A 72,089-nucleotide genomic window follows, 5' to 3' on the forward strand; every position below is an offset into this window, starting at 1 on the left:
TTTGAATAGATACATCAAATAGATACATCAAAGAGGCGCAGGCCCTGAGATTTCCAGTTGTACGGGAGTCGGTCTAGAAAAAAAACCCTCAAACTTATCTGCAAGCACTGCTTTAAGCACTTTCGCACTGACGCATAGGAATCGAGTGCTATCAGGAGACGGTTGGGGTTCTCCCCTTTGATCCCGGTAAGCAGAGTGTGTGCAGCCGTTAGCAGTGTATACCTACATACTTCATTATCCAGTCTTTGCAGTCTTTGCAGAAGTTATCTGCGAAAGTTGTGGGATTAGCATATCTTGGGTCAATCCCTGCGTCCTAAGAAGGTCCGCTCAAAAGAAGTGCATGCCTATTGCAGTCTGAGGCAGTCCGAGGCTTCCAGGCTCCAGGTCGAGGTACTGCCATGGAGGATGACTCCAGAACTTTAAGAAGCGGTTGTCCCCGGATCACGGAGGCCAAATGACGCGGCCGAGCAAGGGAAAATGAAAATGAAAACTTGTCGCCTGGCAACCTGAATGACGTTACAGCTGAAAGGACTTGCCCGTTTGAAGGCACGGGTTTACTTGAGGGCACGGGTAAGAGTCCCACTGAACAAATGGGCGGGAGGAAGGGGGGTGGAAAGCACCAATGCAGACTTGTGCCCCCCCCTCTGCCGACAACATCGTCAGTGTGTTCCCTCCAGCGCTCCCTGAACCACGCACTGGACCTGGAAGTACGCCCCCTATCGGATCCGCCCCCCAAATAACGACTGCCAGTACCAACTAAGTCATCAACACAATGGGTGGTGGGAGCAAGGCAGCATTTCCAGGACGTTTGAAAACAAAGATACTGAAACCTTGCAGGAAAGAGGGAGCGAGGGGAGAAATGGGGCTGAAACTCCCGGGGCTCCCCTTATGCCACAGAACAGCAGGCAGGGTGCCCAGCAAGGAGCAGCCACCACCTGAGTGCCCTCATTACTAACTTCCCAGCATTTCCCGATGTGCGGCGGAACTCCATCATTGACTATGCCGGCCTCCAGACTGTTAGTCGACGTTGTGATTCATCGTGGGAGGGAGCGGAACTCCCCTCAGTGTTGGAGCAAAATCTGGGGGTGGCTCCAGGAGAGGAACCCCCCCGGAGAAGGTGGGAGACCTACTCTCCGAAGCGAGCTGCCCTCAGAAATGGGGCACTGAGGAGCCAGTGACAATGGACACGGTAACGGATACAAATGTGGCAGAGACCGCGCCACCACAGGCCCTCAAACCTAAGAAAAGTCAGCAAGAGAAAATTGTGCTGCCATCAGGCAAACCTGGACCATTTGAGAAAAAGGAAACGTTAAAAACCTCAAAAAAAAGAAACCAGAGGAACTTTTCATTGAAAGCTCGCAATGTCAACAATGCACAACAAAGAAAGGGGAAGCAAACGATAAAACAAATGGATGGACCAAAATTGATACAGATAAAGTCACAGAAGGCCAAAGCTACGTCCTTCACTTCGAAACAGAAAAAACTATTAACAACTGCACTTAAGCTCTTCTTTCAAAAAAGAAAACACACAGGGGCACCCGCAGCTGACAATGTGAATGATCTTACAGATGCAGAATTAATCGCTGGAACAGAAATCCTTGAAACATTTATACACCAATTACCACAAAAAAATTGTGAAAAAATGACAAATGGAAAACCAAGCCAGAAACCCCTGGAGCTGGAAAAGCGGATTTCAGACAAAGAGACACTCACCACCCCTAAGAGCACCGATGTTGATTCCCGGAAACAGAGATGGCACTATGGGAAACCACGAGAATCCATTCCTAACAGGAGGATTCCCCTAGAACGTGGAAGCTCGCCGGACTGCGAAGAAGCACCCATCACCCTAAAAAGTTGGAGGGCGGACATGATCAATAAGAGGGGATGCTAAAACAGTATGAAGAAAAAGGAAACAATAGAAATCACAATGTGGGTGCTGAACTTAATATAGGACTTCCGCTTCTGCAAGGTTCAAACGACCCACTAAGGAAATCGCCAGGGGAAAATGAAAATGACCTTAGGCTGGAAAGTACAGACTTAAGGACTCCAGGGCAAACTGCAAAATCTAAAAAGGATGAAAGAAAAAGAGATAGGGAAAAGGAAAAAAGTGGTGACCTGAGTCTCTTATCGCTTAGAACACCTTCAACACTGATCAGAAGATGGCACCGTGAAATTTCATCACTACCACAAAAAGACACACCTTCAAAGAAGATCGACCTAATGTCAATTATGTCTACTATAACAATTTCCTTGAACCCATTTTGTAAACTTTACGAAACACTAGGTGACAGCTTGAAAGATCAAACATCCCTAATAGCAGCATTGAACTTAAAATGAACCCTTCTAGCGGGATATGTGCTGGCTAACCTGCGTGAAAAGCTCATGCTGACGATACCCTTGAAGTCAGTGAACACGGCATCTCAAATGGAGGACTTTCAAGGCCAGCGTAAAAGGGGCAGGGCTTCATCTGTGTCCACACAAACAGACACCCCCTTTGTTATAATCTCTCCACAGAAGTGGGTGCTGGGAACAGGCATGCACCTGAAAGGTGACTCAGTTCAACATATAATTGGTTCAAGAGCACTATTTCAGGTGGATGATACTGCGACGGCAAACAACACCCGACAGAAGAAAATTGCTACCGGGGTAGGAACAAGCGTGCCTAAGTACAGAGGAAATGGCTCGATCGTTCAAAACCCCACTTTAGTGCATAAGATTTCTTCGTCGCCACCGACTGACAAGGAAAGAAACTCTAAAAATCCACGGTCAAAGGATACCCAACCATCCTACGGTATTTTCTCACAAAAACTTGGTGGCAGTATAAAAGACCAGCCGGACAAGGCAGCTATTTTTGACTTCAGAGCAAGGGGTGTCCGAAGCAGTAGAAACTTTGGAAAGAAGGAGACAAAAGTAGTCCAACTAAAAATAGGAAAATTAGACAGGCGGGAGGCAAAAAACTCTGTCCAAATATCTAACTTAACGGAAAAGAAAAACTCTATCAATTTGGTGGAGGAGGAATGTGCCTCGGTCGATCTTATGGACCTAATTCAATACGCTTTTGAGGACTCAGATATAGAGGACCTCCCACCAATTCAACTGAAAAGAAAAGCTACATCCCCATTAGAAATGGATGATGCACTGGAACCAAAAAGAAAGATCATAAGAAGTGACAGAAGGGTCGCACATCTGGGAAGAGATCAACAGAGATCCACATCCTTCATTAATACAACAATTGGAGTCCGGAGTGCCCCAAGAGAAAAAAGTAGAGACAGAATGCCAAACCCCAAAGAAACGCTGAGAGAGGAGAGAAAAAGAAGAGAAAAGAGAGAGTGGTGAAGAAACCCCTCAAGGACAACCCACAAGGAATCAAAAAAGCTTTGGGGGATGATCTGGACCACTGACATAAGGACCTAATTGAAAGAGTAAGAGAAGGCAAATATGAAGACCACTGGAACCACAAAGTTGCAAATCACCAAAAAAAGGGCATTCTCCCCTAAAATCTAACCAAGAATCAAAAAGAGATAACAAGACCAAATCGCAAGCCTCTCGAGCATTTAAATTAATGAGAAACATCGACAAAAACGACAATCTGATCTTGAATCTGCGGACTGTAATGAAACTATGTGCTCAAATTCCAACCCTAAGTGGTCTCCATTCTGAAGATCTAACTATAGTGGAACCTATGCATGAAGGAAGAAAAGCATGTTCATATCTACATATATGTTCAACAAGAACAATAGACCTAATAAGATCCTCCAGAAAAAGTTCTCAAAATTAGGATTCAGCTTAATTGATCTATCTGCAGCTACATCACAAGACCACGAGGCAGACCCTAAAGATCGTTCACAGACCAGGGAACCACGTCGGCAACTTTCAACACCAGTCTCAAAAAAGGATTTTCCTCGAAATCGATCACCGACCCGGAAACCATGTCGTCAAATTTTAACATCAGTCTCAAAAAAGGATACCCCAAAAGTATCAAGGAAAGAGTACACTAGGACAGTAATCCCTGGGGCATACGCAAAAAAGGAAAGAAACTATGTAAATGAAATAGTAGAGAGGCATCGGACAAGAAGGGACTGTGAAGACCTGGAGGAAGACAAATACAGTCATTATGCAAATAGAAAGGAAGAAGGTGAGCACTTCCACAATGAACACAATAGACACCCGAAAGGCCCGTACTCATGCAGAAGGACGCCAAAAGAAAGTGACGATATTAGAAGATCCAATCTAGCAAGAGAAGGGACTTGGTGACAAAACACCACACGAGCGATCCAAGGAATTGGACTTGGGTCTCTAAGGCAGTCCAAAAGAAATCTGCGAATTAGCCAATAAAACATGATCTGGCCAGCCTTATTCAGACACTTAGCCCCAACAGAATCCATCAGAGCCAAAATGACAAGATAGTGATGGGCTCATGGAACATCCGGGGCTTTGGCCATTTTACAGGAACCTCCGACGTGAATCTTGGAGACTACGATATCCTATGTCTCCAAGAGACATGGCTGATGACAAAACCAAGTGTGGACGGCTCTGAAATTGCGTTCTCGTCAGCCAAAAAAGGGCTCAAGGGAAGACCCTCCGCTGGCTTATTGATTGCCTCCGTTCTGGCAGCGGGCTGTTTCTAAAATCAATACTGACATCAACAGCCCTGATCCAAGCAGTCCTGATCGAATGGTCAAAATATAACATAGAAGGAAACCAGGAAACACGCCTTTTGATTTTGATAATCAATTCTTACTGGAATCCTGCTGCAATCGACGACAAAGTCTTCATCCAGTCAGCAAGGAACATATTGGAAGACTCAATTCTAACTAAATAAATTGACCATATCATCGTCACTCATGACTTGAATGCACTCCTTGAAGAAAAGGACTATCCTTTGAAAGAAAGCATAAAAGCCTTGCCCTCCTACAAAAGAGGAATAAAATGGAAACAACTAATGGAGGCATTTGACCTCCACAACCTCCACTCAACAAGACAGCACCAACACCCGCCAGTTCCATCCTGGGAACTAAATGGTCAAGGGATGACAATTCACCACACGTTTGTGTCACGGGAGTTGTTATTAATAATCGATGACTTTGAAGTCATAAGAATGCAAAACAGCAATCATAATTTGTTGCAAACAAGGTGGAAAACCACCCAGAAGTTGTCGGAACAAATGTCATCGGATCTGGAATTGCATAACGGTAGCACTCGACTTCGTCAAAATGAAAAGGCCATTCAAAACCTAACCCAAAATTACCAAATCCAGCTGGAAAAGGCCACATTTCATCAAATAACAATCTTGGATTACCATCCTTTGTTAGAAATTATTAAATCAAGTAAGAAAAAAGGGATGGAGACCAAATCAACAAAAGCACACGTTTACAACGCCCCACTAGTGGCAAAAAGACAAACACTAAGAATGCTTGAAAGGCAAGCTAAAAAGATGGGCGATCCATTGATTAAGGAGAAACTGGACAAGGAAGTGCGAAGTTACAGAGCATGGGTACGAAACAAAAGGTACACTCTATATCAAAAAGACTCTGAAGACATGCTCCGAGCACTGTCCGGGAAAAAAATCTAGAGATTTCTGGTCACTGATTCGAGCAAAGGGAGGTGATCCCAGTGGGAGACCTCAAAATGGTGTGAGAGAAGAAACGTGGGCAACCCACTTTAAGGAACTGTATAATTCTAAAGCCACCACAGTTAACATCAACTCCAAAAAAGAAGGAAAATGGAAGATCACATGGGCAATAGAGGAAATAGAAGCAAGGATAAGAAAACTGAACAACTCGCAGGCCGCAGGCCCTGATGGAGTTACGAATCTCGAACTGAAGAAGCATCCGGAGTCCTGGGCCCCCCTTATTAGCACAATCTTTAAGGAAATAGTAAGGTCCAGCAGTATTCCAACTTCATGCAGAAAGGCACATATTGTGCCAATCTTCAAAACAGGTGACAAAGCGGACCCGCGCCACTATCGACCGATTGCCTTGCTGGATAGGGAAAATACAATACAATAGGGAAAATCTTTGGATCAATTGTCCTGGAAAACCTGCAAGGCTGGATAAATTAATCAGATAATTTTGACCCACTACACACAGGCTTCGTTAGTGGTCTGGGTACAACAATTAACATCTTACTATTAAGTGCAGTGAAAGCGAAAGTAAAGGATGGGAAACCACGAATGCACTTAATATTTATCGATTTAGTACAAGCCTTTGACTGGTTAGACCGGGAAATCCTGTGGGACAAGGTGGAAAAGCAAAACTGTCCAAACACACTCATGTGTCCTATAAGAGCCTTGTATACTGAAACATCAAAAAAGGTGAGGCTCAACAGAGCAGGAGACTTATCATGAGAAATTCCCACCGCCACGCTTTACATCTTATATACGTCGGATTTCATGGACACTCAGATTTCGATTAGATCCTTTCCTCCAACACTGGGCAATGAGAACATTTTGATACTGATCTACACTGATGATATTATTTTAATTGACCAAACACAAGTCGGCTTGCAGAGACAGCTGAACAACCTCCTCGTATGTTTGGAAAAGAATAAATTAGAACTAAACAAATCAAAAACAAAAGTCATGTCTTTTGAAAAAGGAGGAAATACAAAGAAGAACAACAAGCTGTCTGCAGATGGAACACAACTTGAAAAGGTAACAAACTTCAAACACATAGGGATTATATTGAACAACAGCCGGGTTAAACTCCCGATGCAGGAACATCTGTTCAATAAACTTACATCCCTGATCAGCCAGTCGAAAGTGATTAATAGAAAGTTTGGGCGTTTCTCAATCCTCACGATTGTGAACTACTACAGGGCAAAAGTTGCGCCAACATTGATTTATGGCGTAGAAGCAATGCCAGGGCTGCCGCTAAACCTATGGCCAAAACTGGAAGGTTGCTTTTGGCGCAAAGTCCTAAATCTGCCAAATTCAATGCCTATGGTGGCGATAAGGAGAGAACTAAGTTTAAGTTCAATGAAAGTTCTGGTGGAGAAAAACTCCCTGATGTTATTTAGGAAAGTGACAGATCCACTAGCAAAACCCATTCTGAAAATCACCAAAAAAGAAATGGAAAACCAAGAAAATGGGATGTTACTTGAGTGGAGGTCTCAAAACCACTGTTTGTTAGAAAAAATTGGAAGAACGGAAGAGGATCTGCAATCAACTCCCACACTCATTAGCACAAAACTTCTCGAAATTGATTGGATTGAGACCAGTGACTTAGCAGACCAATGCAAACTGCTCTCTGATCTTGCATGGAATCCAAAAAAATTAAACGAGGTGGCTCCATACCTACTGAAATCACCCGACCAACGAACACGGCAAGCTTTTCTGCAGATTAGACTGAATTTAGTTAACACTAATGGAATCCTAGCAGTCAGAGGGAAGGTTCTATCAAATAAATGCAGATTTTGCCCTCCTTCCACCCATATAAAGAAGAGAAGGTCTCTACTTCTCGAATGTGTGGGTTTCGCGATGAAAAGACACATCTGGCTAGGCCACTTCTTTAGGGATCTTCACGTTTACAGTGAGGATGATTGGTGCGCCCGCCTAATGAGCGGGGAGAAAACTTGTTGGGTCATTGCCGTGGTGGGGTTTTTCAGACAGTTGAGATTGCAGGAGCAAGTGGGTTGGGCAGCGAAAGTACTATGAATATTCACCCACCCACTTCGGTAACCTTGAAACTGCGACTGTATTTTCTCACCTCCCATACATGACTCCATCAGTAGAAAAGTGGTTTCTTCACCTTTTGTAAAAATTGTCTGTACTATTAAAAACAAATAAAAAAAAGGAAAAAAAAGGAAAAAAGAAAAACACAGAAAAGTGCTTTGATACATAACAATCATAAGTTGACATTTACCCCTTCCAAAAGCACCCCTCAGAGCACTCTGAATACTCATACACAATCTCTACTACTTAGATCATCTGCCTCTGCGCCCAAAGAGTTTCTTTGACATTATTCACCGGCTTTAGACTCCTTCTTCTAACTTTCCAGTATTTACAGTGGTAACATATTTTGTCGAGAGTTTTAAGACTCTCAAGATACGGACCACTTCTGTTGTTAGAAACACTTCATTACCGAAGATGAGTCTTTCCCAGAACATGCCAGATTCTAAAAAAAACAATATTGTGTACAAATCTACTCAGTCTACTCTTACGGCCCAGGTACCCGGGCAATCAATCAGTACATGATGTATTGGGTGCTTGACATTCAAATCACGACCCTGACAGATATCCGTTGGACAGGATACCCTGTCCCTCAAGTGCTAGATCTCCAAGTTTGGACGAATATTCAGCCTAGGTCTGAGGAAATCAGCCCTGACACTAGGATATGGGGACCTCCTCTGTTTTTCTAGATGAATAGGGTATTCAAACTCAGATCGTTAGGACCAAAGTCTAGAGACTTGCCACTAGAGCACAGGAACATCTCAGAATATGCTTTAGGATTGATTTTACCCTGCAGAAAATATTTAAGTGCAGCTTTGTACATTTAAAAAGTGTGCACCTTTTATACTTTGCTTATAACATTATTAGATACGCTCATCCTTTCTTGGGTTATTTGCCATTTGTTAATAATACATTAATACATCCCCTGCAATGTAAATGGGGAGAAGCAGGTGAGGCAGGGGGTGCTAAATCTCCTGAAATGTATTTTTATGGGGGCATAGGATATCCCCCCTCTTCAGAGTGCTGCCGCTGGTGGGATCCCACAGTTAATAATTTCCATTTATAACACTGAGTATCTGCAATGTCTCTATAGAGTAAAGGACCACGCAGCATGGGCAGAGCATTGCTGAACAGGCACGCAAACAGTTTGACGAGTCCGTTATGTTAGTTATTTGGCAGACTTTGCTACGGGGAGTCCATCAGCTTGTTGGTTATCGCTGGCATATTATCAGAGGTCACTTGATGTGTCAGATCATGGACTCTGAAAAAAAGGGCTCTGGCAGACACTAAAGATTTTAGAGGATGAGGCTGTTTTGATCAAAACACCAGCCATCATCCGGATGATTGGAGGGTTGAGTTCATGGGATTTGTGGACACTTCAGTGTCAGGGGCCATGCATAGAATCTTTGCTAACTCAATGGACAGAGCATTGACTAAACTCACAGAGGCAGCCCAGAAGTAATATGTGCAGAGTGTGAGCAGGGCTCATGCCAGCAATGTTTGGCCAGCTCTCCCCTCTGAAGCCACCATGAAAATGAAGCACAAGGTGCACAATAGAAGTTCATGTGGGGCTGAAACGGAAGCAGTAGCATCTATGCAGACCTTGATGAATGCTTTACTGAGACCCTCAGTCCAATAGAATACTTTGGAACTGGCTAAAAGGCTGGTAAGGAGGTGGATCCAGGTGAAGGCAGTTTTGGGTTGCAAGCTGCACTGGGCATGCCTATGTTTGACCCTAATTGCAATACACATCCACATTCTGGGGAAAGGTACCCAATTTTGCGTGTCTACTATTATGTGTAGACTGACTAGAGAAGGAAGTTGGATGACTCATCCAAAAGTAGAAAGAAGGCAGAATGTCCTCGTCCCCTGTTACCTGCTTTGTCTTCAGTTACTCCTAGTGTGGATAGCAAAATTAATTGTTTTCCAAATATGGTATGGTTAGGACTGATCAAAAAGGCTGAAAGAGTCGGATACAAATGAAAAGTTACATAGTTAAATACCTTTGGCCATTTGACCAAAATGTTGGATTTAGCAGAACAGACCAAGCCGGAGGTACTGCTTTAGAAATCAGGATCGCGCACGAGGTACTGCTTTATAAATCAGGATCGCGCACACTTGGCTAGAAAGGGCTCTCTTTTTCTTGAGGATGCATGCATTTCGTTAACGAAAGAAAGAAGGAAGAGCATTCTCCTAACAATGAATTCAAAATTAGGGGATTTGACGGGAGCATCTGAACATTTGGGTGCAGGGCTCAATTTATTCAGAAATGCTTTTGAAAAAAAGACATAGCTAATATGCTAGTAACTTTATGGCCCTAGATAAATTCCAGGCCTCTCTGCGAAAGATATTTACAACCCAGCTCTCTTCCAGGACTGGCCAAGGAAGGAGCACCTTAGCTGGCCACATCCCTTGAATTTCAGGCTCTATTAGCAGACTGAGAGTGCTGCAGCAGGATGGTCCGCCTCCTAAAATAGTCTTCTTTCTCTAGCAGAGTAGCCCTTTAGGGGAAGAGGGCTAGGATGACAGGGCTATAGAACACAGTCCATTGCCAGCAAGATATTGCCAAGGGCACCACAGCCTTTTGAGGGAGGATTCAGTATTGTCTGAAACATTGGTTAAGTTTGTTGCATGGTCCTTTGGTTACTGGATCAGTTTTGGGATTCAGATTGGATTTCATAAGTACCATAGGACAACTCGGGTAAAAGAGTGAGATAAAAACATCACTAGAGAATTACACAGTCATTTCTAAGGAAGTGAAGCAGCTCATGGACAAAGTGGTAATATTCCAGGTTCCCTTTCATCGCTGTGGAGTGGTGAGCACCATCATTTCGTTTCAGAAGAAGGACTGGGGTTTCTTTCTAATGATTAACCAGAGGAATCTCAAAAGGTTCACTGTTTACCAATATTTCAAAATGGTAATAATTGCATTGCCGAGACACAAGGTGAGGGCAGGAGATTGTTTCAGGTATTTAGACCTGAAGGATGCTTACTTGACAGTTTCAACTTAGAGAGTAAAACAGGAAATTCCTCAGGTTTTCTAGATATCCTGCGTGTGGTATTATTTCACTGTACTGTCATTGAAGGCTTCAAGAACTAAAAAAATGAAATTAGGTAGTTTAGATAATGTAACTAGATATTTCACAACTTGGTTAATGATAGACTGCAGGAAGGCCAACTAAGGGTAGTCCCTGGTCTACTACCCAATCTCCCAGGAGCTTTCTCCACCCTAGTACATGCTTCCCCACTCCCCAGCTGGTCATAAGGCAAGGCTAGTGATAGGCAATGTCTAGTGTCCAGTTCTAGCCTGCAAACGATGACCTTAGCCATTCTCTCTCTTAATACTTCCAGGATTTACTAAAGAAGAACCTACTATAATGCTGCCTAACATAATGATATTAAAGGTGTGCCTTCTCTCTCTCTCTCTCTCTCTCTCTCTCTCTCTCTCTCTCTCTCTCTCTTCTCCATACTCTTCTCTCTCTATCGCTCGCTGACTCTATTCCTCCACCTGCCTTCTCCTTTCCTTCCTTCACTTGTCTCCCCTCTCCTTCCTATTCTTTTCATTCCCTTTCTTTATATCCTCCTATTTCACCCTCCTATTTCCCTTTCTCTCTGTCTCTTTCTCACCCCCTTCCGTGCTCTCTCTTTCTCTCGCCCTCCTGTGTCTTTTTGCCTCTGTGACCCTCCAATCATTGTCAATCTCTGACTTTATATCTCTCCCTCCTACTACTCCTTCCTATTCTCCAACCTTCTCCATAAACCTGTCCCACCTCTCTTTCACCCTCACTTCAATTCTCCCTCTCACTCCCTCAATCTGGCCCGATCTCACCTCCTTGTCACCCTCTGTCTCACTCACTCCTAGCTCACTAAACACTCTGAGCCTAATTCACAGGAGCATTTCATAATGACAAAACCCCATTGGAAAATGCTCTGTGAATAAGGGTCTCTGCCTCTCCAGTTAATGTTACCCATTTCAACACTTGCTCTCACAACAACCTCTCCACGCTCTCATGCTTGGTACCACTATCTTTCACATGCAATACCTCACCTGCACACTTTTCCACAATCTACACGTCTTCAGGACTATGCTTCTACCTCCATCCTACACCTGGTCTCTCAGTCCTCTGCCTCTCCTACCAATCCCACCGGAACACCCTTCATTCAGGCTTGTGCATGTGCCTTGGCCTTTCTTCTGGACTGCTTCTTACCCTTTCCCACTGATCCCTTCTAGCACCTGTCCCCTTGGTCCGAGATTCCTTCATTTCCCCTGGAGGCAGGTTACACTGGGCCATATTTCCAAAAAACTCAGATGGCCCCAACCCTTTTTTGCTTGCAGGTGTTGGTTGTTTGCATTGTCTTCCTGCAGCCCTGGAAAGTCACTGTTCATGCCGGTAGTCTTAATGGGCCGAGAGGAGTGATGGGCTGAGAGGAGAGTCTCACATCTGGCATCAATGCTTCTGCTCATGGTGTTCTCCACTGTTGTCAATCTATATTGTTTAGCCAGAGGTTCTTCAAGAAGGATTTTTAGCCAGGGACGAGGCTGGAAGGCATGGAGCAACAAACAGCAGTACCAATATTAGAGGTAGGCCTGGCCCTTTAATGGACGGGTCCGCCCCACAACTCCCTTTCCCCATCTCTGCAGTATGATCAGTTCTGGCATATGACCAGGTAGACCACCTATTCCAGTTTGGAAGGTTTCCCAATTTCCCTCTGACAGGGTCAAGCCCCTGACGCTGTCACAGTACTTGCATGAAAGTTTAGCTCAGCCTCTGAATGTTTCATCAAGATTATGAGGCTGGTTGCAACATTTCTCCGGGAATGTGCAGTCCGGCTTCTGTTTTACATAGATTAAATTCTGCTACTGGTGTCATCCAGAAACCGGCCTAAGACACAGTTGAGGCAGACGGTAGAATTCTTCGTATTTAATAGCATCAAGCATGAACTGGGTCAGTCAGTGGTAACAATTGTCCATGCAAGATCCATCAAAAAAGATCACATGGGCATTGGAGTGGCTGTATTCCTAGTAACTTTTTTGGCCAAGATCATAAGGCTCCTGTCTTCATCCATTCAGGTGTTGTTTCCATTATAGGGCTCCATTATGCGGCATTGCAACAACTCAAGACTTAAGCTTTAATAAAAGGGTTTGATTATTCCACCTGGGTCTTAGTTTCCACAGTAGGAAGAGCAGAAGTAGAATGGCGGCTAGTGAATATGGAGGCATGGAACAGGAGAGATATTTTTCATTTAAGCACCACCAGTCTTGTCTGAGCATCAGATGCCAGTCAACATGGATATGTTGGTGCCAGATAAAGTACTTTTCTGACTTGTAGACCATGATTGCAGAAGGAGTCATCTTTGCACATAAACTAATTAGAGGTGATGGCTGGCTCCTTTGCAGTCAACAGTTTTTCAAACAACTGCCTGCATTGCATAGTAAGTCTGATTATGGTCAATGTGATGGCAGTCAGGTACACAAACAAGTTGAGAGGTAACCGGTCCACACGCTACTGGATCTGGCAGTAATGTTGTGGGATTTGTGCCTCAGGTGCAAGATCAATATACAGGCATAATATCTTTCTGAGATGCACAACAAAGTGTAGATCTGGTGTTCTTGTATTTAGATAGACTGTAGTAGTTGGAGGCTGAACAATGGTGTGTTTTGAACATTCACAAGAGATGGGGGCCCTTTCAGATAAATCTGTTAGTACCAGGAATCATCACCCACCTCCCTAGATTTGTCTGCTGGTGGCTGGATGCCTTTGCGTTGGCATTCGCATAACACTGAAAGTTAGAGGAAAGGGTAAAGGTCAGGTGGGCCAAGGGGGCCAGGTAGACATTGAAAAACCAGGACAAGAGGATAGATCCCCGGGGAACACCATATGTTGAGAGTGTGATGGAGGAGAGGAAGGACCCTGGGAAGGTCGGTCCAAGAGGAAAGAGGATAGCCACGCCAGAGCCTGATTTGTTATGCCCAGGGTATCTGGTAGATGAGTGATCAGGATGTTGTGGTTCAGTTCAATCTGTCAAAATCAGAAGAAAGCTCAAGGAGGAGGAGAACAGAGGGGAAGTTAGAGTAAAGCTTAGAGAGCAAAACTTCACAGGTGTTCAGGAGAGCAGTTTCATAAACTCTGGTGACAACAAACAGATTCATTGTGGAAGGTTAGCTGGGAGATAGCCAATTTCTCCAAGATTTTGCACAGGAAAGGAGTGATAGGAATCGGGCGATAGTTTGCCAGGATGGAGGGGTCGGCAGAAGGCTTTTTGAGCAGGAGGTGTACAAGGGAGTGCTTGAGAGGAGAGAGGAAATCTCCAGTGGCGAATGAGTAGGTGAAGAGATCAGCCAAGGCTGGAGCGAGAGAGTCCATTTTCTCCTTAATGGTTCTGGAGGGGCAGGGAGACATCTGTTTGGATGAGCCTTGGATGAGAGTTTCATAGATAGGACTTGTCTGGAAACCTCATCAGGTGTGACAGAAGAGAGGGAGGGGAGGAGGAGAGGGGGGTTAAGGGGGATCAGAGAGAGTTAGAGGGAGGGAGTGGAGCAGATGAGAGTGAGGACAGGATGTCCTGAGTTTTAGTGGTGAAATGGGAGGGCAGGGCTGAGTAGAGGGCCTGTCTGGGTGTGGTAGAGGGAGATACTGCAGTAGCATTGGCCAGCTCCTTGAAGATTTTAATGAGTTTGGCCATGTTGCTAGATGCCGTGAAGATGCAGGCTTGAAGGTAGATTCTTTTTTTTAGAGAGGATGGAGAGTCTATATTGCCTTTGAAGTAGGCATCAGGCCACTTTGTCAGAGGGTGGAGCTGAAGCTCCCCATTTCCCTTCAGCCTGTTCGCACTTGCGTTTCAGGGTGGCCAGATCAGAGTCGTGCCAAGAACTGCACTTTTTGGCAGGCTTCAGGTGTATCCTCATGATAGGGGCAAGGATGTCAAGAGTGTTATAGATGGAAAGGTGAAAGTTGGAAAGGGCTGTGTCAGGATGGGAGTCAGCCGCAGCAGTAGGTGGAGGAGAGAGAAGACAGAAGAAAGTGGTCATTCCAGGAGAGAGGAGTAGTGAGAGGGTTAGAGAGAGGGGTGTCAAAGGTGATGAGAGCATCCAAGGTGTATCTGGCAGAGTGTGTCAGACTAGAGGGTACAATGGATAGGGAGAGAGAGTTGTAGAGGTTGCAGAAAAGTCCTGATGAGTCAGGAGAGTCCAGGTGGATGCTGAGATCCCTGAGGAGGAGAAGCTGGGAGGTAGAGGAGAGTAAAATTGAGGTCAGCCCATTCAGAGACGAAGAGTGTAGCCTGGCCAGGTGGCCTGTAGACGGTGAGAAGAGAGAAGAAAGTGGTAATTCCAGGAGAGAGGAGTAGTGAGAGGGTTAGAGAGAGGGGTGTCAATGGAGATGAGAGCATCCAAGGTGTATCCGGCAGAGTGTGTCAGACTAGAGGGTACAATGGAAAGGGAGAGATAGTTGTAGAGGTTGCAGAAAAGTCCTGATGAGTCAGAAGAGTCCAGGTGGATGTTGAGAAGCTGGGAGGTAGAGGATAGAAGAATTGAGGTCAGCCCATTCAAAGAGGAAGAGTGTGGCCTGGCCAGGTGGCCTGCAGAAGGTGACCAGGGTTAGAGAGGAGCCAGGAGAGTCAGAGAGTCTGCAGAACAGGCAGTCAAAGGAGGAGTAGGCTTGAGTGGGAATGATAGAGACAGGAATCCACTAAGGAAAGATCAGGGCTACTATGCATCCAGCCTGTTGGGCCTGGACTTGGAGAGGATCTTGTAGCCCACAGGATGAAGTTTGTCAAAGCTTGTGACAGAGCTGGTCTTAAACCATGTCTCGGTAAGAGTGACAACACCTAGATCCAGCAGTTCAAGGAGGTGGCAGATGTCAGAGGAGTGTTTGACATCAGAGCACCAGTTTAGAGTAGCAGTGCAAAGCAGGATGCCACTTTTGAGAGACTTCTGGGGAGGGGTAATAGGGACAGGGGTCCCCACCGGAAGTGGCAGAGGAGCCCGAGATAGAGAGAGGAGCCAAGGAAGACGTGGAAGCCAGGAGAGATGCTGCTGGCAAGGGAGCCAGTGAGGTAGAGGACGAGGGAGGCCAGGGTGCCAGGAAAGCCACAGCTGGCAAGGGAGCCAGAGTAGCAGAGGGAGGGGGGTCAAGCAAGCCAAGGAGGTAGATGGCAAGAGAGCCAGAGTTGCAGAGGGAGGGGGTGGCAAGGAAGCCAAGATGGTGGATGGAATGTGAGCCAAAGTAGCGGATGGAGGGGGTTGCAAGTGAGCCATGGAGGTAGATGGCAGGGGAGCCAGGGTGGTGGATGAAGGTAGCCGAGGGGCCGGTGCAGGGGTAGCTGGGATGACAGAATGAAAAACATTGATTAGGCGAGGGAGGCGCCTATCAAAAAGTAGAAGGTTGGGCTGAGGCCCTTGTACCAGAATGGTACCATTGAGATAGACATTAAAGATGACTCTGGAGGAAGGGAAGGAGGCTAAGAGGACCTCCCAATTGGTGCCACCATTAATGGGGGAGGAGGAGTAATGAGAGAGCAGAGTGACCACATGAAGGTCTCATAGCTAGGTGAAGGAACAAAAAAGAGAATGTTGGTAAGAGTCTCTCTGGCAGAAGCACTGACATAGGTGTCAGCAATGGGAAGACCTGGATTGGAGACCAGTGTGTCCTTCTTAAGCTTCTTCCTACCAGACCTAGTGAGAGGAAAAGGATAGGAGATAGAGAAACAGTTAGAGAAGAAGGGGGAAATAGAGAGCACTCTAGTGGGTGTGGTAGGCAGGATAGGAGGCACTTTGCAAGGCTGAGCAACTGTGGTGCAAGGGAGGGTTACGATGGGAGGTGGAGGGAGATAGGGAGAACCCAGCAGATACACAAGCACAGGGAACAGGCTAAGAACAGCAGGTTACAGTAGGGTTACAATGTCTACAACAGAATACAATAACAAGAGAACAGCCACAGGCAATGAGTACCAACAATGGGAGCTGGCTCATAGCACCCTAGGGAGGAAAGCTGGAAGCCAGAGTGGGGTAACCTAGAGAAAAGGTGAAAGGCCTATAGGAAAAAAGCATATAATGAGAACAGAGCCATGGCCCAATACAATCTGTAGGGGAAAGTAAGTGCAGGGCTCCACAAGCATTAACCTAGAGGGCAAAAGCAGAAGATGAGAGAGAAATGCAAGAAAAACAGTAGTAGTAATGAAGAAACAGAGTACGGCTACCCTGGAGAAAGGGCAGCCAAGGGGGAAACAGTGGAAGGTAAGAATACGCATTGGAAAGGAAAGTATAAGTGAAGTAGGTCAGTTTAGTAGGATGCGGTAATGGCTGCACCCCCCTACTCGCACCTTTTCTACCCTGCGATTGCTGGTGGTCGATGGCTGCACTGTATGCTTGCACTCTTCAATTTTGTGTCCCGTTCTGACCCCTTCATCACCAAACACCTGTGTTGCTCCACACCATAGCCTTGTCCTGCGATGGCTTTGCTGTGGAGGGCCCGATCTTCATATCTTAAAGGTTCAGAAGCAGGGACTATCTTTGAATGCAACATCGGGCCCGAAGGGTCTACATCCTGGCCCGGGGGATCTACAGCATTGCGCCTTGTTTATAAGCAAGGCAGTGATATTAGGACCTGCTACAAGCGGTGTACATCCCCCTAGGGTAACCGACCATAGATTGCCTTTTAATAGGGGTCCCTGTGGGGAAGACTGACAATGGGACAATTGTCTTGTCCTTTGAGCAGGAAGACTTTTACTTAAATACTCTGCTGATATTTTTGGATTTTCATTTTTGATTCAATATATTGATCAAAATGGGACTGACCACTGTGAACCTCCCTTGAAAGAGACTAATGAGATTTGGAGTGCGCTTCTGAATTTGTTTGAAAAGCTACAGCATGATGTTAAGTCACATGGGTCCATGTTAGACTTGATTTTAGTTAAACAAAATCAATTGATGGCAAAATGTAAGATGAGTAGTCCTATTGTTACTGATTCTGTAATACAACATTCTGATACTGTTTCTCACTTAGGAAGGGGTATCAGTTGTGTTCCGGGACATTTGTTGAAAGGTGGTCAGCAAGAGCATTTGCCTCGGCTAGTGCATAGTCGACCTGGTGCTTCCACGCTCCCTCTGCAGATCCGATGGTTTCTTTGGCAGAAAATGTCAATTTAACTTCAACAGATAATCATAACCAGGAGGGGATATCTGATAATATTCTGTCTTCTAAAGTGCCCGCAAAATCTTTGCAGGATTTGGTTTCAAAGAAATGTGTGGAAAAAGCTAAAAATAAAATTGTTTTATTGAAAAAAAATGAAAAATCTAAAATCTTCTTCATTTAATAATGGGGCCACTAGGTCCTTTATTAATTCAATCACATTACCTATGGAGAGGCCTGGTAAAATATCTGGGCAGCACAACCTGCAGTATACTTCAGAGAGAAAAATTGATAAGAATTCTCAGGAGAGGATAGATCATGCTGCGTTGATAGGTACACAGACTACAACACAGTCAGTCTTGACAAGTAAAGAGGTATTCAGAAACATGAAGGATGTATCAATGCAAATAGTTGGGCAGTGTCACCAATATACACAATGCCTCCCCTCTGAACCCTCGTTATTGGGAGGGACTATGGTTAATCAGTGGGGAAGTGTGGAGGGAGGAAATTAAGTTATCCCTGGAGCAGTGGTAGCAGCCACCACACAGTGTTTCCCGGCACAAGGTAAAAGGCCCCATAAATGTACTGCTATATTGGGAGTGGCGCTCAGCTCTGACTACATTAGAAATCAGAGAGATTCTATTCACGGGGTAGTGAAAAAGCAGAGTAAGCCAACTGGGTTAGGCCCTCCTAAACTTAATAGGAGGGCAGCCGGTCCAGAATGTAGGCAAATCCAAGTGGATAGTATCTTTCCTCACAATCGCTTGGTGGTTTGGAATCAGGCTTATATTCTTTAATTACTCTCAGAATTGCCCCATCTGTAGCCCATCTCATCAAAAGATCAGGATTGGGTGGACTTTATTACTAGAGGAAGGACAGATCTGGCAATTGTGGATATCCACTCCAGAACTGTGTATGACTTGATCTTGAAGGAGGTAAATTACGTTTGACAATTGGGATTTTAATTTTCAGGAGTGGGACACCTACAGCAGTTGTCCTTTATAGGACATGGCGGTAAGCGCCCCACACTGGGTCATCCTTTGAACCCACAGATCAGACACAAGCAGAGTGAGACTCAAGGGATTCAAAAAGGAACTTAAGGGTGAATGTTTAAGAGACACATCCGGACACTGACAAGTTCATTGATCAAGTAAGGAGGCTATGAACACTGACCCGGATTTAGGTAGTTGGGTCTGAGTGTCAGTTGCACTCAATGACTCCTCTAATCAGCGGTGGTGAGGATGATACCTCCACCCTTAAGAGGGTTCATGGAACCCTTGTGGTCATATGAATCGTTTGTTAGATCAATCATTGGGGGAACATTAAAAGAGTATACTAGTATCCTATTACAGGAGACCTGGTTAGTGGAGTGCCCAGTGAATGATGATTTTGTTACATTCCCCCAGTTGGCCACTAAATGCCCCAAGGTAGATTAGCAGTTGGGTTAATGAATGCCATTAAATCGACAGCTGACATTATGGCTAGTCAGTTGATAGCCTCAGACAAGGGTTTTTAATAATAATACTTTATTGGTATATAGTCGAAAATTTGGACTTTACACAAAACATAACACATAGAGCACATAAGATCACATAAGACATATAAAGCATCATAAGTAGACATAGTGATAAGAAAACACAATAATCATAAACTAGACATGAAACTAAACATAGAACATAGAGCATAAGACATAAGGCCTAATACAACTTGAAACATGAGTCATCAAATCATAAAACCCTGGTCTGTGAGAATAGTTTTATAATACCACCTAGGTGCCAATGTCAATATATTTAGGAAAGAAGAAGGGTAAGCTTTCCATGTAGTTAAAGTCAAGGCAATCAGGATAGTCTGGGTAATCCAACAAAGGTCGCAAACTATTACTAATTAATGTGTATTGGCATTGCAAGGTATGTCCATTAGATGAAATGTTAGATAACCTTTGTGTTTGAATCTTGGCATGGCTGACATGGCATGGCTGGGAAATGTGGAATCTGGTCTCATATTGGTGGGAGGTGATTTGAACTCGACATGTGTGCAGATGCCTGTGAAGAATGAACAATTGCCTATTTTTCTCCCTGCCCATAAGTACAAAAATGGTGCCAAATGGCTACTATGCATGAGGGAATTAGGTCTCCATTATCTTAATGGAGCAGGGTCAGGAGTCAACCTGAGTCACTCCACTTGGTCTAGGAGAGGTAAATATTTGACCTTGGACTATATGTTTACCAATGAGATCTTGTTTGGTTGCTGTACACACTTCTAGTATAGGAAATGTGACTGGGGTGACCATGATATGTTGTCTGTGAATTTTGAGACCTTTGAATAAAAACAGAATATTGGGATGACAAATGGTTTGACTGTGATGCAAGGGTGAAATAAAGTGGATTCAATACAAGGTCGGGTTATTTAATAACACTGTGAAAGAGTCTATGCACTCCACTGGAATTGAAATTTGACACTTTTAATCTGATGTCTTTTGAGCACTTTATTGATGACCACTTGAGGGGGTTGACATCTAAAACACCTAGAATGAAATATATACGTCACTTCGACTTGCTAGTGGCTCATGAAAAGCAGAAAACTAGATACACAATCAGAGCCATTGCCAATAAGTACGGGGGCAGTAAGTGGTGAGGTAATCAGGAAATGAAAAAGATAAAACAAACCTATCACAACTGGTCCCAAAGCTTTCAATCACAGTTACTTCAAAGGGGTGCCGAAGTAATTATGGACCTATTCTGTAGAAGTGATTCTGCTTTATTTTGGAAATTGCATGATAAAGAGACCGAGTCGATTTAATCCTCAACCCTATTGCCGAAGCTAAAAAGGTGGAACATTTTCATACAATGTTTGGGTATTCAAATGATGAGCTTCCCACTGAGTCCATGTTAGAGGGAAGTAAGTCAGACAAAAGGATTTTAGAGGTTGACCAAGAAATTATTTATAATGTCATCATGAGAAGCAGCACCTTGCGAGCGTCAGGACCTAATTATTTATCAAATATTATTTTTAAATATAATCAAGTAATGTGGTCTTTGATTTTAATTAGTTATTTTAAGAAAATTATTGCTTCTCAAATGTTACCAAATTCCTGGCGCACTGCATTGTGGACCCAATTTTTAAAAGAGGTATCTGCACCGGACCTATGAATTATAGACCGATAGCCATTCTGAATTGCGGACCCAAACATGTTTGCGTCTTTGTTGCTGGAACATCTAACGCTTGGACCTCAGCATCAGGGAAACTCCAGAAATGGCAAACGGGGTTCCGTAAAAGGCAATGTACAACTATTCATGATTTTTTAAAAACGTTTTTATTGACATAGCTCACTTTAATCAGTTGTTTAATAGGTTGTTTAATCAACTTTTCAATAATAATACAACTTAACAAGCAATCAACATATTGTGTACAGTACAAGAAAAATAATAAACAACAAGAATCTGAAACATCAACTTAAAACTTAGCTACAATGATTGTGCTAATTTATAACTACTTCATCATTGATCACTCTTCTAATATAACATTCTCAACGCTATATTGCGTCCCATAAATTTCAGTGAATCAATTAATCAAGAATTATTTTATGCACATCACCACAAGTTTTATAACCGTATTTCCAGATTATCTTCGTCAAGTTTTAGTTCATATAAAAATGCGATAGCTCTTATGGATACAGCCATGGAGATACCAGAGTAGATTGATCTCCACAATGTTCCAGATGTGGAGACCCCAAATGGCTCCATTATGTATTTAAAGTATTTCACTCGTAAAGTCACTATATGTTTTAATGTCTGTACTTTCTCATCTTGAGTACAGAAACGGCAGGTCTTTTGATCTTGATCAATGAGTCTACGTCAGGCCATCACTACGTGATTAAGTATAATTCTGGAAAACTATGTTTTTTTATTACCATCAGATCTAAATCAAAATCATGATATTAGTACATTTTGTTCTCGTATTTTTCCAATCCAGGGCAAATATCCTATTTTTTACGTACATCAGATTTTGAAGAAGTGTAGTTAAAGTTACTTCTACTGCTGCTAGAACTTGGATGACTTGGTTACACCATTTGTGTATACATTTGTCCTTAGAAGAAAAGGCATAGTCTGCAAGTGTTCCCAATACTGTACCAGAATTTAGTGCCAATAGACATTTCCTAAAGAGAGCTACAACAAGCCATATGTACCTCATATAAAGGGATATCAATCCTAGTTCATGGCGTATTAGTGGCAGTGGTGTAGAGGCTGGAAGATGTAAAACTCCATGCCAAAACGTCCCCTCCAGAAGCAACCAAATATTTTCATTTAATATGGGTCGAGTTTCTGATGAGTACAGTAAAATAGGTGATACTTTCTGATAATAATACGTCAGTACCAGAGCAATGGTAAACTTGCCATACTTCCTCTGTATAATACTGGCTTGTTGAATAGATGTTGTCACTTTGCCCTGTTGAACTCGTCTGAATACCAGATTTCGGTTCTGTGTTACTATTTGCACCCCCAAGTATGTATATTGCTGAACCATTTGAAGTTTGGACCCTTTGAGGTCCCATGTATAAGATCTTTTAGTTTTTTAGCCTACATTGAACATCATTATCTTTGCATTGTCTAGATTTATGTTCAAATAGTTGACCTCAGTGTAGGCTACCACCGCATCCAATGCCTTCTGAAGGCCCTTAGGTGTTTTAGAAATAACCACCAGATCATCAGTGCACATCAGAAAGGGAATACTCTTGTTAGCCAATTTCGGAGGATCCGTAAGGATATTTCTAAATGCTTTTCCCACATCCGAAATGAAAAAATTGAATAGGGCTGACACAAATGTGCAGCCCTGCCTCAGCCCTCTAAATGTCATGATAGGTTCAGATAACTTTCCTTCAGCTGTTAATCTGATTTGTATGGTGTTGTCAGTATGCACATCATTTTAATGAGGTGTACAATGTGCCTAGGGCATCCCAATTGTATCAGTTTTTGTAATAATAGCTGTCGTGAAACAGAGTCAAACGCTGCTTGCAGGTCAATGTAGGTCATGTATAGCGGCTGTTTTAAGAGTCTATGATGTTCAATTATGGATGTTAAAGCAAAACATTTTACACATGTTCCCATCCCGGCAATAAACCTGGGTTGAAAGGGATCTCTTGAGCCTAGAATCATCGTCCATTGTTGGAAATCTCTAAGTATAAACCTTGAAAACAGCTTGCCTAACACATCTAACAGTGAAATTGGTCTGTAAGTATTCGGTATTGCTCGATCGCCTTTTTTAAAGATTGGAATTATTATTGCTGACCTCCACGTAGCTGGTATTTTGTTGGTGATTACAATCTGCTTAAAGATGAGAGTTAGAATTTTAGACCATAACACAGGATTTTGTTTAAACACATAATTTTGAGCCCCTCATAGTTTCAACCTTCTCTAACCAATTGACTACTATCAGAGGCGTCCTTCTGATACATTTTGGTAAAATATGAGACCCACTCTGCTTCATTTACCCCATTCAACTGAACTGATTTTTGTGTAGCATTATTACCAATATTAATCAGTGCCCATATCTGGCCCGTTTTTTTGTTTAAACTACTACATAACATCGCTTCTCCATCTGTCTGTAACATGTACCTTCGATGGAATCGTAACCAGTTTTTGTACTGACAGTTTAATGAGTGCATCCTTTTGAATTTATCAGCACATATCGAATTCAAAATCAATTATTTGTTTTTTCGTAGTAATGTTTTTTCGCTTGAACTAAGGCATCATATTCATGACATGGTTTATGGTAGGCTAAATTACGCTCTGTACATGACTCACGATATAGATGGAGAAACGATGTGTAGTCTCATGATGCCTCTTGTCCATCATGGTAGCTACTTTCTACATTCTTGTAAAAATCTGACAAAGTATGCATGTTCCACTTCAGTCGTGTTTGGGCATTGTTTGTTATTAGAGAGTGGGAATAGGTTTGTACAGCCCCTTCATCAGCTCGATCATCCACCAACCATTTCAAGTTCAACATATTGGGATCACTGTATGGTTGCGGATGTATATGAAAACTCAGGGCCTTATGAAATGTATCAGGGTCAACAAAGGCATATTCAATTATCGAGGAACTTGTTCCTCTTGACCAAGTTGCGGTGGGGATCGTATCTCCGAGTAGAGATCCGTTACACATCACCAAACCCAGATCTTTGATAAGGCACACCCACCTCAGACAATCTAGAATGTATCTGTGGTTGTTAGCTGGTAACAGCTGAAGATTTAGATCACCCACCACAATCACACTTGTTATCTCCAAACACTCTGAAATGGCATTTAGTAGCATTTCAAAGTCTAAGAAAAAGGCATCATCCGATATTCCCTTTGGGTTTCGATAAAGATTAAGAATAGCCATTGCTCCCCTTGGAAATTCTAATTTTACTATTTGAAAAAAAAGGTTTGGCGCTAACCAATGAGAGAGATGCCACCTCTTATGATTCTTAATTGTGACCATTAGGCCAGATGACGGTCTACCTCGTACAGCAGCTTTCGCGGAATGTAAAATAATCGTGTGATCTTCCCATGTAGGGTTTTCAAGTAACCAAGTTTCCTGCAAGATTATAATATCATGAGAGGCTAGAATTTTTGCACTGGAACCCAGCAGGTGAGAATGCCCACATGTGTTCCAACTAATCATAGAAATGGCATTGCTCTCTTGTATCAATATTGGTTATAAATTGGGGACCCACTCTCTTGGTTGATTTTGCAGATAATGCTTGGTTTTGCTACACCAATTCCTATTTGCATTTGCACCTTGTTCTTGCTCATAGTTTTCCATGTTTTTGCCCTTGTTTTACAGCCTTATAATTCCCTCTGGATCCATACTGAGAGGATCCCTGGCGAGAACAAAACCTAAGGCAAAAATCTCCATTCTAGCTTGCCATATTGCATTTCTAATTAGGTTAGATTGAATCCATAGCCTTACTATAGAGGAATAATTTTCTTTGAACAATTCTACCTGATCTATGTTTTGCTGATTGCTGTTGGTTTCACCTGTTATTCTAGGAACTAGCTTACATAGAGGATGCCTATGGTTGGGAGTCTCCTGATGGAGTTCAACTCGACCACTAACATCCATCTGCCAAGGTAGCATTTGCTGTTTCGGCTCATTGGTTAAAGGAAGATGAGTTGGATGTGATTGTAGCACTTCTTGTTCATACAATTCCACCTGAACCCTGCTATTATTTTGAGCTTCTGGTTTTTGAGTTGAGGTTTGATCAGTGCAAGAATGCTTTATTTTAGCAATACTCATCTCCAGCTACGAAATCGGGCTAATGCTTCAGTTCTGGAGCTGTCTTTCTGGTGAAACAGCAGCCAATTACTGCAGTTCAACATACTTCTTTTATAGAGTTCTCAATTTGAGCTCTTACATCCGCCAAAACAGAGGATTGTACATCATTATGTTTTGCGGGTAACACCTTCATAATGCTATCAGATACATTGTCAGTCCGAGACCCATCTTGCTTTTCGAGCATCTTATTAATCTGACCACTGCTTTGATTCATGGTCTGCAACCCCACCGTATTTAAGCCGGGTTTCTGAGAATTGTCTCTCACTGTTGTCTCTAATCATTCAACGATGGAACCCACTATCTTTGGACAGGATGATCTTGCATTGTTTTTAGGTGCTTCCCCACCTGCCATAGTAGCAATCAAATCATTTAAAGGAGGATAGTCAGAAATTACATTTTTGACTCCAAGGTTCTCATTTGTGATGTTTTTTCTACCAGTCTTTGTTTTTTTTTGGTATCGAACAAGATTTGGGGACTGATTTTAATTTGGGCATTTTCTAAGATTTTTTATGTTTGCCCTTGATCGTGGTGGCAAGGCTTCTTGGTTTTTTGATTTTATTTTGGGCCTTGTTTATCACCTTGTTTTTTAGCGCTTATAGGCTGGAATAGGTTATACATGATTTTATTATCAGATGAGCCCACATCCCCATTTGATACACTTGGCACCTTGCTATTCTGGCCTCTGTACTTGTCTCTAACTCCAAGTTTGTATCATGTCGTGATAAATGAATAGCACCAGTGACCTCAATTTGAGCTCTGGAAACATTACAATCAATGATTTGAACAGAATCACCATCTCTATTATGAGGTGGTGTATCCTCAATCACATGTCTTATTTCAGGTACGCATGTGAAGTTTTTTGCCTTATCACACCATTGCGCAGGTGCTACTTCATCAACTCCATAAATACACACTTTGTTTGATGGCAGTTGATTCATCCATTTCACTGGTTGATCTATTTGTTTGGATTGTAGTGTCAGTTTGTGGTCCAAGTTCTCAAACAGTTTTGTTAATGTGTGACTACTGTCACATTCATTGAGCTCAATGTAATTTCTAATAACTTAAATTGTGACTGCTCCTTCTGAGTGGAGTTTAAATTGGCTATGGGTATCTCACACTGTCTGCGTGACGATTGACCCTCTGTTATTAGTCCAGCTAATGACATATGTACTGTACGGGCAGTTTTGTCAAATAAGCTAGGCGATTGGTATAAGCTGTTGTCTTGCAATGAAATACGAGAGAAGGAAGCAATGAATTAAATATTTTCCTTATTTATACTTGAGCCCTCTATTCGTTGTTCTAAATCGATTGGTGTTGGTAGGGGCTGTGTGACTTGAGCTTGATCGTCAGCTTGTTCCGTTAGCGGTTCTCGCCTCGATTTCTCCTTTTACAACGTTTGTTCTTTCGCAGGTATCTTCGGACTTATTGTTCATGGATGTTCCAGCCTCGGTTCCATCTCTGGTAGCATTTGCTCTTTCACCGGTGTCTTTTGGCTTGTTGTATTTGGAGGTGTGGATGGGTGGCCTTCAACTGACAGTATCTGCGTATCAGTAATTGAGATGTTAGCTGTGCCTCCACACCTCTCTGAAACGGTCACAATTGATTTATCACCATTGCCTTTGTTTGCCAACTCGGTGTTTGGACTCTTCTGTTTACAATAGCTGCGTATATCACCTGCACATGCTTTTTCCCGCTGTAGTCATGCGATTGATTTCGTATCTTCCTTTTCAAAGTAGTTATTGAGGCGAGCCGGATTGGCGGTGACTTCAGTATCAGTGATGTGCTTGACGTTTTGAGGTTATTTGACATCATTGATCTTAAAGAGAAGCCTCTGTGGACCATGAATATTCACTATGTGCAAATTGTGTCCTATTTTCTCGTGGGTGACTGCTCAAGGGACTTGACCCCACAGTCACAGCTGCCTCGCATGACTCTTGCTGCACTTGGTGGGCTGCTCAAAGGGCCTGGCCCCGCAGTCACAGCCTCACCGTGGAAATAGGTCACAGTTTTTCGCACTTGTTGATTGTGTATTTGGACAGCCCAGCTATCTCAGTCAGAGTGTCTTGATATTACATTTGCAAAAACAGATTCACATTCAATCAGAGTAAATGTATTAGACGGCCACGTTATTGGCCGTGTAGTTATGGTTAAGTTGCTGTTTCCATAGGAAGAGCACTTTTTGGGCAGCCTACAACTCTGTTCCCCCTGGACGAATCCTCACCAGACTTTGCAAAACAAGTATATGGGCATGGTGACTGTGGGGTCAAGTCCCTTGAGCAGTCACCCACGAGGAAATAGGACACAATTTGCACATAGTGAATATTCATGGTCCACAGAGGCTTCTCTTTAAGATCAATGATGTCAAATAACCTCAAAACGTCAAGCACATCACTGATACTGAAGTCACCGCCAATCCGGCTCGCCTCAATAACTACTTTGAAAAGGAAGATACGAAATCAATCGCATGACTACAGCGGGAAAAAGCATGTGCAGGTGATATACGCAGCTATTGTAAACAGAAGAGTCCAAACACCGAGTTGGCAAACAAAGGCAATGGTGATAAATCAATTGTGACCGTTTCAGAGAGGTGTGGAGGCACAGCTAACATCTCAATTACTGATACGCAGATACTGTCAGTTGAAGGCCACCCATCCACACCTCCAAATACAACAAGCCAAAAGACACCGGTGAAAGAGCAAATGCTACCAGAGATGGAACTGAGGCTGGAACATCCATGAACAATAAGTCTGAAGATACCTGCGAAAGAACAAACGTTGTAAAAGGAGAAATCTGACTTTTTTTGCAAAGTTTGGTGAGGATTCATCGAGGGGGGGAAAAGTTATAGGGGGGCAAAACTTTGCTCACTCCTACAGCCCAAACCGCTGGACGGATTTGCACCAAATTCACGGCAGGAGCAGCAGCATGGTCCTGAAAGCGTGCTTATGTTAATTTGGTGTAAATCTGTCCAGAAGTTTTCTTTAAAATGACCAAAACGTAAGGCACAAAAATTAGTGATATCTATGTCCACTCCACGGACACACTTCTCTGTTCACTCCGTGAACAGGACACGGATTGGCCAAGCGGCTTGCGTGATGTCCGCGGACATATGACGTGCTCTCGGATTGGCTGGGGTGAAGCGTGAAGTGCGTCAGATTTTTGGAGACGCCCCCCATCTTGGATTCTCATCCGGTGTCCACGGGCATTGCGGCAAAACATATTAAAAAAAACAACATTGCACTCGTCAAGCTGATCAAATAATGTTTGGGAAAGTGAGGGGTGATGAGGATGGGATGGAATATGGCTGCAAGAAGCACAAAAACGTGTTAACTGAACAACATCTGAACACGAAGAAAGCACGTAGCGGTGTAGACCACGCTCACGCAGTAAAGCGCATGCGCAGAACTACTTCACCCGCTCTTGACATATAACGCGCCAGTCAAAATGCACACTCACTTTCTTTTTCAAACTCGCACGTGCGCCTCATCCGAACACGGACACGTGTTGAAGAGAACGCGCAGAAATGATGACCGCACACAGGAGTTAACGGAAAACACGTAGCAGTCAAAACCGTGCACACGCGCTGTACAAAACACGTACCTGCAAAGACTGCACACACGCGATGTAGATAACACGTAGCTGTGAAGACCACACACGCGTTGTAGAAAACACATGGCTGCAAAGACCATGCACATGAGTTTCCAAGCTCACACATGCCTTATCCGATCACCACACGTGCTGTATGTAACACGTAGCTGAGAAGACCACGCAGACGCGTTGGCGCTGTAGATAACATGTAGCTGTGAAGAGCACGCACACGTGTTGTAGAAAACACGTACCTGCAAAGACCCTGCACACGTCCTGTAGATAACATGTAGCTGCAAAGACCACGCACACGCGTTTCTGCGCTCACACGTGCCTTATCCAAACACTCACACGTGTTCCACAAAACCGCGCACAGGAGTTTATGGAAAATACGTACTAGTGAAGACCGCGCACACGCGCTGTAGAAAACACGCAGCTGTAAGACCACGCACACGTGCTGGCACTGTAGATAACACGTAGCTGCGAAGAGCACGCACACACACACTGTAGATAACACGTAGCTGCGAAGACCTCGCACACGCACTGTAGAAAACACATAGCTGCAAAGACTGCACACACGCTATGTAGATAACACGTAGCTGCAAAGACCACATACACGTGCTGTACATAACACATAGCTGCGAAGACCATGCACACGCGCTGTACATAATACGTAGCTGAGAAGATCACGCACACGCGTTGAAGAAAAACACACAGAAATTAGATGAATCCGAGCTCACACGCACCTCATCTGAACATGCACACGCACTGTAGATAACACGTAGCTGTGAAGACCGCGCACACGTGTTGTGAAGTGAAGAGGGGCCCTGTATGGAACCCCGCCTTCCCTTTCCATGGTGACCATCTTGTTAAAGGATTTTTCTTCCTACACAGGGACGCCGGTTGACCCTAAGTGAATTATTGTAAGTACATATTTAAAGTATAAGTCTATAAATATATTACTTTTTGATTTTTTTGTTCCCAACTATTACTGTCTAAGATATATCACTAAAGGAAAAAACAGCGAGTCAGACATGTGATGTTATCAGTGATGTCATCAATGACATTTGTGATGTCATCTTTGATGTTTTGGGTGTTAGTCTTAGCAATGCACGGTGGTGGCGCGAGTTATGGTTGCTTAGCTTACCATAACTGGTGAATTTCAGGTTTTTTTTGGTTTTACTTGGAACCATAATGTCCTTTTAACAAAGTTTTTTTACTGAATTTCATAGTTTTTAGTAGCATAACTTAACCATAAAGTCCCTTTAACAAAGTTTTTTTTACTGAATTTCATAGGTTTTTAGTAGTGCAACTTAACCATAACGTCTCTTTAACAAAGTTTTATTTACTGAATTTCACAGGTTTTTAGTAGCGCAACGTAACCATAATGTCTACGAACATATGACTTCATTGCACACCTTCCGGAGAATGCCACATGACCATATGCTTGTGTACAGCATGATGACGTGTCCGAGAACCCATACGCACTTCACAATAACATCTGTGCTTCATGGACAGTTTGGACCTACATTTTCTACTGATGTAGGAACTTGCAACGTAAACATTTTCCTTGCACAGCTCCAACACCTATTCATACTCATCCATTAACAATCTAGTACACAGTACATACTTTTGGCAAAATGGCTATTTACGTTAAAATGACATCAGCTAACGCCATCCCTTCTCCCCAAGAGACACCACCACTGCTGTAATCAAGCAGCATGAGAAACACTGCCCCTTAGGCTGGCCAACTCTTTGATAGTCTATCGCGGGACACTTGGCCACAAGGCAGTGATGTGATGTCACTTCATTCACGTTTGGGCCGCCTCTTACTATTATTATTATTATTTTTTACTGGCTCTTAATTCCTGGCTTAATTTAAATACAAATGCTTTGTCCTTGGGAGATCATGGTCACGTTTTTTAACTGCAAACATGACCATCACGACCCCAGGAACAAAGCATTAGCATTTGAATTAAGGCAGGTGTCCGAGTGTTACAGCTCAACCTGTATGCTCAAAAGGAGCCAGGGCTGCAGAGGCACCCAGAGAAAGAAAGCAGCAGGCGGCAGCGCCTTGCTGAGCAGATGGCCACTTCAGTTTGCAGAGTGGCTGTGCTGGAGGCAGGTTGTCCGATGCAAGTCAGGACAACCTACGTCCCGCACAGCCACTCTGAAAACTGCGGGACGGAGTCCCTAAATGCGGGACAATCCCGTGAAATCAGGGACACTTGCCCACCCTACTACCCCCTACCTTAGAAATAACACACGCACAACATTTCCCCCTTTTCCATCTGCCCCTCCATATTAGTGTTTGGTGCATCTTCCCTCATTTCCATCCCCACCTTTTGTTCTTAGCTCTCCTGCCAAAATAAATCTACCTTTCACAGTTAAAAAATAGAAGTAAAAACGTATAGACTCCATCTACTTTGTATTTCTCAGTAAAATACATAGACGCAATATGATTTTCCAACATTTCCATTTGCATTTTTTGTTATAGTAATGTGAATATTGTAGCATTCATGCGCCGTTCCAGGTACTGGAATGGTGGATAACGGCCCAGTAGCCCTAGTAATCAGCCCAAGCAAAGCGAGGGTGGATAACGAGGTCTCTGGATCATTACCCCCCATTTCAGCGCCTAAAATGGGGGATGAACGCCATTACCAGCCCAGGTTTCCAAAGCGGTAACCCATGCTACTAAAAAATAGGATTTCTTGTCCTATATCGGGACGTGGCGTCCCGGTTTAGAAATAAAATCCTTTTCCAAGATGGCCACCATGGAAAGGGAAAGCGCCAGTTCCATACAGGGCCCATCTTCCCTTTCCATGGCAGCCTCTAAAAGGCAAAAAGAAATCCTCTAACCATATTAACATAAGCACATTGTTCTTCCCTTTCAAATCTATCCTAATTGCGAATAACTTTACGAAAAAGCCAGTCCCAGGTGGACATGACCACTTTGATACTATGTTTTGTCCCTTCTGGTCATGGCCAGTAGCCACATTGTCTGGATCATGACCGTATACCATGACTCCGACCTTCGGGCCACTGCCCATGACTACAGCCTACCCCTCAGGCACTAAATAAAAAAAACATGCTTCTCGATCCTTGCCAATGAGCCTTATGCAAATTTGCTGTAAATGCACCCATGTTTTATTTTTTCAAAACTGTCAAAATAATACACAAATCATTTGTCATATAAGCTGTGTACAAAATTCCAACAAACTTTGTAGTCATTCAAAATTACGTCTGAAATATTCCAACCATGATCATCACCCTTCACCTCCCCAAACATTATTGCATAAGTTTCACAAGTGCAATGCTCACAAAATATTATTGTCCTGAGGGTTTGACCATGTATTTTTGTACATACGTTAATTTATCGCAAACATTTCCACATCAGCTTACCGCATTTCTCCTCTTTGAGAAACGTACAAAATCTGGCAACAGGGCACGTCCATCTTGTGCTATTGTTAACCATTGCTGCATCGGCCTAAGGTAAACTGGCCGGACGTCACTAAATCATATGCCCCACCTCTGACCCTCACATAACCAACTCTAGTGATAATGAACACCTTTTTCCGGTGACGTTCCTCTTCAACGTAGCCAAATGCCTACGTGACGTGACGCAGAACCCAAAAATCAACACACAGCGACTAACAACATACCACGTCACAATTCAAATTATTAAACCGCTCTTTAAAAGAAAACAATATCAGTATACAATGTGTAAAGTACTTTTATTTCACAATAACTCTCCGAGAACATCCGACTGTTCCCATATTCAATCAAATTGCAAATTTGTTTATTCGCTCGTGATTGAAAATGTTAATTGTGAGACACACGTTCTTCTTTTTCCATACACAAAGTGTTCATTTTTGAGGAAGGAACCGCTTGGATCCCACAGTGAATTCCAGGGCGTCTGCATCAACTTAAACCTAGACCACCATAAAAGATGTTATGTTACTCCTTATCACTAGTGCAGCGTACGGACACATGGGCCCTGGCCGATCGTCCCACAAAACAGTCACAGTAATCCAGCCGTTGACGACTACATGCACCTGACGAATGAAGAACCCATCAGTTGGCACCTGGAATCCATGGCAATCGCAGGAAAGCAGCATGTAGCTATTTGGAAAACATAACATAAAATATGTTCAATACCTGACCTTTATTACAGTTTATTGCAATATATGTATTATTTTCTTAAATCGGCATAGAGTTTAAATTAACGATTAGCACACACATCAAACAATCTCAAAAAAGACAAAAAGAACCTAGAAACTGATAAACAATTCCATATAGTCATACATGACATTTTAAAGAAATATTAGCGTTGAACCTGGGTGAATCTAGTTATAGTGGACATACGACTACATTTTGCACTTCCCATAACCACATAAAAAAGACAACCACACAGAAAAATAGTACTTGAGTTACATTGCCAAAATTAATCATCAGATAATAATAGGTTAAAGTTTGTTCGGGTATATAGTCGTCAAAAGCAAACTTACATAATATTCACCGTCTCCATTGTATTCGCGAAAATCAGTCCATAATGCTCAATCTGCTTACATCAAAGAATCTTCATGAACTGAATTGACATGTTCCGTACACACTTTTGGAATACATAACCTTATCAAATGTTCTTTATTACAAACCTCCTCTCACTGACTCTTCACGAAAAAATCCCTTTCTCTCAAGGTCAAAAAACAATTGACCCTTCTACTTTCCGTCCCATGCGTGGGCTCCCTTAGTTTGCAACCAAAAAACAAAGTTGCTGACCTTCACTCAGAATCTAAATACATTCTCACTTTGCAACAACACAGCTCAACGCACCCATGGAAACTCGTATTGTCATACACGTGCACGGCTGCTGTTTCCATCAAACACTGCAGGTGGCTGTCTCAGATGCCAAACTCTAGGGGTCACCAATCTGACTCCAATATTATTTTACATACATTGCGGGACAAAAGGTGGTGATGACATCACGGCGTCATTCATCTGGCAGAATCAATGCATTGCACCCAAAACTACTGACAATACCGGCCTGCAAGCCTATCACGTCAGTAGCTGCGGTTGCAATGCAGTGCAATAGGACTCTTATTTATAGCTTAGCTGCCACTTGCCAGTCACTGTTATTCCCAATCGTGGGAAATGTATGTATATGACCCCCTGCCCGCTCTGCCCCAACCCCCAGCATGACTAATTGTGACTCCTAACTTACTCTGTTAGATCACAAATTGTGCTCAAACAGAGCAAGTCGTGACAACCCGCGTCCCACAGAGCCACTCAGCAAATTGCAGAACACAGACGCCAATTGCGGGACCATCCTGCAAATTACGGGACAGTTGCCCACCCTACCTCCAAATATACCGTATGACTTTTGTGACAAAAAAACACCACTTTTTTGCTTCTTGCTGCCACATCCCATCCCATCCTCATCAACGCTCACCTCAGTATTTGATAAGTTTAACAAGTGCAATGTTGTGTTTTTTTATATGTTTTTGCAGCGATGTCCGCGGGCACCAAAACACTGATCAAAGATGGCGGGCGCATCGGAACAATCTGACGCGCTTGACGTCCTTCACCATCCAATGAGCGAACGCATCACATGTCCGCAGACATGACGCGCCCGATTACCCAATCGGTGTCCTGCCCACGGAGAGAACAGGGAAGTGTGTCCGCGGAGCGGCCATATATATCACTAATTTTCTTAGACCTACTTTTTGATCTTTTAAAAAAGAAATACTGGACGGATTTTCACCAAATTTACAAAAGCATGCTTTCGGGACCAAACCCCTGCTCCTGCCGCAAATTAGGTGAAAATCCGTCCAGCGGTTTGATCTGTAGCCATGCGCAAAGTTTTTCCCCTATTCAGTCTATGGGAAAAAAAGAAGTTTTGGGACCCCCCTATAACTTTACCGCCCCCCCTGGACCAACCCTCACCAAACTTTGCAAAAAAATTCAGAGTGGGCCATATACTTTATTTTGCAAAGTTTGGTGAGGATTTGTCCAGGGGGAGCAGAGTTATAAGCCGCCCAAAAAGTGCTCTTCCTATGGAAACAGCAACTTAACCATAATATTCTACTTGCTCATCAATCAATAGCCGTCAAGAACTCCACTACAGATTATCTGTAGGCCAGTTTACCAATTATGAAGGAAGTATTCGGCAATATGGTTTTAATTTTCTTACCTCCTGGTAAAAGGGACTGGCTGCTTTTCACTTCACTCCGAACTCTGGACACCATACACACTGCTAGCACTCCGCGCATGCGCATTGTTAATGAAGGTTGGAATGAAAGTTTAAGTGGAGTAGAAAGTGGACGGCAAACTAGCAGCTCCGAATTAGTCCAACACAAATCCATGGTAGAGCAGCAGAATAACAGTACGTCCTCTCAGCCTCAGCACCAGACACACTGCTAGCACACCGTGCAGCACTCCGCGCATGCACTGTATTCATGAAGGTTGGAATGATAGTTTCAGTGGAGTAGAAAGCAGACTGGCGAACTAGCAGCTCCAAATTAGTCCAACACAAATCCACGGTAGAGCAGCAGAATAACAGTGCGTCCTCTCAGCCTCAGCACCAGAGACACTGCGCAGCACTCCTCGCATGCACGGTGTTAATGAAGGTTGAAATGAAAGTTTCAGTGGAGTAGAAAGCAGACTGGTGAACTAGCAGCTCCGAATTAGTCCAACACAAATCCATGGTAGAGCAGCAGAATAACAGTACGTCCTCTCAGCCTCAGCACCAGATACACTGCTAGCACACCGTGCAGCACTCCACGCATGCACTGTATTCATGAAGGTTGGAATGATAGTTTCAGTGGAGTAGAAAGCAGACTGGCGAACTAGCAGCTCCAAATTAGTCCAACACAAATCCACGGTAGAGCAGCAGAATAACAGTGCATCCTCTCAGCCTCAGCACCAGAGACACTGCGCAGCACTCCTCGCATGCACGGTGTTAATGAAGGTTGGAATGAAAGTTTCAGTGGAGTAGAAAGCAGACTGGTGAACTAGCAGCTCCGAATTAGTCCAACACAAATCCATGGTAGAGCAGCAGAATAACAGTACATCCTCTCAGCCTCAGCACCAGATACACTGCTAGCACACCGTGCAGCACTCCACGCATGCACTGTATTCATGAAGGTTGGAATGATAGTTTCAGTGGAGTAGAAAGCAGACTGGCGAACTAGCAGCTCCAAATTAGTCCAACACAAATCCACGGTAGAGCAGCAGAATAACAGTGCGTCCTCTCAGCCTCAGCACCAGAGACACTGCGCAGCACTCCTCCCATGCACGGTGTTAATGAAGGTTGGAATGAAAGTTGCAGTGGAGTAGAAAGCAGACTGGTGAACTAGCAGCTCCGAATTAGTCCAACACAAATCCATGGTAGAGCAGCAGAATAACAGTACGTCCTCTCAGCCTCAGCACCAGACACACTGCTAGCACACCGTGCAGCACTCCGCGCATGCACTGTATTCATGAAGGTTGGAATGATAGTTTCAGTGGAGTAGAAAGCAGACTGGCGAACTAGCAGCTCCAAATTAGTCCAACACAAATCCACGGTAGAGCAGCAGAATAACAGTGCGACTTCTCAGCCTCAGCACCAGAGACACTGCGCAGCACTCCTCGCATGCACGGTGTTAATGAAGGTTGGAATGAAAGTTTCAGTGGAGTAGAAAGCAGACTGGTAAACTAGCAGCTCCAAATTAGTCCAACACAAATCCATGGTAGAGCAGCAGAATAACAGTACACCCTCTCAGCCTCAGCACCAGATTCATGATTTTTTAGTGAGTTCGGCACATAATTTTGTTAAGACCAAAACAATGTATTCTTTGTTTGTCATCTCATTCGATTTAACACACGCTTTTAACAGAGTAGATTGGACAAATGGGGACTACCCTGGGGATTACCGAGTCCATTTATTGCACTTTATCCCAACTCAAATGTCAAGATCAGACTGAACAATCAGGGTGCTTTATCTCAGGAAATTTCGACTCTCCCAGGGATGCCTGCTATCTCCCTGTCTTTTTAATCTATATGTCTCAGATACAGGGCACTCCTGGGTAAATGTCTCATTTGCTTCTCCAAAACATAACAATCAGAAGCTGTTATGGTTATCATATGTCTATGAAGTTGTATTATTTGATTTAACTGCTGTTGAGTGTCAAAGGTTCATGATGGCGTTTAATGCCTATGCATTCCAGAGCGTTTTGCAAATCAACAAGAGGAAAACCAATGTAATGCATTGTACTTTAAAGAGATCATGTACGAATTATAGTTTTAGTTGGGGGGAGGTACTTGATCTGGAATCACAGTTTGTGTATTTGGGTTTCCCGATTCATAGGAAAACTGCTACTCTTGCTATTTCGGGATCTCTGAAAGAAAAGGCTAAGGGGTTCTGCAATCAATTGGTAAAGAGATATGAAAAATATGGGCAGTTCTCGATATTGCCGGTGGTGACATTTTATAAGGGCAATATCGGGCCTAAGCTCATTTATGGAGTTGAATTCTCTGATTTTAGTTATGTAAATATGCTCCCAGCTATTGAAGCTATGTTTTGGAGGCAAATATTTAAATCACTGTACTCTTTACCTGCTGTGGCAATACGATATGACCTGGTGCTGATATCATTAAAATGCAGTTGTATGTGTCGATTTCCAACATTTTTTGGTAAAATGTTAACTGCTGTCCCGGGAACATTATATGAACGTCTGAAGGCCTCTGCAGATATTCACTCATGAGAAAGTTTATCAATAATACCATTTTTTCTATCTTGTGATACTCTATTGTCTGACATTGGTTCTGCTCGGGAAGAACTGATGAGTAGACCTTATTGCACTAAAGATCATCTGGAATGTTGCGATTGGAACTTGACTATGCAAAAAATGCATAATTATGATTCTTTGTCCCATCTGGCCAGTGATTATAAAAAATGGGGTGTGTTGGCCCCCGTTTTTGTCAATCTATCCTGGGAAAAAAGTATGTGGACTATTTATGAGATTCAGGAGGAATTGCATTTTGAATAAAAGAAGCTTATACACATATAAGAAAATTCTGCTGGATGAAACCATGTGCAGATTTGATCTGCTTCATCCGTTTATCCGATTCATCAGTTCCGTCCACTTACAGCCATTCAATCCACTACATCATCCGATCCATCCACTTCTGTCCACTCTATAATCTACTCCATCATTTTCCATCCGTTCCATCCACTTCGTCCGTTCCATCCACTTTGTCTGTTCCATCCGCTTCATTAGTTCCATCCGCTTCGTCAGTTCCATCTACTTCATCCGTTTCATCCACTTCATCCGTTCCTACCATTTCATCCATTCCATCTACCTCACCGACTCTGTCCATTTGATCTGCTCCATCCACTCCATCCAACCATTCCATCCCTCTATCCACTCCATCGATACATCTATCCACTTGATCCATGCATCTATCCACCTGTTGCATCGACTTCATCCATTCCATCCACTTAATCACTTCCATCCATTTCATCACTTCCATTCACTTCATCACTTCCATCCATTTCATCACTTCCATCCATTCCATCACTTCTATCCACTTCATCACTTCCATCCATTTCATCACTTCCATCCATTTCATCACTTCCGTCCACTTCATCACTTCCGTCCACTTCATCACTTCGGTTCACTTCATCACTTTCATCCACTTCATCACTTCCCTCCACTGTTCATTCATTTTGTCAGTTCATGTCATTTTCATCCACTTCGTCAGTTCATGTGGTGGCAGTGGTTGTTTTTTTGGGTGCTATATCCTTGGAATAATTACCTCTGACCAATATTTGGAAAATGTTTTTTTTAGAATTTTAGGGATTATTAGCCATTTTAATCTTTTCAAAGTTTATTGTATTTTTACACTTACATGTGTTCTTTTGATATTGATATTTTGATTAAATGGATATGTATTTATGTAACTTGAATATGTATTTGTTAAAGGTTCAAAGTGAATCAACAACAATCAAACAAAAGAAAATTAAAAGAAAAATCTCCTTGAATCTGTCCGAATCTCACAAAATCTCTTTTCAGAGCTGTACAACTTCAGGGAAGTTCAAGAGATCGTTAGGCAGGATTGTGTTTATCCTTAGAAGACAAAAAACATATACAAAATAGCTGCATAGGCTTCAGGAATGGAGAGAACGTTTTTGGCTCAGGGGCCTGTGGCGGTGAGGCTGGATAGGGGAATGGCAACATCAGACTGTGTCCTGTGCATCTATGAATGTTATCCAAATAGGACAGCACACTAAACTCTAGAGATGTATGTGTAACCTGCGGTACCCAGTTTTGAATCTGGATAAGAACGACCCAGCCGTTTAACCTTCTGATGGTTATAAAATGAGGAAAGTTGAAGTGGACATTTGTAAGATTTCATGTCAGAGCTGCAGCTTTAGTCGTGTGTCAGGCATTCCTTGGCGTGCATTTCATCATTTGAAGGTGGATACATTACATTTTTATTGGGTTTACTATGTTACAATTGAATTGATATTTTATTTCTATCGCGCTCGTACAGAAGTGTTTCAGAGCGCGATATAAGAACTCATAACAGATATGGGCATCTGAAAAGTCTATGGGCAGGGAGCAGAGTCAGTCATGTATCTGTTGTACATGAAATATAACCCTGATGTGTTTTCTTCCACGAGGACAAGTTTATTTCCATTAGGACCTCTAAGGATATTTGCTGTATAATAAAGAGGGTCCATGGCTGCAGGTCAATATCCCTAAAAGTGTATTAGGGCTGAACCAGTCACATGCATACGTCCAGGGAGTATTGCAATTTTATAAGTTCTGTACCTGGGAAAGACACATAACATATCTCTCCAGTAAGGGGTTGATTATCAACCCTCTTTTGTGTGAAAGTGTTGAAATGCGCTAGCCCATTTCACCAATTGTGCTAAAAAAAAAGAGGGGTGACTAGCCACAAAGGGAATTTAAACGAGTGGATCATCTATGCGCACATTCCTATGCCCTTTTCACCTCATGCACATTTTCTCAAATGAAGGGGGCATTGCTTTGAGGTTTAATGTGCGCTCCAAAATCACAAATGGGATACATATTTAAATCAGGTGCAGTGGAAGCACAATGCATGACAGGGTCACTTCTTTGCATTTATATTGGACCTACAACGGTGTGAACCACTGCCGACCCACCTGCATTACTATCCCATAAGCAAGCATAGAAATGCTTTTTTTATTTTTTACAAATGTCACTGTCCATCTAGGTGAAAGGCACTCCCTGCACGCATGAGTTAGCTGGCAGCCTCTCATGAATGAATGAACAGTCCCCTGGGAATGCACATGTCTCCTTTCTGAATAAGGTGACCTGAGCCTTTCTCAAAGTTAAGCAAATAAAATGTGCATGCTTTGTGCATTTCTTTACAATACGTTCCGTGAATTTGGATCGAAGAGCCTCTTTTAGAGTTTGGCATGCAGAAAAGGAGTGACGGTAAAGGCATTAGCCCCACTTTTACCTCACCGCCCAGTACAAAGGTTCAAAATGAAACTCTCAGACAACCTCCTGCGGAGGACATTTCCGCCAGACAAAAACAATACCAATAGTGTGTTCTAAATACCCTATGTGGTAGTTACCGATCACCATGGAGCCTTGAGGCTGGGTAATAATTGAACGGTCCACATGACTCTATGGGCCTCATTACGAGGTGGGCGCAAAGGGATACAGAGCACCGTTAAGGACATCGGTGCCGGTAATCCCTTTGCACCCTATTCCGAGGTCCCTTAGCGGATCCCGCTAGGGGCGTCTGGTTTTACCAGGCAACCTTAGCGGGAGCCGCAAATGGACCAGGGAGCAAATAACGATACTGCAAATTGCGGTTCCGTTATTAGCTCCCTCCCCATTCCCATTGAGCCCTATGGGGGCTCAAATGGGAATGTGGATTGCCTTTTTCAATGGGGACTTACCTTTCCCTCCAAGGTCAGAATGGACCGGTAAGGCCCCATTGAACCAGGGCGGACTCGGTACCGGTATGGGAGGCAGTCATGGCGCAAATAGCGCCATGATCACCTCCATACTCTGAATGAGGCCCTATGTAATGCAGACCCTACCTATTGACGCATGCATCCCACATGCGCTAATGGTATTTACATTGGGTGGTATTAACAAAAGGAATACCACCCAAACTCTTAGGGTTGCCCAAGGTTAAAAGATTATTTTATGTAATCCGAAAACAAAAAGGTATTAAGGAAACAGCCGTTATTCAATTGGTCAATTTCTTTAACTTTGGGCACCCCTCTCCGGCAAAGTTCTGACCATTGTTTGCTTTGAACATGTACTGGCAGGAAGGGTTGTGACCTCTTAAGCAGGCTGTTTACAGCAGCATTTAATTAGCATGAAACTGTCAAGAGCTTAACCTGAATCTGTCAGGCAAATATTTTAGACATGTCTTACAGAAATCCAGATAACGTGTATATAGGGGAAATTCAGGGTTCAACCAACAAACGGATTCTACCAGGCTTATAACGCGCTCTGAACACTGCATTCCAAAAGTACCACTGCAATAATCATGCCAAGTACAGAAAAGGACTGCTGACACATTTTTGGACTGAAATAAAACTAATGCCCCCCCACCCCTGCCACGTGAGAAGGTTGCTCCTTGTGTACCAGAAAAGCAAGCTAACATTAAAGTATAAACATATGCATAATGCTTGTCTCCTATAATCGGGAAACAGTAAACCACTAGAAATGGGAAGTATAACATGTGAAAGAAGGCAGCTCTTGAGATTCTTCCTAAGAACCCAAACGCTGTGCAGTGTTTTGATATTAGAAATAGGGAAACCCACAGATCACATGAAATTAGAACCAAAGCCTAAAATGCACATGTTTTAACACCCCAGAAACATAATAATAATAAAACAAAAATTACTGTTCATGCGAGCACACATGCATTGCATTGAAAACAAGCACATGTAAGGGAAAACCATGAAAATGTATTGTACTGCTGTGCATCCCAAGCATTGAAGAACCAATAATCAATTTAGGTTGGGTTGCACAATAGTCAAACAGTCATAAAAACAGTCATAAATATAACATAAACATACACGTAGAAATATATAGCCGTAACCCCATTCCAGAGGTCTGTTTTGACAGGTTTTCCTTCACTAGTTTAACATTAAAATGTGTGTGTACTCCTTCCTGCTGGTTTCCTCCTACCTGTAAGCCCTGAAATAGTAGATGGTGGTGTAAGCCTTGGAAGTGATACACAATTTATAGACCTCACACTGACCAAAAGCTGAGCTGGCTTTGTCTGGCTTCAAACATGTGTCTTCTAGGCTAGAAACAAATGTCTAACTTGTCAACCTGTTTTATAGAGGTCCTCTTACCCTATATGAATGTGTAGTGCCAGTCAAATTTCAGGGATTGCTCTACAGACCTGGCAATTTCCCTGAACACATTAGTTCAATGTATATATGCATATTTCTCTTCTTTGCAATGAGCAAGACAATGCCAAGAATCGAAAATTTGAAATGTTGTGTTTTGTCCCTGGGACAAATTACAATTATCTATATATAGGCAAAATCCAAGAGGCCATCAAAAATGTAGGTACTGTCCATGGGCCTTGGTGAATCCCCTTAGCTTATGCTTTCCACAGGTAAATGATAATCTCATGAAATCATCCTTCCTAAGTGAAAGGTGAACCCCATTGAATCCATCCTTACTATATTTGACACACCCTTCATTCCTTCATGCAGGCTGCAACCAAATTGTCACTGTACACAACACATTAACTTTGGAATGGTGAGTAGGCAGAACATTATGCTAAACTACTCCAGCAGAGCCATCCTAAATGTGCATTCTGCAAAATTGGATGTCACCAACATTTGAACAGTGGGGGAGTGGAGCTTTTGGTAGGTAATGGTTAATACATAGAAGACGTGGGTGAGAAAAGTCTGACCAGAATCCAGATTGGAGGTGGCCAATGACAGAGTGTACCTTAAGATAATAGACTATACAGTTAAAGATGAACTTCTAAAGAATTGTGAGTGTTGGGGTAGGAGAGAGGCAGGTGTGTAGAGATAGAGGCTTTTGGGGTCAGAAATGATTTTGCTTTTAAGTACAAATATGACATTGGCTGTTTTGCAGCAGGCTCGAAAGATGCCATTGAAGAGAGAGAGTTACATTGGATAGAGTGGAGACTGTAGGTGACAAGTGCAAATTACTACTTGTTAGTTTGGAGTTCAAAGCTATCAACTGCAGTACAGGATGGGTTGCCAGAGTGAAGGATAGGTAGGAGTTCAGGAGGAAAAATTAGGAAGAAGTGCTATAGTGAGGCGAGCACAGGGGAGAGAGGATTTGACGAGAAGTTGGACAGGCATTTGGGAGAAAGACAGGTGGCCATGATGGCATGGATTTTGATGATTTTAGAGATGTAGGAGGCAAAGTCATCCGTGGTGCGAGAGAGAGAGCAAATCAGATTAATGTAACAAGACGATTTGGCTGAGACACAAATGGTGGTCAAGGTAATAACATTATCTTTGTGCACTGTAAGGAGAGTGAGGAAGCAGTGATGCGTGGTTGTCTTTCAGATTTGGGTGGCTGGGGAGAACCAATGTTGAGGACATGGCCAGAAAAAAGGTAAAGGAGTGGGAAAGATAGTGATTGAGCAGTGTGGAGGTACATTTGATAAAATTTCAATGAGTTCAGAAGTGGAGGAGAGAGACCTTGAATGGAGACTGTGTCTTGGTCAAGGTAGGGTATCATGCAATTAGATGTACATTTACATTTAGTGATAGATGAGTGGTTCTAGCAGGGGAAGACAGATGGTGAAGCAAAGGAGTGGGTGGTCAGAAGGGGGGTCAGCAGAGCAGAGAACTACAGAGTGGAAAAAAGGACTATTAGATCCAAGAGGTTACCTTGCGAATGTGTCAGAAAGTTGTCTGTGCTGACTTGCGGGTGGCTAGAAAGAGTGGAGACAAATTGTAGCTGAACCTCAATCTCTGTGCTCCCTTTCCATTATAGACTTGAGTCATACTGCAGATGTTCAGGTCACCCATTTAGATGTAACCCCTTGATTGAAGGCCTAAGCAGCTTTTACTGTTTCTACGTGTTCCTTGTAATTGGAAATCTCGAGGACCCTAGCAAAAGCAGCAACAGGAAAAATGCTCAAGAAAAATGTAAGGTACAATGTCCTAGAACAAGTTGAGTTTCATCAAGGTGTTCTTCTCATACCTTAAAACACATTTGCTATATATAACTGAGCTATCACACTCTCTTGGAACTCATATAACCCGTCTTGTATAGTCCTGACAAAATCAATCTGCTTAATGAATGGAATTGAATATACTTTGATTTGCCGTGGGTCATCCCATCAGGTTGGAGGATACATATGTCTTGCCAACTATAATATGTTTATACCAAGCTAGACATAGAAGTCCAGGAGAATCCAGGAAATCAAACAATGCTAAATAGCTGTTTCAACAATATCATCTTTAAAATCGGTATCATCAATATTAACAGCATCCACTTTTGACTTTCTTTGCTTTTTCCTCTCTTTTCTCATTCCTATGCTGATGGCTCACAGACCTTTTCTCCTCATCCTATTCAGAGTCCCTCCATGTCAATCCGTCCAACTGTCTACTTGTTATCCAGGCGTATGCATTCCCACTTCCTCCGCCTCAATCCTGCTAAAATGGAGGTACTTTTCTTTCTTTCCACCTCCACTTACCCTCATCTGTCTCCTCCTACTTTTTCTTTTCTCCTCCAATCTTTGCTTTCTCCCTGTCTCCATGCAGCTTGGGTTTACTTTTGAAAAGCCCTCTTTTTTTGTCCCTACATATTTTTAATATGACCCCCACTTTGCTATCATCTCTACAATATCCATAAAACTCACCCTTTCTTCTCCCTAATTATTTCAATATTCTCATCATATCTCTTATTCGTTCTCATTTGATCATCACTCTGCTCTCTTACTCAGATTCCCTGATTCTAACTTTCCCCACTCATTCTTTAACTCTGCTGTCCATCTTCTATTTGCGTTTCCTCCTCATACCTCCATTACTCCCTTTCCTCACTCAACCTCTTGGCTCCCTTTCCATTCCTGGCTAGCTTCATCCTACATTTGTTATCCAGTCTCCTTCTATAAACCTCTGTGTTTACTTTACTCCCAGTTCCATCTCCATAAATATTTATTGTCATGTGTTCCCCTTCTCTTGCCATTTTCTGTATACTTCTCAAATCTCACTTTCTTTCTACCCTCTTGGGTTCTTACCATCTGTCCTCTTTTGTCTGCCTGATATTAATCTTCATATTATTCATTTTACATATTTTCTACCGTTATTAAGCATTGTAAAGCACTTTGGTGTAAGCACTAAATACATTCCAATTAAATAGAAATGACCACTTGTGTTTTAGCTGCAGCTATAACATCTTGTCTTTCTTAGTAAATGTTTTCCTATTTGAACTTTCCTACACACATATTGCTATGCTATGCTATGTTATATGGTTACTTCTAAAATGCAAATTAGGCTACGAGGGGCACCATGAGCTTTGGCTAAAGGAATGCACTGGAAATGGCTAAACACATTGTGAATACTCAGGTTACACAGCTAATGAGAAAATATAAATTTTTAATGCATTGCAGAATTGGAGGAGATTATGTGAATTGAGGAAATTAATCACACAAGTATTTTGGGAACAATAGTCCCATTTAGATAATTGTACCAATCTTCTAGCTATCTTCTGTGGTGACAATCAAAATTAGCAGATGGGCAATTATGCGTTTAATTTCCATTGAGGAATCTGAGGTCTGGTTTTTTGAAGAGCCTCCAAGATAATGCAAAGCAAATTCAATTTGAAAATAATACTCTGAAGGCACGGGGCATGCACGCTCTGTATGGTAGTCTCACATGGATTTTAGTGGTAGTGCTTTTGATTTGCTGCAATTTGTATAAGGATTTGTTAGGAGACCCTGATATTCCAAGTGACAGTAATCTATGAATTGTAAATGCATGATGTAAATATGATGAGCGAATTGAACAATATGTATAGCCTTCTTGGGCGTTTTGATGTGTGCAAATATGGTTTGGGAGGCTCACTTAATTTGGGTTTGTCGTGATTGGTTGCTATACATTCAAACACACAGATTATTACTTTTGTATCTGTGTTGGCGGGGAGCCTAGACTTGTTGGAGAGTCAAAGAGCTGAGAATCGTACATGGGCATTCCATACAGAAGAATCTCAATTTCTTAATCCCTTAAATGTAAGCATATGGGCCACGATCCAATTGTACACATCCACCAATCAGTCTGGAAATTCATCCCAGAAGAAGAGCTTATTATTAACATTGCCTAATAAGAGAACATTGTTTGTATCATGGATATATCTATATATAACTCTTTAACTTTTAATGTTCCAAGAATAAGAATGTCTTTTCTGTTTCCTTCTTCTATCCCGCCTGCGTTAGAACGTTAGCGCCAATGACCAATATATATATATATATATATATATATATATATATATATATATATATATATATATATATATTCAAGGAAAAACTTTAGTTGCAGGGATGTTAAGGTGAGAACTTAACGCAACAAAACCCCTGAAATTCAGCTAAAGCCACCTTAACTTTGCACCACCTGTTGCACAGCATATGACCTCAATGATGACACACAGATCACATAAATAAAATCCCAATATGAAACAAGTTGTGTGGTCTTGTGGGTAAGTGTCTGCACTGGGAACATGACAACCTAAGTACAATCCTGGTAGCCAAATACTTGAGCAAGCTTTCCAACCTCAAAAAAACACCATGTCTTGTGTCCGCCCTCTGAATAAAACTTACTCTCTTCACCCACATGTGTCCTTTACTTGTGCCCTGAAAAGCAGACACAATCAGGGGAGAATAACTGCACCAGTGTCCAGGATTACAAACTCAATTGCCACATTGTAGGCAAATACTCATGACTTACTTGCCCTCTCATCATTTCCCCTGCTCATCCACATTCCTGGTTTCAGCAATACTCAGCTTTATAAAGATAACTTGAAAAGTACACATTCCATAATGTCACTCGCATATATAAATCCTTATTGAAATATGTTATACAAAAACTGTACAATTGTGCCAATATCCCCTCCTCCCCCTTGACTGGAAGACTACACATATCAGAGTGCAATTCAGCAAAAAGGCAAAAAATGGTCTCTGAGTGCAATACTTTCAAGGACTGACAGTAGCGTAGTTTCAAAAAGAAAGTGGATGCCATGTATTTTCTTAGTCTGTTATGAGATATTTAAAATTAAGAAAACAAATGGCACCAGACTGTCGACTGTCTCCAATCCATGCAGTAACTGGGAACGACCCTGCTTAGCTTCAAAGTGATCTTGTAACTTTGCCTAACTTCTTGGGCACCATGGTCTGAGGGGGCTGGCCTTTTCCTCGCTTTGAAGCTAAGCAGGGTCGGTCGTGGTTACTGCATGGATGGGAGACCAGGGTCAACAGTGATTTTTCCCCCCGATGTCACTGTAGCTGTAAATATATCTTTTATTTATGTTTTATTATGTATAAAAGATTGCAGGCTTTGGGAACTCAAAATGTTTTTAGTCAATGCGCAGTGAGATAAAATTATTTGCAGAGCATCACACACGTTGGTCAAGCAGCGTGCTACAAGCCCCGTGTTTTATGGCTGGTCTCTTGGTGACTGTTGTGATACATTGCACAACCCCAACTAACCGCATTTAAGCAGCAGAGAAAAGGGTAAAAAGTGATCTGTTGCAAGAATAAAATATGACCAGGTACTTTTAATGCCATAGCGAAAATCCAAAGCTGGCACCCATGCATATACGCACAGTAAGTGACCATTTAAAATGTAGTTCAATTGACGTTCTCCTGAGAATAAAGCATGCAAGACAAAATAGCACTCAACTTTGAAAAAAGTAATGAACACCCGAAAATAACCTGACAGAGGAAATCTTCAAACAAATATGCTGGCAAAGTGTAAAAGGTGCTCACATTTTAAACCCAGCAATCTGTAGTGAAATATTCCAATCAAAACTAAATCCCAATATGAAACACTTGCTTGTGGTCTTGTGGGTAAGCATCTGCACAGGGAACATACCAACCTGAGTACAATACTGATATCCAAATACCTGAGCAAGCTTGCCAACCTCAAACAAACCCAATGGGTTGCCTCCGCACTATGAAAAAAGTTTTGATGTCCGCCCACATGTGTCCTTTACTGGTGCACTGAAAAGCAGCCACTATTGGGAAAATAACTGCACCAGGGTCCAGGAATGCAAACTCTCTTGACTTACTTGCCCTCTCATCATTTAACCTCCTCACCCCCATGTTTGGCTTTTAACAATACTCTGCTTTATAAAGCTAACTTGAAAAGTACACATACCATAGTGTCACTCAAATATATAAATCCTTACAGAACTATGTTAGGCAAATAGTGTACAATTGTGGCATTATTCCCCCATCTTGAATTTGGAGACTATAAAAAACATCAGAATGCAATAAAGCAAAATGCAAAAAAAGTCTCTGAGTGCAAAACATTCAAGGACTGACAGCAGCACGGTTTTAATATAAATAATGCAGATGCCGTGTGTTATGAGATATTTAAAACTAAGACAACACACAGCATTTAGGACAATGGACTGTCTCCCATCCATACAGTAACTGGGACTGACCCTGCTTAGTTTCGAAATGAAGAAGGATCCAGCCCCCTTGGGCCATGTTTCTCTAAGTAGTCTTGTAAAATGGGCTCATTTATTAGACAACATGGCTTTAGGTGCTGAAACCTTCCCCGCTTTGAAGCTAAGCCGGGTTCACTCCAGTAACAGTTTGTTATTAACTGGGAGACTACAAATACCAAAATGCAATTCAGCAAAAGGCAAAAAGTTGTCTCTGAGTGCAAAACATTCAATGACTGACAGTAACATGGTTTAAAAAATAATAATAATGTGTATGCCCATTCGGTCGCCCATCCATGTAGTAACCGGGACCGACCCTGTTTAGCTTCAAAGCAGGACTGACCGTGCTTAGCTTCAAAGCAGGGAAAGGGCCGGTCCATTTCTCTAAGTGGTCTTGTAACTTGGCTGATTTGTCGGGCAACATAGCTTGAGAATGTTTGTGGGGTTTGACAAACTCCACAAATCTTCTAGGCAGTAGGAACCTCGGAGTTGGTTCCTTGACAAACTAGGACTCTGGCTGCAGGTCTAACTCAGTTAACAACCGAATAGAGGGTGCGCAGGCGAGAGGGAGTCCCGCCAAACTCCACCCATGCCAAAAATAGCTTGAGAATGCTAGCCCCTTTCACACTTTGAAGCTAAGCAAGGTCTGTCTTGGTTACTGCATGGATGGGAAACCTGGATGGCAATCATGTCACTGGCTATGATTTTACAACCCAAATATCACTATAGCTGTAAAAATATATATTTCTTTAAAAAATGTAATTGTGGGTACTGAACTACACATACCCTCAGCTATCCGTAGTTAATTATAGCTGTGAATATTGGAAAAACAGTTGGAATAAAAAGGCTTTCCTCCTCACCAAGTGCCCCCCATCTGTGTTAGCTCCCCCCACTCCCCAGATGGCCTCCTCTCCTCCGTGCCCTCTCCCTTCCCCCCGCAACACATGCTGTTTCTGTGACACTGTTTGCTTTGAGATGGCAGCTATAAACTGGGGATACAGAAAGCTTTGTGTTGCAAACTCAGTCCCTAGACACCCTTTAACTCCCAAATTTCGCTTGGTACCGTCTAGCCACCCACCCCCCCACCTCTAGCCTGATGACATTTGCATGTTTCTGATCTGCAAATAGCTTTTTTTCCCTGTGTTTCCTTTTCCCATATCCTTGTCTATAACCTTGAATGTCTATTGCATTGAGAGAAAAACAAGACGTCAGCTTTTTTGTTTCTGAAAACCATGATCCTGCAATGCACCATGGGAGACATAACTATCAATTTTTGAGAAGGGGGCACCCCCTTTACCATTAAATATTTAAATAGCTACTGCACGGAATAACCCCAAACAATGCATGGATTGCGTGTCAATGCTTCGGCGGGCCAAGATGTTTTGCACCTGGTCTAAATCCATCCTGAGGTTTGGGCTGTGCGCTTTGTCAATTGACCTTGTTTGTCTATGGGTAAATAAATGGGAAGTATGGGAAGTAGGCTGCAACTTTGGAAAAAAAATGTTTTGTCTTATTAATACATTTCTTATTTCTTAATGTATCTTTATGAAACTTTGCAGCCTGGGAGGGGGGGAGGGTGCGAGTCCCTAATCTCCTTTTGAGGGGTTCCTATGGGAGTCTGACTCTCCTTAACTATAGGACTATATTACACGCCCCACGGTAGTGGCCGTGTAGTTACGGTTAAGATGCTAAACCCATAGGAAGAGCACTTTTTGGGCAGCCTATAACTTTGATCCCCTGGACGAATCCACACCAAATTTGCAAAATAAGTATATGGCCCACTCTGAATTTTTTTGCAAAGTTTGATGAGGTTTGGTCTGGGGGGCAAATTTATAGGGGGGTCCCAAAATTTCTTTTTTTCCCATAGACTGAATGGGGAAAAAACTTTGCTCACGCCTACAGCCCAAACCGCTGGACGGGTTTTAACCAAATTTTCAGCAGAAGCAGCGGCTTGGTTCCAAAAGTGTGCTTTTGTAAATTTGGTGATAATCTGTCCAGTTCAAAAAGTAGGTCACAAAAAATGTGTGATATCTATGTCCGCGCGGTGGACACTCGTCCCTGTTCGCTGCGTGGACAGGACACTGATGGGTTAATCGGCTTGCGTCATGTCCGCGGACATGCGATGTGTTCGCTGATTCGATGGTGAAGAGCGTGAAGTGCGTCAGATTTTTGGAAATGCCCGCCATCTTGGATTCACGGACTTCACCGCTGTCCACGGACATCGCAGGAAAAACATATTAAAAAACACAACATTGCACTTGTAAAACTTATCAAATAATCTCTGGGGAGGCGAGGGGTGATGAGGATGGCATGGGATATAGCTGCAAGAAGCAAAAAAAAAATGGGTGTTTTTTGCCGCGAAACTCCGCGAACAGTTTGGATGTTCGCGAACAGTCCTTTAAAGTTCACGAACACCTCAGCATTGCAGGGTTGGTGGAATGCAGTTTTTGGATGGCTTATAACTTTGGTGCCACTTATTGGAACTGCATGAGATTTTGCATGTATATTTCTGAGCTGATTCTAAGTGATTATGCAAGGTATAGTGGGATTATGTCATTAGGGGGCAAAATTAGAGGGGGTCCCAAAATATTGTAAAGGCTTATAAATGTGGTGCCATTTGACAAGTCTACACAAAGGTTTGCAAAAAGATTATAGATCTAGATATAGATCTTTTCGTAACGTCTGAATGGATTTTGTCAAGTGTTGGCTAAGTTATATGATGATTGTATGTGCATACATTTGACACTTTTGAAAAAATAAAAGATGGGTGGATTTCCAGCAAACCTACGTAAGGAGCATGGGCAAGGACCTACAAGCATGGTTTTGCAAATGTGCCAGTGTTTTATTATTTGACAAATGTCATAATGTAGCTACAAAAAATAGTGATATACCTTTGGTGACTGAGGTGTAGCCTGTGGCGATGAGTAGTGGCCCGGTTGTCCGGGTCATGGAATAAGGTCATGATCCAGACAATCTGGCTACTGGCAATGACCACGAGGGACAAAACATGGGGTTAAAGTGGCCATGTCTACCTGGGATTGGCTTTGTGGTAAAGTTATTCGAAATTGGGATAGATTTGAAAAGGAAGAAAAATGTGCTTGTGGTAATATGGGCATAGAGTTCTCTTTTTGCCTTCTGCAGGCTACCATAGAAAGCGAAGAGGGACCCTCTATGGAACCCCGCCTTCCCTTTCCATGGTGGACATCTTGGAAAAGGATTTCCCTTCCTACACCGGGACGCTATAGGCGTCCCGGTGTAGGAAGAAAAATCCAGCACCCTGGGATCCCGCTTTGGGAACCTAGGGTGCTAATGGCCTTCATCCCCCATTACAGGGGCTGGAATCGGGGGATAATTGTCCAGAGACATCTTTATCCACCCTTGCTTCACTAGGGCTGATAACTTGGGCTGCTGGGCCGGTATCCACCGTTCCAGTCCCTGGAACAGAGGATGAACGCCACAATGTTCCCATTAGCATAACACAAAATGCAAATGGAAATGTTGGAAAATCTTATTGAGTCTATGTACTTTACTGAGAAATATAAAGTAGATGGAGTATATACATGTTTTTTTTAGTTCTGTTTTTTAACTTTGAAAAGTGGTTCCTAAAGGAATATGTCTTTTGTTGTTTTTGGGTGTATTTTTATTTTTGGCAGGAGATATGAGAATGAAAGGTGGGGAGGGAAATGAGGGAAGAGGAACCAACCACTAATATGGAGGGGTAGGTGGACAAGGGACAATGTTGTGTGTGTGTTCTTTCTAAGGTTGGGGGCAGTGTTTCTCGTGCTCCTTGATTACAGCAGTGGTGGTGGCTCTTGGGAAGGAGAGATGGCATTAGCTCATGCCATTTTAAGATAAATAGCAGTTTTGCTAAAAGTATGTACTGTGTACTAGATTGTTTATGGATAATGAGTACGATTAGGTGTTGGAGCTGTGCAATGGGAAATTTTGAAGTTGAAAGTTCCGAGATCAGTAGAAAATGCAGTTCTGAACTGTCCGCGAACCAGAGATCTTATCGTGAAGTGCGGACGGGTTCTCGGACACGTCATCATGACGCGCGCCAGCGTTTGGTCATGTGGCACTGTCCGGAAGGTCCGCTATGAAGTCAGATATTCATAGACCACTATGGCTGCAAAACTAGTTGAATGAGTTGCAAAAAGTGTATAGAAGTGTTAAAAATGATTCCAGAAGGTGGGAAATGGCAGAGTTTTAAGATGACACTTTGTAAATGGGACACAAATATTGCTATATTGGGTAAGTATGATATTAGTAAGTTGTAGGAAAATAGCATACACTGGTAAAAAACCCATGAAATTCACTGAAAAAACTTTTTTAGAGGGGCATTATGGTTAAGTTGCACTAATAAAAACCTATGAAATTCAATGAAAAAACTTTCTTAAAGGGACGCTATGGTTAAGTTGCACTAATAAAAACCTATGAAATTCAATGAAAAAACTTTCTTAAAGGGACGTTATGGTTAAGTTGCACTAATAAAAACCTATAAAATTCAATGAAAAAACTTTGTTAAAGTGACATCATGGTTTCAAGTAAAACAGAAAAACTCCAGAAATTCGCCAGCAGAGATCTTATTGTGAAGTGCGGACGGGTTCTCGGACACGTCATCATGCTGCGCGTTAGCGTATGGTCATGTGGCACTGTCCGGAAGGTCCGCTATGAAGTCAGATGTTCGTAGACGTCTACAGATGCAAAACTAGTTGAAATAGTTGCAAACGGTGTATGGAAGTGTTAACAATTATTCCAGAAGGTGGGAAATGACCGAGTTTTAAGGTGAAACTTGTAAATTGGACACAAGCACTGCTATATTGGGTAAGTATGATATAAGTAAGTTGTAGGAAAATAGCATGCCCTGGTAAAAACCTATGAAATTCACTGAACAAACTTTGTTAAAGGGGCGTTATAGTTAAGTTGGACTAATAAAAACCTATGAAATTCAATGAAAAAACTTTGTTAAAGGGACATTATGGTTAAGTTGCACTAATAAAAACCTATGAAATTCAATGAAAAAACTTTGTTAAGGGGACGTTATGGTTAAGTTGTACTAGTAAAAACCTTTGAAATTCTCTGAAAAAACTTTGTTAAAGGGACGTTATGGTTAAGTTGCACTAATAAAAACCTATGAAATTCAATGAAAAAACTTTGTTAAGGGGACGTTATGGTTAAGTTGCACTAATAAAAACCTTTGAAATTCACTGAAAAAACTTTGTTAAAGGGACGTTATGGTTACAAGTAAAACCGAAAAACCCCTGAAATTCGCCAGTTAGGGTAAGCTAAGCAACCATAACTCGCGCCACCACCGTGCACTGCTAAGAATAACAACCATGACATCAAAGATGACATCGCAAATATGATTGATGACATCACTGATGACATCACATGCGCATTTAATTTTCATAGGAAGTCCCTACAAGGGGGAGTGAATGTAATGTTGGAAATAAAGTGTCAGGGGTCATCTGGCGATGTGTGATGAACTACATACTTGTTTATGCAATGTATTGCTCCAAAGAACATTCCATTGCAGTGTTGTTTCTAGAACAGGAACCTCCTCATGCAGAAACATAGGAATTGGCTCCAGCATACACCATAGAGATGTACTATTTCTAATGTTCCCATGTTGGATAGTAAAACAGTGAATGCTTCTGTGTCACACGTTTGCCTACTGTGAAACATATACTAAGTAGGTAATAATGCATCACTTACTACATGCTTGTACTACTACAGACAAAACATTAAGAGACCACAATGTATATAAATATGGGGCTTATACAGGGAGAGTAAAGTAAGGAAAGAAGAGGCAGTATCATGAGCCACTGTGTATAACCAACATGATTATCTTTACGCATAGAAATGATTGCTGTGTTTCAGGCCTGCTTTGTCCCCTATGTATGTGCATCATAAGATGCGATTGAATTCTAAGGAAAGTACTGTAAGAAGATGTGAGAATAGCAACGTCTACAAATGTAATACCTTTTGAATTTTAAGTTTTTGACTTTCAGTGAATAAACTCACCTGGCCTAGATATGTCAGTGAACAGAAAAAGAAGGGGCTAGACATGTAATGTCATCAGTTATGTCATCAATCATATTGGTGATGTCATGGGTGTTATTCTTAGCAGTGCACGGTGGTGGCGCGAGTTATGGTTGCTTAGCTTACCATAACTCGCATATTTCTGAGGTTTTTCGGTTTTACTTGTAACCATAATGTCCCTTTAACAAAGTTTGTTCACTGAATCCCATGGGTTTTTACCAGTGCATGCTATTTTCCTACAACTTCCTAATATCATACTTACCCCAATATTGCAAATCTTCTGTCCAATTTACAATGTTTCACCTTAAACCTCTGCCATTTCCCACTTTCTAGCATCATTTTTAACTCTTCTATACACCTTTTGCAACTTTCTCCACTGTTTTTGCATCTGTCGACATCCGCAAATATCTGATATCATCACAGACCTTCCGGACAGTGCCACGTGACCATGCACTCGCACACAGCAAGCGCATGATGACGTGTCTGCGAAGACGTCCGCACTTCGGAATCAGGTCTATGCTTGGAAGACTGTTTGGAACTATATTTTCCGACTGATCTAGGAAACTTTCAAGCTCACAATGTACCCTTGCACAGCTCCTACACCTATACTTACTCATTATCCATTAACAATCTAGTGCAATGCACATACTTGGAAGAATATTAGTAAGACTGCTATTTCTCTTAAAAATGGCAGCAGCTATTGCCATCCCTCCTCCCCAAGAGCCACCACCACCACCAGCTGGAGGACCTACACAACAGAAAAAGCGCAGTACTACCAAACACAATGAAGAGGACCAAGAAGATGAGGTAGAGGACGAACCTACCTCTAGCACCCAGAGAGAATCATGGCTGTGACAGTTCTTTATCACTGTTGGGAGTGTACCAAAGGCTTAAGATACCAAAGTGAAATGCACAAAGCGGGAACCCGGTGTGCTAAAAAATAGATTTTTCTTCCTACAGCGGGATGCCTGGGGTGTCCCTCTGTAGGAAGGACAATCCTTTGGCATGATTGCCACCATGGAAAGAGAAGGCGGTGCTCCGTACAGAGCCCCTCTTTCCTTTCTATGGCAGCCTGCAGAACCCTATGACCATATTACCACAAGCACGTTTTTTCCCCTTTCGAACCTATCCTACTTTCGAATAACTTTACCACATAGCAGGATAAAACCGCAATACAAAATGTCCCCAGTAATGACAGTAATATAGGCATTTCAAGTGGTGCTATTAGCAAGACCAAATAAATACATTTTAAAACATATACCAACCTCTGGAACAATTCCATTTGGCATTTTAAGATCTTCTTCAGGACTACTATGAAGCTCCTAAGCCAGATTATGTGCAAAACGCTACTGAAGTCATTTGTGCCATCTTGAAAGCAAATTAAAAAGGGTCACCCTGAAAAATATCATTTAGAAAATTAGGTAATATTGTCACAAATGCGAAATAGACATGACCAGATATATTTAAAAAATGTTTATATAAATAAAACAAACAAACTTCAATATACAGTTCTACTGTAGATAGTTAAAGTAAAAAACACATTAGTAAAATAAAACATATTGAAAGTGTAAGGGTAGAAAAATTACATAATCCTGTACCTTCCAAAGTTCCTAATTAATATCAGATGGGTGATAGTCTTCATTATATAGTGCCATTTCCTCATTTGTATGGTCGCAATGCACTTTGTTGTTGGAACACCATCAGGTACCAAAGTCCGGGTATGGGAAAGTTCTAAGATGAGATGTAAGATGCTTGTGTGCATTTGGCCAAGATTAGGATAAAGGAGGGCTGTCTAGGCTCCAGTAAGCACCTAAGAGGTCAAGCATGTGGGGGGGTGCTGCGGGAGGTCACGGCATTGAGCTAGTGCAGGAGATTTATGTGTGTCCAGCTAGACCCAATTTTTCTCGTAGGATGTCACTGTATTCTAATGGCAGAGTAGTTGAGGCAAGTCTGGTGTTTCAGTATGAGTTCTAGAGTGTGTGGATTGATAGCCGTGCCTGCGGCGGATGTCCACCAAAGTGGTGCATTTACACATACCTTAAGCTCAGGTGGGGCTTTTCTTGGATGTCACTGTGTCCTCTGATCTTCTGGGGGGAAGAAAAATCCAACCACGCTCGTAGACTTCTTGGGCACTATGGACTTCCTACCCTTCTAGTCTACCAAATGCAATAGACTGGATGTTGTAGAGCATCTTGTTGGACAGACGGACAAGCTACCATAGAAACTAGCCTAATGAAATTCTTTGAGTGCAGTAGACAGGTTACCTTCGAAGACTGACTACATATCTACCATGTTCTACAAACGCTAACCAGACCATTCTAGTAGGCATGCTGTCAATGATATTTGCCCATAACTACTGTGTGATACACTGGCTAAATTAAGCCATTATAGATGCAATGGAGGGTTTCCGATATAACAAGGTACCAGAAAGGGAGGGTGCACCTAGGTTTAAGAGAACACGGTAAGGAGGATGCATCCAGATGCAAGAGAATACAGCAGGGAAGATGCATCTAAACTTAACACAACAAAGCTGGAAAAATGCACCCAGAATCAACAGACCCCAGCAATGGAAACACATCCAGACGTAAGATAACACAACAGGCAAAAAGCACCCACATCTGAGAGCATACAGCAGTGGAAATGCACCCAGATTCAAAACAACCCAGCAGGGCAAATGCATCTAAACACCAGAGAACACAGCATGGAAATTCACCCAGATTCTAATTTACACAGCAGTGGTAATGCATCCATATTAAAGAGATCACAGCAGGCAAAATGCACCTATACTCAAGACAGCACAGCAGGAGAAATACACCTAGACTTAAGAGAACACAGCAGGCAAAATGCATCTAGATAAAAGAGGGCACAGCAGTGGAGGTGCATATAGATTCTAGAGGCACAGCAGGGCAAGATGCACCTAGTGGGAGAACAAGTAGATTTGAAACACTGCAGTAAAGGGAGAGATGTCTAGATTTGAGATACACCAGTAATGTGAGAAACACCCAGAAAATGAAACACTGCAGCAGTATTGAAAAGCCCCTGGACTCGAGGCACAGTAGCCGTGGGAGAAATGCCTAGAAGGTGAAACACAGCAGTAGTGGGCGAGACACCTACATTTATAGCAGTAATGTGTGAACCTCCTGAGTATGCTTATTCTTTACAGGCTGCTTAGAATATGGATCAATAATTGCAGTAGGAGAAACAAATGCTGCTACTCATTTGCAAATATTAAAGTATCGTCAGTTGAGGCATACTTTAAAATTTGGATATTTATTAAAACCACATATTTTCTTTGTATAACATACTATATATATAATATTTATATATAAATATATATATATGTATATATATATGAATATTTGCACTTCAATGTTTGCACTTTATCCCATTTTTTTAAATGTTGAGCCTATTGTTTGAATAATAATTAGCGTATTACAAACAAATATTTGTACATTTACACAGTAAAAAATGCATTGTTTTAAAAAAATATATAAATAGGATCGAAGTATAAAATACACTCAAGTAGGTTTTAAACATACTCATATTTACTACATATCAATGGTTGTAGGCGCTATATACACATACCAAATAACATATAAAACACTCTGCCATTTCTCAGCTTGAGAATAACTGATATTAGTATCCCGGTACAACGTGCTGGGGTACTAATGGCAATATAAACCTCGGAGGGGGGCATTACTGGTAGAGTAATACCTCCGGGGCTACGTTAAAACTCTCACTTTGCTTGTGCTTCCAATTATGGCCCCAGCGCTATCACCGAATTGGTAATGCCCCCACCCCCCTCAGGTTATATTGTGATTACTGCCCCTAGTCATAGGCCATGTGCACTAGGCCAGAGAACACTAATGTCAAAAAGTCCATGGTTTGTAGCTTAGAAACATACTGATAATATTGAATATGACATCTGTGATGATATGAAAAAAAACATTAGTACTACAGGTGGTGTGAGATATAGCTTAACAAAATCCTTGACATTTAGTGATGAAACTTTAGTTAAGAAAGAGTTTAAGTTTAATGCAACAAAACCCTTGAAGTTCAGTGAAAACATTAATTGAATTGATGTTAAGATGATAGTTTAACACAACTTACGCTTCCTAATTCAGTGGCCACTTGGCTACAATAACAAACTGGGATAAGAATGCACAGAATATTTGATATGAGGAATGCAGTGGTAATCTGGGAGTGAAGAGGGGGAGGGATGTGATGGTAATGAGGACTGTCAGTGTGGGCACTGGGAATAATGTCCTGGGCCTGCACCATAACGAAGCCAGACACAGTGGCCACTTTACCCCCATAATGGATCAGTGTGTATACTACATTTCTTTTAGCATGCACTACACATACATCTATATATATTTGTCATATGTCTTGAAATAGACTAAGAATTCTTTACTCTGATGGTTAGCTTCTCGTGATATATTTTGTAATGTCATCCGTATGCCCTAGTTTCCAGTGATGTCATCAATGACATAATAAGTCACATCATCAGCATGCTCATGGAGACATAACAGGTGTACTCAGTGGTAGGCGGCAGCATTTCCAACCCTTGCAGAATTTCAAGGGTTTTGTTGTGTTACACCATTGTTAAACCATCACCTTATCATGAGTTTAACCAAAGTTTTTGGTGGGTTTAAAAGTCTTCAAAAAAACCTTCCACCAAAGATCTGAGATGTGAAAGCACAATTCGCCATTTCAGCCAAGTCACCCACAGCTCAGCACACCATGTAGTCATCACTTGACGGTCACCTCGAGTTTTGAGCAAGTTAAGCAACATTCTGGGTGTGCAAATTGAATCAAATGTCAAGCTTTTGCTGCACAAAATAACCTGTGTCTATAAACCGTGCTATTTTATACATACAATTGATCATCCCAAGACAGCTCTCAAGACTGAATCAACTGCATACATGTTTTATTAGCGATCGTAAGCGCTGTATCGTTTCAATTCTTGGGGTTGGCGCATTTGAGCATGTTGAGCAAACCCCACCAAAGTTATGGTGGGGTTAAAAGGATTGAAAAAAGCCCTTCTGCTATATGAAAGTAGTACTAGAATGATCAGACAAGTCACAGACAGCAGAGTGCCACCGAGCCATCATCACTTGAAGCTCATCTCCAGTTCAGAGCCCGATGGGCTTGGCAATGCATTAGGGGGTATGCACATTAGCTCAAAAGCCAAGCCTTTGCTCCAGGAAAATGGCTTTGTCTATAGGGCAATGCTATTGTCTACATAGATGTATTCCACCCAAGACAGATATGAATGCACACACAAATATATGCATTTGTGTGTGAATCCATATTTATATGTACTTATTTGCAAAGCAGAATACGTTCTGAGAAGCTCCTGTTGTCCACACTGTGTGCCGAACCGGGTCCAATGGGGGCCTTCATTTTTGGAAACACGTTATAATATTGAAGCTACACTACACAACTATGCACCTCACATGCCTTTTGTAATAAACGTTGTTCCATAGCTAGGCAGCCACAGAAACATTCTAACGGGAAGCACGCCTTGCATATATATCGACGCTTAGGGCAAGGTCGGATATCTGCATCATCATCAAATGGTATTGCTTTCCATCACAGTAATTAAATTCCTATGTACTGTGCAAATGAAACCCACACAATCCCACTTTAGTGTTTACCAGCACATCCATTGTTCTAAACCACTGCTGTCACCCCGATGCCACCTTACATGTACCAAGAATTAATAGTGCAGAGGCATATCACAAAGCTCCCCCATGGCAAAGGGAATACACATCCAACCACATCCAAACAACATCTTTGACAGATTTATTCCAGTCAGGGGCAGCCTCACGATTTTCCCGCTCCTCAATTACATTTTCCATTTTCCATTTCTTTTATATTTTCGTGTGTTATATTATCTAAGCAATTAACACACCGAGACATCCTTTAAATCATAAGGACTCAAAGATGTAGTGTCCAAATTACATTTCCAGATGAATGCAATAAGCAGGAGCTAAGGAAATTAAAATTGTTCACATTATATTTTGATTATTAAACTGTTCTTTTGAATTATTTATTCTTAGAATGCAGCCGCTGGGCCTGTGTTGCATGGTGTTGGAAGTTCGGAGTAACCAAGCAAAGACAAACGGCTTGGTCCTTGGTTCAAAGAAATAATGGGTTACTAGAATAATTAATTCGGTTTAATTGCCCTGGAATGAAACAATTCAACAACATCCAATCAATCCTTAGACTGACAGATCAGAAGGTCAGCAATTGCTAAGTCAATTGTTTTGAAACCGAAAAAGATGCCAGGTTCGCTTTTATAGGCTAGAGAAAGAAATTGGATCAAAGTAGCCTGGCAAACATTAATTAATTGTGTAGTGTAATCGTCTTGTCGTGCTAAATCATACCCACTGTGGGTGCTGTCCGCATACCAGCAGACATGCCTCACTGGCACTTGCTAGTGGTGCAATCAGGGAGCCAGGAAACTTAGAAGAAAGAAATACAAGAATGAGCATGGCTCAGAGCTGAAAATGTACCCGCATTTGCAGGTTTTAAATAATGCAATTAAGAATGATTTCAGCAAGGACCTGCACTCTTTTCATTCCATACAGCAAGCTGTTCACATTCCTTACACATCAAATACTCTGACTCCAAATTCATTGTTCGTATTCCTTATACTTGGCACATATTGGCACAGACACATTTAAAATGTGAGCCAACCATGTGCACTAGTGTGGTTCTTTTTTTGTGCTTTGAATGTCTGGCCTTGGGGAGACTGGCAGTGCTGTAATCAATATCCATGCTTCCCGTACTTGCATATGGATTTGCTACATAGTGATTTAGATGTTGGTGTTATTTATTTGGTGGTGGAACCTTTTGCTTAGGTAGAATAATTCCTTGGGTGACAGTGTGGGGGTAATTTTCGATCTGTCAGAATTCATGCGAAAGAATGATGCATCTAACTTCAATGCATGCTCTTCAAATTTTGCAAGATGCTCTCATATGTGTGTGGTGAAGCAGGGCACTGAGTGCAGTTACCACCCCCATCCTCTCCACTTTACAAATGCGCTGCATTTCCATCAATAGCTGACTTTGATGCTGGCGGTGATGCATTGGATTCCTATGGAACCTGCTTGCTTTTAGCAGTTCCTAAAATCAGGTGGATGTCATAGTGTCATAGCATTGGGAATTCTGCCTGCAATGCTTAAATTGGATATGACATTTAGACTGCCTGTTCTATGAAGTGCAAAACGTAGATGTCAAATCGACTTCTGCAGTTTTACATATTTTTTTGGCACTTCCTCTTGCAAGTGAAGAATAATCTTTGGAGGGGACATTTTTGCATCTAAGCCCAAACATAATAGGCCCTATACACAATATGCACTCTAAAGAAAATCACCTGCAGTGTGTTTTCACTGCTTTGATATACATGTCTGTCACTGTGTCATGCTGCAGTGATAGCCGCCTTCACTCGTATTCGTACAGGTCCATTGGAGTGACATCGATGGGCGGGAGACATGGCTGAGCTAGCAGATTGTGAGATTGGCGTAGCCCCCCTCTGTGCGGGTTACTTTTTAGGAGTGTTCTTTGTTCTCTCTTCCTTTCCACACTATGTATGAACAATAGCTATTATTAAGTTATTTGGAACAGCCCCACTGCATACAACTCTTTTATCACAACAATCTATTCCCAGGGAGTATTTTGTGTACTCAGTTTGATTTGGCAGGTCAATGAACTCCACGTAAAATTGTTCATATTGAATGTTTAAGTCAAACTGTCAATTTTGTTGCAAGTGGGCTGAAGGGAATATTCTGGAAAAGTGTGTCCAGACGCTTTGGGGTCTCAGAATGGGTACAGTATTTTACCCGGCTGTATAATCCCCCATTGCAATCTGATAGTTTAACTTCAGCAAGCCTGTCTAGGGATAAATGTAAACCAATGTCAAAGGAGCAAACATTTAAGACATTTATCTGTGAGTCATATCCTTGGCCTCAAGCCCAGGGACCGCATCTCTCCAGCCCTAAAATCTCTCCACTGGCTCCCAGCGGTCCTTTGTCCAATCCCCCCTTCTCACCCCTACCTACCAGCACTTGCCCTCGGGTACCCTTACCTGATCAGTATTCCAAGGCTGGTCCCCCCCTCTCGCACTATTACCCTATGCATGGCTTCCGCTGGCACTATTCCTCCTGGGTACCCCTTAGCACTTGCCCAGCCACTTGGGCCCCCTCTCTGCAGCACTTCTCCCTCTACTCCCCCCCTTCCCATATCTTCCCTGACCTGCTCCCTTCCCCTGCACTTCTTGATACTGCGCTTGCACAATCCCAATGTCACAAGGCTTAGTAGGGCCGTTATTATTGTTTTCTCCTCTGCTCCCACCACCCCCTCTTGTCTTCTTGCACCTGGAAACACTTTCTGCTGTATAGGAGCAATGTTCAATAAATAAATAAATCTGGATGAGGTTGAGAATGCTATCTCTTTGGCACTCAGTTGGAAAGCTCTTGGTCCGGACATTATTCTCCCTGATAATTTTAAATATAATAGCTTGATATGGGTTCTGGTGTTTACTGAAATCTTTAATGCATGTGCAACCAACAATTTATTACCAGATAGTTGGGGGAAGTCCATGATTGTACTCTTTTAGTGAAGGGTGACAGAATGGACCCACAATGTTACTATCCAATCGCATTGATTGATTAATCCGCAAAATGGTTGGGCACATTACTTACAATCATATTATTGAATGGGCAAGAACCAGTAATGTTGCCATGGAAGAACAATATGCGTTTAAAGAAGGTGTGGCATCTATAAAACGTAGGTTCATCCTAGAGAAATATGTCTTGGGATAAAAGAGTTCTATATAGCTGAGGTTTATGCACATGAGTGCAGCCTTTCACTATGCTAATTGGCAAACGCTTTGGAAGTTACCTGACCACAATACATATGTTGGTTATCATGGGGGTTGGCAGACACAGAGGCAAATTGCCTATTGGAATGGAGCAACCAATTTCCCTATTTTCAGCAACAGCCTGGGTTGGGGTGGCCATGTTAGTAGTGCAGCAAACAAGTTGACTCAGGTAAATGTTTCTATGCTTAATTATGGTAAGGGATTGGTGGATTAACTTTTGATTCAAAATGACCCAATTATTGTGCAAAGGCTATTGCAACAGTTTTCTAGGGTGCCAGAGTCAGAGGCTGCATGTCTGAACCCCGATTCACGCTAAAGAGGACAGATTCGTGCATTGTATTTTTGGGATGAGGAAGGACGCACTATCATATCTGATCCAACTAGATGCTGGAATAGATTATGTTAGCGACTTAAAAAGCCTTAAACAATGTTGGCATAGATTGTGGAAAGGTAACAGCACACGCTTTACCCATTACTTCATTCAGGATAAAAAGGTTTTCAGCGTTTGCCTCAAAAGCCCATGGCTACACTAAATCAAAAAGGGATTTGAAATGCTGGTGTAGTCTGAATTTTTTGTACTCTCAACAAAAGCAGCCAATATAGATGTCTCATTGCCACGTTGCCACGTTCTACATGTCTCTAATTCGAAAAATGCCCAGGCAGGCTGTTGAGATTTGTAAGAACTCAGAGGAACATTATTTTCATTACGATTTACTTTTTATCGAGGACAATAATGTGTGCTGGTTTCCGAATATTTGCAAGAACTGTCTTCTTTTTAACCTCACTGCTAATGTCCTCCTGATTCCATCAGTAATGAGTACATGGGCATGTAAAGATGGCCGTTTAAGTAGCCTCATCGTGCTGTTGCAATGGTGTTACAGAGGGAGATCTTACACAGTTCTTATTGTTTGCCCTATACTCAAAGCATTGAGGGAAAGGTATTTAGCTCCAATATTAAACAAGATCAGTTGCAGAACAAATACTGAGACAAGGACATCATTATTTTCTGTACCGCATGAGCAGGTTGTCTGTGTTTTGTACACTTATATTGAGGAAACACTATTACAGTGGGATAATAAACATGTTCTCATTTAATCCATTTAGTATTGTTCAGTTATTTATGCCTGTTTTGTGGTTTATGTTTTCTATTATTTTACGAATTTGTATAGTGTATGTGTTGCTCTTTTGTAAAGGTCTTTTAAGTGTTGAAATAAAGGTTTACTACTACATGGCCATTGAACATCAGAAGGGCATCCACTTCTGAAAGTTTCCCATACACTGATCCAGCATGGCAAAAAGACGGGGAGTATTGCCAAGGCAGAGCATTGGTACTGCGATGTCTGCCATCCATCCTTCAATTCCAAGAAGTAGCATAAAAGCCGGAATCCCCCCTCCATATCTAGAGGAGCACATCATATACCCAAACAGAATATCCAAAAGATCAGGCACAGATTGCTGCCCTGGCAAAACACACCTACAAGAAAACAATCATATACAAAGCCATATTTTTCCATGTCAGGCACCAAAGATAATCCTTTGTTTTCATTGATGGGTGCAAGTGCCATTCTTCACTTGCTCTCCTTCCGTTTTTGAAAGCAAATGTGGAAACAGGAATAATCCCTGCTCAACATACCACAGCCCAAGAAGTGTCAGGTGCAGTTATTCAAACAGTGCGTCAATTGCGACGGGGCACTCAGACCATCAACACATGCAGCATGTGGCTTCGCTGGCAGTCCAGCCAACAGTTGCTCAGCACACCCTATTTATCATTGGCTAGTAGCAAGCAGATGCTCCTAAATCACTTTGGAGAAAAACAGGTTAAGACAAATAGGCAGGCAGCAGTGGATTCCTAGTTAACAGTGGAGTACAATCGTTGTAGTGACACATCCCTGTAAGGAAACCAGTATTGTGGGGGTGTGGGCGTCTGGAAGTAAACTCACAATTGGGCAAAATCACAGTGGGGCACCTCGGAGCAAAATAACAGTAACCATGTAATGTCATGTCTATGAAATAGTGATCATACAAAAAGTCCAAAAGTGCTTGCCCAGGCTGCAAGGTCTGCACAACACGCTGCACACAATGTGCAGCACTGTGAACAAAACATGGTAACGACACCCACGGCCTGTTTTACAAAGATGCTTTAAAATGGGAAAATCCCACTGAAAACATTTTGTACATCAGTCCCTTAAACTACAAAGGCAGACATCTTAAGATTTTACTTGCATAATTTACTAGGAAATACTTTTTCTCACTCTAAATTCTACAGGACATTGGAGCATGACATGTCTGTGTGGGAGGGTGTAATGTCCTGAACATTTTTTTATTTTTTACGATGCAAATCGAAGGTGGCATATCTTCAGGAAAGTGTGCTCTGCCAAACCGACTCACTTTAATATTTTGCTAAAAAATGTCAATGGCTACACCTGATCTGAGAACATAACATAATCACTGCTATCCATATAGCGGACACATATGTACCTCTGCTATACAAATTCCAAAGGACCCCCTTCAGCTGAAAGGTAAATTGGCCTCTATTCAGATAAAAAAAAGTCACACTTAACTGCAAATGCGAAGATGATAAATATGTTGTGCTAAAATGCTATTCTACTGTGACAAATCACCACCAAAGTAGTGTCAGAGTTCCGAGATTTGGCAGTGCCCCTGCCTGGGATATCCAAACATTAGTCTGCTGAAAGAAAGAAAACCAGTGAGGGATAGAGGACAGGAAAGCATGATATGGATGGTAAGAACACAGGAAGGAAGAGATGCAGCAGGGGGAGCATGTTTTGTGATGAAACGTGTGCATGTCATTCCTGTTAGATGGACCAGGGCTCTGCAAAGGGAGCAGGCTCATAGGTCCTAAAGAGTTGCTATAAATGGGTTGTGTTTCCAAAGCAGATTTACAGGATTTTAAGTTAGCACACAATGTAATGTTGGATGCATTGAGAGGTTTGAGAGAGTGCTCAGGAAATCCTGAAAATGTGGAGGTCACTTGCCGGGTCTCTCTACATGAACCAAGAATGGCATAGTCAAGAATGGTCTGTGTAAAGGTGAATGTTATTGGTAACAGAAGGTAAGGGAAAGGAGAGTCCGAACTGGGACAGTAAAACCGAAAATCTGTGACACCTTTTTGTCAAAAAGGTTATTGTTAAGAGTTTTTTCAATGCCATGACATGCTAGGATGTATTTTAGTGCGCAGTGAGACAGGATGGTATCTTATTTGGAAGTAGGCTATCAAAGTACAGCAATACCCGTCCATTCATAAAGAGCAATATAGCCTGAGCTTCACATGCAGGATATGTTAGAATAAAGTGGATGCAGGTCCAAACAGGGATGGTTGGGAGAGAGGGTGAAAATCTATTTTCTTTAGTATGCAGTGATATACTGTCACCCATATGCCATGTTATGTTAATATGCCTTGACTGTTACTGTTAAGGCCAAGACACACTGTGTACATACAGTGCGTATGGTACTGAAGAGTAGGAAGGGAAGCTTTCAAGTTTTAAGGCACCAAACGTGAATACCAATATGCACATACATCAGTGCAGAGGGGCTCCTCAGCCAGCCAGCCTAGGTGGAGAGAATGGGTGTGAACCAGAAGTGAATTTCCTTCAAATATGACTCACAGGCAAGACAAACGGGGATGTGTGCAGCTCATTAACCTGGAAGTCATTTTAACAACAACATTCGGGAGAGGTCAGAAATGAGAATTTGCCATGTTCGCAACTCCCAGAAAAAAGAGGGAAATGTCCCTTTAATTTTTTTTCTCCCCTTTATGTTATGTTGCAAAGATTTCTATGCAACATCTTTTCACCAGCACCACTGTAGAAGTCTCAGTGCACTAAAGCTTATATTTGTTTGCAAACCGTTTCATGACATAAGCACTGACTTTGGCTCAGCAGGGGTCGGAACTTTAACTCTTCCACAGTACCAGTGTGTCATTTTGCATCTAGGAATGTTAAAACCATTCCAAAGAAAACACGAGGGCAAAGCCCTTCTAGTTACTTCCCTAGGCCACAAATGTACAAGTTCTGTGGACAGAAAAACCAGAGGGAACTATAGGGATTTTAACAGTGGGTTTTGAACTGTGGTCCTCTGGTATGAAAATCTTGGATTGGGCTTCCCAGGCTGATAGCATATGGTTCGTTCATATTCAGGAAACTCCTTTGTTAGCTTCATGTGAGAAAGTAATGCCTCACAACATTTGGAGGTGGCAAGTTGGGGTTGGCTTTGCGATATTCCTTAGTCGTTGCCACCAGAGTAGTTGACCTAGAATATAGGTCAGAGATACACGCGGTTTTACCTAATCATGGGACTCAAACTTACACTGTTAAAGTAGGCGAGGCTGTCACCCAGGGAATCCTAGAGCAGGCTCTAAATCCTACCTTACAGGAGCTAGAAGAACTATTTGAGACAGTAAGAGGTTCTCGAAGGTTCTGCGAAGCCAACAATCAGTAGCACCTCCCTGTGGGAACAAAACTGACAATCATTTCCCATTACCTGACCTAGCTTTGGCCCAAAGGAGCTAACCCGTTCTAACTGAAGCCTTGAGGCAGGTTGTTCTTGAGGAACTGGGTCGTAGTCAGGCTGGACCATTCTTTTAAAAATAGAATGGGCTTCTCTTTCGAGGGGGCACCGAGAGAGATGGCATTCTCTGAATTCCATTGCTGTTTCCCAGAACTCACCAGCAGACGGTCCAAGAGCTGGCCCATTGCCATCTAACAGCCATCCAATAAGGTATAGGGAAGACCCAGAGCCAGGTCATCCATAGGTATTTTTGGACACAGGCTTATATGGATGCAAAGAACTATGTAGCAGCCTATGAAATCAGTCAGAAAACTACAACCACCACAGTCCCCCAAGCCCCTTTACAACCAATGCCTATTATTGAGTTGCCAATCTCCCAGATATCAATGGACATCGTAGGACCCTTACAAACTTCTAAACTGGGGCACAAATACATACATGTCATTGTTGACTACGTTACTCGGTATCCGGAAGTGCTCCCATTTAGAAGTAATATAAGTAAACAGATCTTGAAACACCTACTTCCCTTTCTCTCTTGAGTAGGCTTCCATAAAGAGATCCTTACAGAACAGGGCACTATGTTTATCCAGGCTGATGGATGCAAGAGGTTACATAACTTCTCCACATTTAAAAGCTACACATCTCTGTCTATCCTCCCCAGATGGGTTGGTAGAGCTTTTTAACCAGACATGTAAGACAATACTACGTAGACCTGTAGATGTAGACATCCATACTTGGGATGTCATGATTCTCTGGGCCCTCTTTGCTGTGGGGAAGACTCCTCAGTCTTCATTGAGCTATTTACCTTTTGAGCATCTGTATGGAAGGGAGCCCTGGGATATTTTGGACATACTTAAGGAAATCAGGAAGGAGACAGAGGAAGACCCTCTACGCATATTTGAGACAGCACACAAACTCAAACGCCACATGAACACAATTTGAGAAGTTGTGACCCAACATCAAGCTAAGACCCAGGAACATCAGAAGGCCTTGCATGATTGCCAGGCTGTGATCTTTCTCCATCAGAGAATTGCCCCCGTCAGAGAATAAAATGGTGTCTAAATGGTAAGTACCCCATACAATCATACAGAGGAGCAGTCCCTTGAACTATGTGGTTGCTCAACTAGACAGATGACAGAAATCCTAGGTTTACCGCGTGAATCTCCTTAAGGAGTGGAAGGCTGATCCAATAAAACAAGCTACAGTTACCATGGCCACTCTGTCAGTAGATCAAGACCCTGAATCCAGTTTAGTCCCTGACAACTTGAGCTTCTCTCAAAAGAAAGGCCTTGATGATCACTTGAACCAATTCCTGGAGGTATTCTCGGGACAACCCAGCAAATCACATAATTTCTTTCATTACAAACTGTAAATCTAAAACAGTATTTCTGAGACCAGAAAAAAAAATGTCAAAGGGGAAATCACTGCCATGCTTAAATCTGGGATTATAGAGCCCTCTGATAGCCCTTGGTCAACTCTGATAGTCCTGGTTGCCATTCCAGATGGGAACTGACGATTATGTACTGATTTCTAGAAACTCAACTTCTTTTCTACCTTCAATGACTATCCCAGGCCACGGATAGATAAGCTTACTTAGAGACTATGGGAGGACCAATATATTTCTACTCTAGACTGTACATTATTGGCAGGTCCCCCTAATCCAGCTGACAAGGATAAGACTGATTTCAATCAACAGTCCGTCCTTTTGATTTTACAGGGTCCACAACACTTTTCAGATGCTTAAGGACAAAGTGATACATCTCTATTCAGCATTTGTCGGCACATATCTTGATATTGTCATACGCAGTAAGACCTGGGAAGAGCACTTGTTTCATCTATATAAGATTACCATAGCCTTATGAAAAGCGGGACTTTGAGCCAACCCTAAGAAATGTCATCTTGCTCAAAGGGCTGTAAAATATCTAGGATGTTTTGTAGGGAATGTGCTGATCCACCTCAAGCTGAGAAAGTGAAAGCTGTACAATTAACTTGTGTCCTGAAAGCCAAACAGGACCTAACATCCTTCCTAGGGTTCACAGGGTATTATCAGAGATTTTTACCCAACTATTCTGGGCAACACAAGACACTGGGAGATCAATGAGAGACCTAGGGGACCACAACATGTAGTCCCAAGAGCTGAAGCAAGAGGCAAGGAGGGGAAAAGTGGTGGCCAAAGAGGTTACACAAAAAATGCAGAGCAGTGTGGTGCTCAAAGGAGCAACGTGGGGTGAAGAATGTGAGGGTGATAGGTTGAGATCTTGAAGATGATGTTTGTGTCAAGGAGTGTAATACTCAGAGGAGTGAAATAAGTGAGGACAATGATCATAGGAAAGGTGATGATGGTAACAGCAGTATACAGCAGAAGGAAGTGTAAACATAGCAATCATAGTGAAGAAGGTGTGGAAAAAGAAACAAGACCGGTGGTACACAGACCAAAGCAGAGTATAACTGGAGAGAGCCACGGATGAGAGCATCAGGAAGTTCACTGAGGTACTGATAACAGAATGTATAAATGAAGAGTGGGCAATGGAGTGTAAAAAAGAAGGGGAACGATAGAGAGGGGGGAGGAGGAAGAAGAATGACACTTGAGTATTAGCATGAGAGAAGGAAATCAAGGAGAGTAGGGACAGGCCAGAACACTTGGGATCCGGGTTGGCATGACATGACACACAGGAGACTATATAGTAGTTGCCTGCCCTCTCACTGTACCCAACTTCCCATGTCCACTTTCCCAACTCTGGCAGTTGCCCCGACCTTGATCCAGGCTGTCATCCTTCTTGACTGAAGACGCAAACATCTGTACTGTGTTTCATGAAATAAACCATACAGTGAAAATACCAAAGAAGAACAAAACACACACTTTCCAAAGTACAAATATAGGGGAAAGGCCCCCTTTGATTCTGTACAACAGAGGACTGAGAATTTATTTTCATGGTGTCACAGGAACAGAACCTCAAGCCTCACAAGGCTGAAAAAAGCCAGTTTGATCTTTATTTTCTCTCTGAATTGTCCATTATTCAAAGTTCAAGAACTATTTCAACACTTCTGCTACACTTTTATGGACATGCCATTTCATATTTATTTATTTTATATTATTGTTTTTTATAACATGCTTAATACCGGAGTACGGTTTCCAAGTGTGGATCCGGGATTCGAGCAGTGTACGAAAAGAAGTAGTGGAACTATGCTCCCTGCTGGCCTGCCCCTGCTCACACAAACCCGATTGCCACAACCCCTCCCACACACAATACAACTCCCCAAACACTTACACCTGCTGTTTAAGGGAATTTTCAATGCAGTGCACTGAAAGTGAAGGTTTCAACTTCTTCCTACACTTTTATTTTAAAACAAAACCATTCCAGAACGGTTTCTTTTTAAAATATATAAGTATAGGAGCTGTATAAGGCAATTTAAAAAAGTATCGGAGCACCGCTCCCGACCGCTTCCGCTCACTTCGACCACTGGATTCGAGCCTATATTGCTCTGTGTGGTCATGCTTCAAAGACCAGCAGGTTGCCCCTTTGTTATCCTCCGTTTTGGCCACTCACTGTCAAGGTTTCCTAATAAACACCTTTACGTTTTTGCGTGTGTTTGTTCCTTGATCTCTGCTGACTAGGTGACAGCCTGTGAAGTGCTAATACAATGTAGAGTTTACCGCTTGGTTGTGCTTGTGTAGTTCAAGAGCATAGAAGGACAGACTTAATGCTTGTCTCCTTTTTTTGTCGACTAAATCATTGTATTGACTTGTTAGAGTGAAACCCTAACTTCAAGCCCTTTTAGACAGGCTCGTTCATGCAATATGTAAGAATGCGGCTACACCAAATTGCACTGCAAGCACACCAGTATGCTGACAAAAAAGGAATTGAAAACCATTCTTGGTTTATAGGTTTTCAGCACAGGGACTAGCACATCCTCTCTGATTGTATTACATAAGGGGAAGAAAAACAAAAAAATATGCCACAGTCTTCAAAGTCTCTCAACACAAGCAGACCCAGATTTCTTATTGTATTCGCCTCTAGAGGCAGGTTACTAAAGGAATGACTTTCAGACAATAAGGAACATGAAGATTAAGCCACACGGCCCACATGTCTCTTACAATTCAAATAAGTATTAGTGATTTCGCTGCAGGTAGGTCATGTTCACATCTTGTGCAAGTAGCCTTAACCTGAAAATAAACAAATGTAGTTATGGGAAAGTCCATGGGTGGAATAAATTGAGAGTACAGAATACAGAGATTACAGGAAGATCAACAGGAGTTTACTTATAAA

Source organism: Ambystoma mexicanum, chromosome 4q (assembly GCF_040938575.1).
Source record: "Ambystoma mexicanum isolate Mex_15411 chromosome 4q, UKY_AmexF1_1, whole genome shotgun sequence".
NCBI classification, from domain to species: Eukaryota; Metazoa; Chordata; class Amphibia; order Caudata; family Ambystomatidae; genus Ambystoma; species Ambystoma mexicanum.